Raw genomic sequence first — 72,089 nt, 5'->3', positions numbered from 1 at the left:
TGTCTACCATATTGGTTTCTGTATTCTATTTGTTGCCCTTGTTCTTTGTTCCTATTTTTTGTCTTCTACTCTTTTTCTGCCTTTTGTGGTTTTCATTGAACATTTTATAGGACTTCATTTTCTGTCCTTTCTCAGCACATCAGTTGTACTTTTTTTTTCATGGTTTCCCTGGAGTTTGCAAACTCCAGGTCCACTTGCAAATAACACTATATGGCTTCACTGGTAGTATGAGTATCTTTTTCTCCCAATGCTTTAAATATTTCACTCGATTCTCTTCTTGCGTGCATGGTTTCTGAAGAAGAGCCAGATGTCATTTTTATCTTTGTTCCTCTGTCAGTGAAGTGATTATTCCCTCTGGCTTCTCTCGAGGTGTTTTCTGTATCATTGGTTTTCTGCAGTTGGAATATTATATACCAGGTGCTTACATTGCCCACCTATTATTGCATACTATTTACTTTATCCATTAGAGCCCTTCACATATTCATTGTAGTTGTTTTAAATTCTCTGCCAACATCTCTGCCATGCCTGAGTCTGTTTTTGATGAATCTTCAAATCTGTCTCTTCAAACTGTGTTTTTTACCCTTTTATTTTTTAAAAGATTTATTTATTCATTTTATTCACATTTTATTTTTTAAATATTTGTTTATTTGAGAGAGAGAGAGAGTGAGTGGGGAGAGGAGAAGAGGGAGAAGACAAGCAGACTCCACGATGAGTGCAGAGCCCAATGTGGGGCTTGATCTCGCAATCCTGAGATCATGACCTGAGCCGAAATCAAGAGTCAGATACTTAACCAACTGAGCCACCCAGGCACCCCTGTTTTTTACCCTTTTATTATGTTGTGATTTTTTCTCAGTAGCTGGACATGAAGTAAAAGGAACTTCAGTAAATAAGCCTCTAGTAATGTGGTGAGATGTGGAGTATGGGGAAACATTTGATGAGCCTGAGATTAAGTTGCAGTCTTTTAACGAACATTTACCTTTGGACTGTGAGCTTTGCAAGTGTTTCTCGTAGTTTTCTTCCTCTGCTTAGGTGGGAAATGATAGTGGGCTGGAATGGGGTATTTGCCTTCTTCCACATGGAAGAGTAGAGCGGCTTAGAGTTGCATGTTTTCTTTTCACCAGTTTGGTTAGGCTCTGAAAAAACACAAATAGTTTAGGTTCTGGTAAAATAGTTTCTCCCTAGGGAAGGCTTGGTTAAGATCAAAATGCTGCGGTATTTATCAAAATGATTACTCGCTCATTCTCCCTGCCGGAAGCATGAGGGGATTCTTTTTAAGATTTTTAAAATTTATTTATTTGAGAGACAATGAAAGACATCACAGACGGAGAGGGAGAAGCAGACTAGCTGCTGAGCAGGGAGCCTGATGCGGGGCTCGATCCCAGGACCCTGAGATCATGACCTGAACTTACGCCAGATGCCTAACCAACTGAGCCCCCCAGGCACCCCACAGTATAATTATTTTGAGATTCATCCATGTTGTTGCATTTATTGCTACTTTATTCTTTTTAATTGCTGAGAAGTATTTCATTCTATGGCTATAACACAGTTTGTCCATTCATTTGTTGATAGATATTTGGGTAATTTGCAGTTTTTGGTCACTACACAGAACTGCTAGGAGCATTATTTTATTTTTTATTTTTTATTTTTTTTAAAGATTTTATTTATTCGACAGAGATATAGACAGCCAGTGAAAGAGGGAACACAAGCAGGGGGAGTGGGAGAGGAAGAAGCAGGCTCAAAGAGGAAGAGCCTGACGTGGGGCTCGATTCCATAACGCCAGGATCACGCCCTGAGCCAAAGGCAGACGCTTAATCGCTGTGCCACCCAGGCGCCCCAGGAGCATTATTTTACAATCTCTGTATAGGCATATACTTTCTTTTGTGTAAGTATGTTGGAGTGGGATGGCTGAATGGTATGATAGGCAGGTATATGTTTTAACTCTTAAAGAAACTACCAAACTATTTTCCAAAGTAGTTGTACTTTTCATAGTTGTACAAGCAGTTCCAGTTGCCCTAGATCTGATCGATGCTTAATATGGAGAGTCACTTTAATTTTAGTCATTATAGTAGGTGTTATCTCATTCTAAATAGTGTTATTTCATTGTGGTTTTCATTTGCATCTCCCTAATGAATACTGATGTTGAGCATTTTTTCATTTACTTCTCATAAGCCTCTTGTCTATCTTCTTTTTTGAAGTATCTAGTCAAATCTTTTCCACAGTTTTTATTGGGTTGTTTGTTTTCTCACTGTTGGGTTTTGATAATTCTTTATATATTTTGGATAGAAGTCCTTTATTAGATATTTGACTGGAAAACCCATTTTCTAGTCAATGACTTTTCTCTCCATTCACTTAAAAGAGTCTTTCGAAGAGCAGAAGCTTTTCCTTTTGATAAAGTCCAATTTACCCATTTGTTCTGTATGGACAGTGCTTTTGGCATCATATTATGAAACCTGAGCCTAACCCAAGGTCACAAAGACATTGTCTTGTGTTTTCTTCTACATGTTTTGTAACATTAGGTTTTACATGTAGGTATTCAATATATCTTGAGCTAATTCTTGTATGTGGTGTGAAGTATGGATCAAAGTTTGGTTTTTGCATACAGATGTCCAATTTCCCAGCACCATTTGTTGAAAAGACTATCCTTGCTTCACTGAATAGCTTTTCCACCTTTGTAAAAAAAAAATAACCTGATTACATATTTGAGGATCTATTTCTAGACTCTCTATTCTGTTCCATTAATCTGTTTATTTTCATGCCAGTACCACACTGTCTTAATTACTGTGGCTTTATAAGAAGTCCCCAAATCAGGTAGTGACATCTTCCAATTTTGCTCTCATTATTCAGAGTTGTTTTGACTATATAAAGCTCTTCACGTTGAAAAAAAAAAGCTTGAATTATCTACTTCTACAAAAAAGGCTGTTGAGATTTTGACTGGGATTGCACTGCAAATCTATCGAGCAATTTGGGGAGAATTAACATCTTAGCAATATTGTCTTTCGGTCCCTGAACGACACAGAATATCTGTTTATTTAAGTCTCCAGATTCTCTCAGCAATGTTTTATAGTTCTCAGAGTACAAGTCTTGCACATGTTTTGTTGAACTTATCCTTAAGTATTTAAAAAAATTTAATGCTGTTTTAAGTGGTATTGCTTATTAATTTCTATTTCAATTGCTAGTATAAAGAATATCTTCTGTTCTGCAACCTTGCTAAACTCATTAGATCTAGTATCACTTAAAAAAAAAATAGAATCCATTCGGGGTTCCTGGCTGGCTCAGTTGGTAGAGCATGTGATTCTTGGTCTCAGGGTGTGAGTTCGAGGCCCATGTCGCGTGTAGAGATTACTTTAAATTTAAAAAACTGAAGAATAAAAAAATAAAATCTATTAGATTTTATACCTAGAACATTAGGTTTGCAAATGAAGACAGTTTTACATCTCCCTTTCCTATCTGGATCTCTTTTGTTCCTTTTTTTTTTTTTGGTTTACTGCCCTGGCTAGTACCTCCAATATAATGTTCATAGAACATGGGTATTACTGTCTTATTTAGGGGAAAGCATTTAGTGTTTCATAATTAAATTTGATGTAAGCTGTAGGTTTTCCCCTGATTTCCACTATCAGGTTGAGGAAGTTCCTTTCTATTCCTGGTTTGATGAATTTTTTTTACCTGAAATAGATGTTGTATTTTGTCAAATGCTTTTCCTGAATCTGTTTTTTTCACTCAAAAAAATTCTGCATTATTTTTTTCAAAACCAAATGCTGGGACATGATTATAATAACCAATGGCATTAGACATTGGATCTAATGGATAATTACAATAGCCACATTCCAAAATATTCTTTTCCCTGAGAGTAAACTTTATGAACGTTATTCTTCCAGAAAACATAGTAAGTATGGTAATGTAGCAGCAAACTTGGGCTCATAAGCCTTTGAAATTTTTAAGTAATCTTCAGTGATGTCGATCAGAACATTCTTTCATTGTGGAATTAATTCTCCAGTCTCCAGAATTGTATCACCTGGGAATATTGACATGATCATATAGTTTTCTTTTTGAATTGTTAATATGATGCATTACATTGATTGGTTTTGAATGTCAAACCAATTTTGCATTCCTAAGATAACCCCAGTTGGTCATTATGTATTTTTACATATTATCGGATTTGGTTTCTTAATATTTAATTAGAGATTTTTGCATCTTTGTTTAGGAGGGATGTTGGTTTGTAGCTTTCTTGTCTTGTCATGTTACTGCTTGGTCTTATAGAATTAGTTGGGGAGTGTTTCAACCTCTTCAACAGTCTGCAAGAGTTTTTGTAGAATTCTTTTTTTTTTTCTTTAAATGTTTGTAAGATTCACCAATAAATCCATGTGGGCTTAGAGTTTTCCTGGGTGGGCACCCCTGTTTTCTTAATTGACCTGAATCCTTTCTTCTTTTTAAAAAAGACGTTAGTGTTATAAATTTCCCTCTTAGTACTGCCCTCTCTGTGTCCCACAAATACCAATATGTTGCCTTTTCATTTTCTTTTGTATTAAAATATTTTCTCATTTCTTCTTTGATTTCTTCATTGACCCATGGGCTATTCAGAAGTGTGTTATAATGATCTATCAGGTGCATGTTCTTTGTGTCCTCAAAAATATCACAAATTCTGCTGCATTTGGTTGGAGTATTCTCTAACAATTTACCCTATTTGTCTCTCTTAAAGATAAGTTTAAAGTGGATTTTTTGTAGGAGGTCATGCTTTTTAATACAAACGGACAATTTCTGCCTTTTATTGGATTGTTTAGACCATTTCATTTTAAGTGATTATCGAGATGGCTGGTTTTCAATCAGCATTGCTATTTTTCTATCCGTTCTTTGCTCTTCTTTTTCTTTGTTTTGAATTGGGTATTTTTTATGACTATTTTATCGTTTTCATTGTCTTATGAACTTTGCTTTGGTTTTTGATGGTTGCTTTAAGGCCTACAGTACACATATCTAACTCATCGTGGTCTAGCTTCATATGCTCTATTGATTCATGGATAGTATATACTTGCATTTCTCCTCTCAGTCTTTGTGCTATTGTTGTCATACATTTTACTTCTTCCTGTGTTATAAATCCCACAATGAATTTTTATTTTTTATTTATTTTTTAAAGTATATTTATTTATTTGAAAGACAGAGAACAAGCAGGGGGAGTGGCAGAGGGAGAGAGAGAAGCAGGCTCCCCACTGAGCAGGGACCCTGACACGGGGCTCGATCCCAGGACCCTGACATCATGACCTGAGCCAAAGGCAGACGCTTAACCGACTGAGCCACCCAGGCACCTCCGACAGTGAGTTTTTAAAGAGATTTAAAGAGTAAGAAAAATCGCCTTTTATATTTACCCACATAGGTACCATTTTTAGTGTTTTTCATTCCTTTGTGTAGGTACAGATTTTTAGTATCATCTTCCTCTTGCCTGAAGTACTCTCTTTAATATTTCTTGCACCACAAGTCTGACAGTGATGAGCTCTTTTGCCTTGTGCATGTCTAAGAAAAGTCTTGATCTTGCCTTCACTTTTGAAAGGTATGGACACTAGGAGTAGAATTCTAGGTTGACAGTTTTTTTCCCTCAGTACTCTAAAGCTATTGTTCCACTGTCTTTAGGATTATATTGTTATGCTTGAGAAGACTGCTGTTATTTTTAGTTGAGCTCATCTCTATATAATATGGGCTTTTTTTCTCCAGTTGTTTTGAAGGTTTTCTCTTTATCACTAGTTTTAAAAAAATTTGCTTATGATGATCCTTGGTGTGTTTTCCTTTATTTCTTGTGCTGAGGGCACATTGACATTTTTCTGACTGTGGGCTTATCATTTTCATCAAATTTGGAAAAATTCCGCCATTATTCAAATATTTTCCTTCAGGGACTCTATATTAGGTCACTTGAATTTATCTTAAAGCTCATTGGTATTCTGTTTACTGTGAAAAATCTTTTTTTTTTAATGTTCCACGTTTCACTGTGGATGGTTTTTATTGCTATTTTTTCAAGTTTAACAATCATCTGTTTTATAATGTATAATCTGCTGTTAATACAACCCATTTTTTTTCCCCTCTCAGTATGATTTTCATCTCTAGAAGTTTGATTTGGATCTTTTCTATCTCTTTCATATCTTTAACAAACTCCTTCAGCATATCGAATGCAGTCAACATTGCTGTTTCAATATAATTGTCTAATAATGCTACCATTGTGTCATTTTTGGCTAATTTTCAATTGATTGATTTGTCTCCTAATTATGGGCCACATTTTTCTGCTTCTTTGCACACCTAGCAATTTTTTACTGGATGCTAGACATCGTGATTTTTAAATTTTGTGGTGCACATATTGTTTTTCTATACAAATTCTTAAGCTTTGTTCTGGGATACAGTTTTTTGGAAACAGTTCGATTCTGTTGAGTCTTGCTTTTAGCATAGGTGCTGCCGAATCAAGCACTTGAGTCTTGCTTTCAAACTTTTTTTTTTTTTTTAGGTGGGAGCAGCACTTACTCTAGTGTGAATTTTGGCCCACCGTAGAGACAAAAACCTTTTGGGCACTCTCTCCAGTGTTCTGTGAATTATGAGATTTGTCATTCTGGCTGCTGAGAACGGAAACTAAGAGTCCCGGGTGAGCTCTGAGTACTGTTCCATCTAATCGTTTTGGGTGGTTTCCTCCATGCGTATGTTGATTAGTATTCAGTTGAAGATTCTAGCAAGGGGCCTCTGAAGATCTCTGGAGATGTCTCTCATTGCAGCTCTCTTGTCTCCAATACTCTTCCCTCCCAACTCCCAGCTTTATCTCAACTTAGGGAGATTGCCAGGCCATTTCTTGATTACCCCTCACTGCTGGGACCATCATAAGACCCACTTTGCTGGTTTCCCATTTCCGTCCTTTTTTGCCCAAAGTCCAGGCTTCTTACCATGCGCAGGGGCAAACGTTGTTCTCCTTACTTGGAATGTCCTTCATCCCCTTCTTCACTTGAGAGCATCTCCCCCTCCTTGAAGACCAGGACATGTGTCACTGCCTCGGCATGACCATCGCCGACTCCCCTGGGAATTCACTGTGCTGCCCCAGCTTCTGCTGTTTTTGTTAGAGTGTTACCGGTCAGCGTTCTCGAAGCTGCATAAGCCACCAGCTATCATTGCCGAGGCTACGCGTGCCCAGCCGAGTGTGAAGTGTTGATTTGCTCAGTGAAGGCTCCCAACGGCCCTGCGAGGCGGCTTCGTTACTCTCTCCCCTCTCACTGGTTCGGGCTTCCCCCCGGGCCTCTCGCGGGGACTGCGGCCGTGGGCTGGGGCCGCGGGTCCCCGGAAGGACGCACCCCTGCTCGCGCCCGAGGCCCTCCAGCGGGTCCCCACCTGCCCGCGGACCCAGTCCCTTCCCGGAGAAGCACAGCGACTCCAACGCCAGGGGGCGCCAGCGATTCAGCTTTCCGACCGAGGGGGGGAGCCACGCAGCTTCGCTTCCAGACGCGCCGCCGGGCGGGGGAGGACGCCCTTTCACCCGCCGCCTGTATCCGCCCAGGCAGCTAGGCCGCCGCCCCGTGCTCCCCGGGGGCTGGGCGCTTGCCCGCGTCACCGCCCCTAATTCTCGCAAAACCCTCAGAGGGAGGCTCTCTGAGCTTCATTTTACTGATACCTACAAGGAGGCTATCAGTGACTTACCCAAGGCAACGTGGAGAATGACCACGCCCTTGTTCTGAACTCGCGTTTGCGTCCCGGTGTTCTCGAGCTATGGGCAATGTACCCCCCCTCCCCGCCCCCCACCGTCTTCACAAACCGGCGTCCTTCTGCGTTTGTGTATTTAAATCCGGTGCCTCTAGACCTCATAGATCTCTCCCGCTCTGCGGAATTTTTTAGGCCCGTCGGGCCCCATCACTCACGGCGGGGGTGGGGGGGGGACACCTGCTGCGTCCTTCCCAGCGCTGGCCCGAGATGTCACATGTGCGAGACGTGCACTCCCGACAGAGTGTACATTCCAGCCCTTCGCATGAGGCTGGACACCGAGTCGGTTCTTAATAAACACATGGTGAATGGCTGGCCGAAAAGCACGGCGTGTGCGCGCGTGTGCGTGTGCGTAATTAACAGAGCTCAGGGCCTGCACAGAGCCCGCAGCAACAAACACCCGTTGAAAATAGGCGATGGAGGATTTAACAGTTCGACAATTCTGTTTTGTTCTACGTCCTTTCCGTTTGTCTCTGGCTGGGGCTGCAAACGCCCGGAAGGTGAATGTGGGCGCGCGTGGCTGGGGGGAGGAGGGGACCAGTGCGCCCTGGTACTGGGGAAAGGAGAAGGCACAGGGCAGGGAGCAGAGCTTTCCCATGGTGAGAATAAGGCCCACATAGAGAAAGAGAGAGAGATGCCAAGATGTGAGTGAGAGCAGGAGGAAAATGAGCCCTGAATAGGAGCCTTGTGTGTGGCCCTATGGTGCTGACTCACCAAGACGCCGGAGAAGGAAAACCCGCGAGGGCTGAAGAACGGGCCTGTATGCTGTGGTCGCCGCTCTAAACCACCCCACCACCCCGAGGACACCCTGTCAGCTCCGAGGCCCCGCTGGTCCTGGAAGGCTTTGCTTGGGGTTGGGTGCACAGGGGGGAGCGGGAGAGTGGGCACCGCACAGAAGGGAGATGGGCAAGTCTCTCGAGGCCCTTCCTGGGACAGCTTTGCGCCTGGAGTCCAGGTGGGGAAGGAGAGCGGGCGGAGGAGGAGGGCTCGCTCTAAGCATTCAGGTGTCCCTGCATCCACAGGCAGGTGCGGCCGGTCAGACTCATCAGGATGCTGGTGGCTTCCACGGCTCCTTGTCCACACCTGCAGAGCAAGCATGCCTCCTGAGTAAGGGCTTCCCAGCGCTGATGCCAGCCGGATGGAAGCACAGCCTGAAACAGAAGCTCCATCAGCGTCCCCACTCTCAGCCTCGCCTCAGCTGTCAAACCGGTCCAGGGACATGAGGACAGGATTTTTGTGGTGACAAGTATGGCAGGCGGCCTGAGGCCAGTGGGCAGAGGGTGAAGCTGGGAATGTGGGGCAGCCCAGGTGAGCAAGATCCAAGCGCAGACATTGTGGAGAAGCAGGTGAGGGGAGGAAGGAGTGCTGGAGGGAGCCGCCGGGCCAGCTTGGGAATTCGTGGTTCTGGGTCCGCTCGGGGAGGAGCTGTCCATGCCGCGCACTAGACAGGCCAACCGGGCAAGTCGCCTGACCTTGCTGGGCCTCGGTCTCATCTGTGCTATGTCGGAGCCAGAGTCCAGGCTATCTGAGCCTTTTGCCAGCTCTAACATTTTGAGGACTCCACGTGTGTAGACAGACCATCTTTCTCCTTCTTCACCGAAACCCTCATTCCTTCGGTATCCTGTCCCTGCTGAGAGTCTCAAAAGCAAGCTAACATGAGCGGATTCAGACTTGGGTGTATGACTGATGATAAGCTAATACTCTTAACACCTCAAATGTACTATTACTATTTTGACTGTCATGTGGCCAGTGGAAGGAGTGTGGACTAGACGGCCAAACGGGTGAAGGGTTGAATCCGAGCTGTACCACTGGCCCTCAGCCCTGCTCTGCTGGAGGACCGCAGGCAACTCACCGGGCCTCCGGCGGCCTTAATGACCTCTTGGGTCTAGAAAGAATCGCTGCTTCCTTGAGTAGTTGTGTTGATTAAAGGAGGTAACATGGAAGAGACCCTGGCACCAAATAAATACTCGGAAACTGCGCGCCCGCCTTGGGAGGACTTCATCATGGCCCAGAGGAACAGAGTGTGAGATGGAGATTGGGAAGCAAGAGGCAGACCAGGGGTGTACCCGTGACATCCGCAGGAAGGGACAGAGGGGAGGAAAGAGGGAGGGAAGGCTGAGCTGCCGTAGTCTCAACAGAGCTCAGCCAACCCTACAGGGCCTTCGAAGCAGGGAATGACCCTTCAGAGTTCGGATTTGGGACAGGAGGCCAGGGGTTTTTGGTGGTTGTTTTTTTTTTAAATTTTATTTTTTTTGAGAGAGAGCATGCCCAAGCAGGAGCGGGGGCAGGGGGTTGAGGAGCAGACGGAGAGGGAGAGGCAGGCTCCCACTGAGCAGAGAGAAGGACGTGGGGCTCCATCCCACGGCCCTGACATCATGACTTGAGCTGAAGGCAGCTGCCTAATGGACTGAGGTACCCAGGCGCCCCGGGGCCAGGTCTTTATACTGCACACCAATCAGTCTTTGGACCTGAGCTGCCACTTGAAGGAGAGGTGACCTTGGTCAAGGTCATTTCTTTCAGTTCAGGCAATTCCTAGAAGGGGCGTGTAGCCGAGGGCTGTTTACTGTCAGCCTTTCTGGCAGCTAGGGTAAGAAATCCGTTTCTTTTTCTTTCTTAAGATTTTATTTATTTGAGAGAGAGAGAACATGAGTGAAGGGAGAGGCAGAGGAAGAGGGAAAAGCAGACTCCCCACTGAGCAGGACCCCCCCCCGCCCCCAACGTGGGGCTCGATCCAAGGACCCTGAGATCATGACCTGAGCCAAAGGCAGATGCCTAACTTACTGAGTCCCCCATGCGCCCCTAAATCCTTAATTTCTAAAGGGATCTGAGTGTCTACCATGTGGTGTTAGTCCATCCGACTCTTGTCAAATTAAGTAGGTGACTGACTCCCCAGGGGTAAGGCCAATCTTGTTGCAACACTCCCAGTAACTTCTCAGAGGCAACCGTTTCACAGTGGCACGGACAGCCACACCACACTCCCCGCGCCAGTCTAATGGCAGCACAAACACTTGCGCTACTGGGAGAGGAGAAGCTGCTTTTATATCCCTCCACGGCAGTAAGTCACTCACACGTGTCCCAGAAGGGCTCATAGGACTCTTCTCAAAGCTTGATGTTCATTTTTCTCTTTTGCTTATGGAGATTTTGAGGGTAGGAGGGAACGCTTATGGGGAATGCAGTATTTTTGCAAGACGGTCCTTTCTCGATTTGCCTTTTCCTAGGTCTTCCCTCCAAGTTTTTGGGGGAATGTTTTGCAGAGTGCCGTCTCCTTCCACCAGCCCCAGGGCCTTGCAGAAAGCACACCACATGGGTGTCTGTCCGTCTCCCTGAAAGAGCACTCTGTTCTTGGGGACTTCGGTGCCTCCGTCTCTGACCACATCCGAAAACTAGGACAAGCCAGTGGAGACAGAATGCACACACAGGGAGATACTGCAGAACCCCGGGTAAAGAATGCTTTGGAAAGAGGAGAGATGTTTTGCTCCTTTTCCGGTTAACTTCCTCCTGCCCACCGAAAGCTGGGTGCTACCCTAGCGCTTTCGCCAGGATTACCTTCCACAACCCGACATGGCAGTTAGCCCCACTTACATTATTCATTTGTCTCTGTTCATATTCTATGTGTTGATGTTTTGCTCCCCCCAACTAGAATGTGAGTACCTTGAGTGCCGAGAACCGTTCCACTTGTGTTTTCCATCACAGCTACCATGGTTTCTGACTCGTCTTCTATACTTAAGAAACACTGGTTGCTTGAGGGGAATTAACAAGAAAGGTGTTATTTATTTTGGGGGGTGGGGGAGAGACAGAGGGAGAGGAGAGAGAGAATCTCAAGCAGGCTCCACGCCCAGCTCGGAACCCTACACGAGGCTTGATCTTAAGATCCTGAGACGGTGACCCAAGCCGAAATCAAGAGTCCCAGGCTCAACTGACTGAGCCACGCAGGCACCCCAGTTTTTGTTCAACTTATCTGACCTAGTAAAGGTCTCCTGGCATTGGTTAGGTCTGAGAATCCACTCCGGGGGGCGGGGGTGGGGGTTGTCAGGGCGAGCGGAAGGTGCAGTGTGGTGTCCTGTAGGGTTCACAGCTGGTCCTCCCAGCTACTGGGATGGGCTACTGAATCAGAATCCGCAGGGCTGGGCCTGGGCACGGTTTTCCTCAGGAGAACCCAGGAAACACGAGTAGTGGAAAGTGGGAAGCCCCAGGAAATTTAGTCCAGGCCGGCCCTTACCAAGGCCCTTGTGCGAATCTCTGGTCCTCAACGACCTCATCTGCACAGGGGGCGTAATATGGTGCTTGGACTCAAGTAAGCACTCTTGGCTCTGACTATCATTGACATTCCGGCAAACCAGATTCAAGAGTTTCAGACATCTCCGCAGGTCAGAGGCAAAGACCAAGATCTCGTGAAAGAACAGGTAAGGGCTGGGAGGTGCTGTTTCTCAAAATGCCAGCCTCAGCCCACCTGCATCAGCCAGCCCCCAGGCCCAATCCTCAGGAGTCCTTATTTTAGGCTTCCCAGGTTACAGGAAAGTTTGAGAACCATTACCCCGGTCTCCTTCCTCCTCCCCTGCTTTTCCCAATGAATTGGCCGTTGATATGCTTGCAGATGGGTGCTCTCAAGTTTTCTCATCCGGTTTTACAGCAATTAAAATAAAAAGACTCCCGTGGAACAGTGCTCATTGCCTACTTGGGACTCATGATCATGAGAACAGATTCTATTTTGAAGCCAGCATTTCAAGACATTTGAATTAAGTTCTGTTTCAAGGACCAAGCATCAGAAGAGCACTTTATGAATTGAGAAGGTAACACCGCTCCTTCCAGGGAAGACAGGGGAGCAGCAGGACCCTAGGCTCACCTGTCCCACAGATAAACCCAGAGAACACCCACATCAGTATGAATAACCCAGAAAACGACTCAAAGACTGATAGAACATTCTCTACAGCTAAATGTAGAGAAGAGGCCACATCCACGTGGGTAAGAAGGGCGGAGGCGCGGTCTGGAGCCAAACAGACCTGCAGGACTGTCTGTGGGACGGAGGGATGCTCTGGGCGCAGAAAGGGACGGGGGGGGGGAGACCCCACACCAGCCACGAGGGACCCACACTGGGAAGACAAGGCAGCATTGCGGACGGTGAGGCTGTTACAGGAAAATAGATGTACCCAGTGTTTGCTGACATGATCGCTAATTGGCTTAAATGGTGGAAACTTAACATATGTAAACATCCACACTGTCTCCACAACCTTTGCACATCAAAGGATTTTTCAGGCGCTTCTGTCTGCCTACAGCCCGTGCCTGCTCACAGCATAAGAGCCCCCGGGCACTGGACTAGGAGACAAGGGATACATTAGTCACTCGGGGAAACGCGAGGGCAGGACAAGATCAGGTGTTCTTCAGCTCGAGTACATGAATCACGGATGGCTTCAGGGTCTCTGGATCCTGGGAAGCCACCAACCACTTTCTGCCTATTAGTATATCCATTTCTCTGGGGATGGAGTCCAGTGTTTCTTAGATTCTCAAAAGGTCCAGAACCCCTTCACACTCCTCCAGGGTTTAAAAATTACAGACTGGATCATCACAAAGGTTTCCTCCAGCTCCAAGGCTCTCAAGAAAACTGATAGCCCAGCTCCTTTTGGAGTCTAACCTGGACGGGTCACTGACTTCACTTGGTTTTCGAAAGCCACAGGCGTGTGTTCCCTCGATGCCACCTGCTCCTTCCCTGACAAAACAGGCCTGGTTGTGCAACATCCTTCACTTTGTACAAACAAGACTAGCTTTTCCCCAGACAGTATGATTTAACTTGTTTTAATGTAGTCTGCTATAAAAATGGATGAAGACTTCTGCATGGTACATTTGGCTTTACAAATGACAATGACTAGTTAATGCTTGTGGTATGCATTGCACGCCCATCAGCATCTGTTGACTAGCAATCTAGCGTCCGCAACATGGGTTAGTACCAAAATTGTGACTCATGGAACTTTTACTTAGCACACACACACGATCTACCGCAAACTTAAATACTAATCTATAATACCTAGCTGGATTATTGGATCCATTGCAGTATTGTGCTTATTTATCTTAGAAGATAGGCAACTAGCAAAAATACACATTTCTTTTGCATTTCCCCACCCCCATATTACACTGTAAAAGAAATACATTATTCAGTGCACTTCCTAAGAAATAAACTTCCTTATAGTCTCTCTCTCTCTCTATATATATATATCTATGCCGAAACAAAGGAAGAGCACAATGCAACTTTTAAGATTACCATTTAAAGCAAGAGAGGTAATAACACTCTGGGACTGTAGCCCCTCTCCTGTTTAGGAAGTTCAGCTATTTTATCACTTCATTTGGCCGTGCGTGGGAATGAAGTTTAATGCATGATTGCTTTGGGCAGTTTATAAGATGCCCCGTTCATCATTTGGTAGACACCCTGGGGCATGAGGAATATTTTAATTTTTGATATATTTGCCTTAATTGAACTGTAAGCCCTGGAGACACCAATTGTGATTTATACATTGATTTCCATCACCGGCCTGTCCCCCATCAATTCATATTGGATTAAGAGAAAATAGATTTAAATTACAGCAGGAGGTCAGGGCTGCTGGGTAGATGTTGGCTCGGGAGAATGTATACGAGGACACCAAGGCCTCTCCATCCCTGCGGACACAAAGTCCTATAACCACCCAGCTCAGAAGCTGGGTTGCAAAGTCTTGTTTGGAAGACGGGGATCGTCCTTATATTCTATGGACTCTGTCAGCTGCACTAGCCTACACGTTGGAAAGAGGGGAGATGTCTGTCCTCACAAACTCACAATGATGGAAATGACAGAAGTTTCTAGAATGAAAGAGGTTGCAACTTGGCAGCTTGTGAGCTAAACCCAGCTGCAGAAGTGTTTAACCAGCAGTTTCAAATTGTTTTTGAGTCTGTTTCAGTATTTAAAAGTGAGACTGTTTCTATGAAAATTTGGATTTCACAAAAATTTGAGGAGCTGGTAACCCTGGTCTAGTACTGTTGCATGGCCACAAGCAGCTGGGGCTGCATGGGGGGGGGGCCCTTGCCTTTCAAAGGGGGTTGAGGCACTTCAGCTTGTTACAGCTTCCCCCATCCCCGCTGACCTACAGCACTGGATTGAGTGACCTGTTTCTCTCATTTATATGGCCAGTTATGTTTTGTGACAATGGGGTTAGTTTGGCTCTGGCATTTTAGGAGGCTGAAGACCTGACTTCGTTTGGAATTCCACCCCCCCCCAACCAACCACCACCCATCCCTGTGGACCAGATTCCTCCTCTGACCGACTGGGTCCCAGCCACACAGAGTTGCTCTGTTAGGTAATCTTAATGTGCATTTCTACTCGCCCTTTATGCTATATTGCAAACTCCAAGATATAATCACACTAATATTTCTGTGTTTAAGTGTGTGTATGTCAAACACGTAAAGGGGTGTGTGTCTATACAGATATATGTGTACTTCCATTTAGGGAAAAGTTAATTTGGTTCCACAGATACAGACACCAAGTGCTGGCAGCTCGGAGAGTAAGTATAACAATTTGGTAAAACCTGTATAATTTTGACTTATAATATTACAAAGACAATGAATTTTAAGTTATTGCTTTTTGACTACATAATAAAGATCTCATTCTGTTGCACAACTTTTTATACAGAACGAGTAACCATTTCCTATTCAAGTAATAGCAATCGGAATCAGAAGTTCCTTACACAACAGTAGATGCCTGAAGACATTTGTTGAAGGGAGCTGTGATTTCATTCTATTCAAGAACTGCTGCGGGAAACTGGGAGTGACTTAGTTTTTCAGAAGTACGAGAAAATCAGCACCCCATCTGCTTCCTGCTCAGGAGGGATTCTTGAGGGCTCGATAAAGCTCAGCTTGGTGGTGAGTTCACACCCACCTTTCGGATTCCCGTTCTACTGACGCAGCCTTGTTTCGGAACACAAAGCTTATATTAAAAACAGTAAAAGAGGATTAAAAGCAGTGTTGGTTTTTAACATTCAAGATTCACGGAGGATCTCATTTTCTGCAATCAGATGATGCATTTTGTGTTTTCGCTGGAGAACCACATTCGTATGGCAGTCTTATTTCAGGCACTTTTTAAACATGTTCATCTGGAATAAAAATCTGCATGAACCACTTCTGCATAATTCAAAATGAGTGTGGAGTGATTCCAGTCCCAAAATAGACAGCAAATCACCACCTGGTCCTCAATTAGCTTGCTCTGTCACAACAAGACGGTGACTGCTGAGCTGGAGACGTCTCTGGGGTGCCCTTCTAGCTTTAGTACAAAGGTGTGAGGCATAAAAATCCAAACGACTCGGTTTCTACTTAAAAAAATACAAAAAGGCGAAATACACTAAATGGACCATACAGATGGTTTCAGCTACTATCAAAATAAATAACATGATCTGACTCAACGGTTGGACTCTGAGCTCTTGGACGAAACCGGGTGGAATGTCAGCCGTGGAGACTCCCGCGAGGGACTAGCTGCTGGGGGGCAGGAGTATCTCCACGTCCTTGCCGTTAGCTACGACGGCAGTGGGCGAGCAGCTGACGGCGAGGTCCTCCGCGGTGGCCAAAGAGGAGGCCTGGGAAGGAGTTTTGGTCAGTGGAGTGGTAGTGGATGGAGAAGGGGTGAGGCCAGGCTTTTTGGGCGGGATGGGTGGAGGGTTTCCTCTCTCAGCTCTGGGGATGGTGGGGGACTTGATCCCTGGAGAGAGAGGGCTCAGCGGACTGGACACTTTCCCTGGAGTGGGAGAATGGCTGGCGTCACCTCTCGGGCTGGCAGTGTTGGCCAGATTCCGATAGTCTGTGCCAAAGGGAGAGCTATTGGGGGAGACAGGCTTGATTGGCCCTTGCTGGCTAGTGAATCTGGAGAGCACCTGAGTGACGGTGTTGCGGGCCAGCTGCTTGGCGGCCGAGTTGTCTATGAGGGTGGGAGACAGGTCCCTGGATGGGGGGCTCTGCAGACCACTGGCCTGTTGGTCCTGATCCGCTTGCGACTGAAATTTGTGCCGGGCTGCGTGGAACCGCTGGTTGATCCCTACTTGGTAGGATGACTGGTAGCCAGGGCTGCTGGCTGAGGACCCCAGCAGGCGCTTAGTGAGCACCGGGGAGGAGCAAGGGGAGGATGTGAGGGAGGAGGAGGCCGTGCTGCTGGGAGACAGTGAGCCCCCACTGGACGGGAGGTGACCAGGTGCTGGGCCAGGAGCCTCGATTCCCACGGGACCCCCGCCATTCTCCACTGCTTTCTCTTGTGCCGACCCTGCAGGTCTCTCTCGTGGAGAAACTTGGTTTTCTGTGCTGCTGCCTGCCACCGACTCCTTGGCGGTCTGTATCTCTGGCTCAAAATGGCCATTGGCTTTTGCATACGAGTAAGCAGGACTGGGGGGACCAGGCAGCCCAGTGGCTGTCACCTTGGCTACGCTGCTCCCCTGAGTTCTTTCTGCCTGTGGACTTTCCGTCTGGCAGAACACAGACACCAGCAAGGGAGGCTCGGTCACTGTGCCTTTAGACACGGTCACCGGTTTCTTTGCTTGCTCAGTAGGGCTGCTGTGTTGGTGAGAAGCCTCCAGATCCTTCACTATCTTCTTCAAACTTTCCATCTCTTCTTTTAGGGTTTTGGTCCGGTTCTCTTCTCGGTTCAGTTTTGCTCTCAGTTGTTCTCGTTCGATGTCGAACTCGGATAGCTGCTTCTCCACCTGGGCCTCCGTCTGCAAGCCTCGCTTCCTCTCCGCCGCCAGCTCTTCCTCCAGTTTGCTCACCCGGCTCTTCTCCTTCTCCAGTTTCAGGCTCAGCTCGCCTGCCTTCTGGCCCTCCTCGGCCGCCTTGCTGGTGGCTTTCTTGCACTCGAGCACCAGCATGGACGAGAGCTGCTTGTGACGGGAGCGCTCCTCCTCCAGCTGACTGGACAGCTTCTTCTGCTCTTTCTCGAACTTTTTCACTTGGGACTTCTCAAATTCCAACTAGAAAAGAATGCCACCATACCGCTTGATTAGGATAAGACAACAAAGAGATCGGTTGCAAAACTCTGATCAGGGAGGCAGTCCTGGCTGGCTCTCGTCTGCACGGGTGCCTCGTATGCCACGTGCTCGGCTCCAGTGCTTCTGAAGCCTTGGAACACCCACCACCCAGATGTACCCACTAGGGTCTCATCTTTCCTGCGGACTTAGGAGGCACTTCTAGTTCTTACATTGTTAGCAGACCATCGTTTGTGTTTTTTAGGTCAGCAGAGGGATCAGGAAATCAGAACCGAGCAGGACGGTAACACAAAGCCACACACATGGGGTTTCGTGATGAATGCTGATGAAAACAAAACTATTTATTTATTTATTTAGTTTAACTCCAGTAGAGTTAACGAGTCTTCTGTTAGTTTCAGGTGTACAATATGGGGCTCATCATCGTTTAAGTGTACTCTTAAGAAAACAAAACTTCAAGTTTCAGTAAGCATTCTTTCTGGTCTCGAAAACAAATAGTTGCATTTAAACTGTACTTTTGAGGAAAAAAATAAAACAAGACGAAACCAGAGAGGGAGACAAACCATAAGAGACTCTTAACCATAGGAAACAAACTGAGGGCTGCTGGAGCGGAGGGGGGTGGGGGGGATGGGGTAACTGGGTGATGGGCATGAAGGAGGGCACGCGATGTCATGAGCACTGGGTGTTATATAAGACTGATGAATCACTGACCTCTACCTCTGAAACCAGTAATACATTAAATGTTAATTAATTGAATTTACATTAAAAATAAATACGTAAATAAATAAACTGTACTTTTTACGAAAGTGCAGTCTATTTTAATTATCATCCTAACCCTAATTAAGGCACAGAAACTCTGAGCAAGAGGGAAAGGGTTGATGGAACCCTATCAGTCAATGTTTTTCAAACTCATTAATGAGACTCATTAATGGATGAGGAAACCAATCTCATGAGCCACGATCAAAGTTTTAAAAAAAATGAATGGCTATTGTAAGCAGTAAGGGTTATACATAATTTCATGAGATTTCTGTTTCAGGCATGTGTTTATGTATGTCTATACACTGGCTTGTGGTGTTAAATGTATTTCTCACTGGATTCCTAAGTCAAAATGCTTGAGAGTTACAAGCTAGTGTTCCCAAAGTATATTCAATGGAATGACAGTCCCACAGTGAATGAGCCATGTCAAAAAAGAGTCTATGAAAATATGGATTTGCTAAACTCAGAATACCATCTTGTTCTTAAGACTCACAATGTACTTTTCTGTACTCAAGGGTCTAAGAAATTAGATACCTATTTAACTTTGTTTATTCCAGTAATTCCCAGATTTATTTGGCCACAAAGCCCTTTGTTAAACAACACCAATTCACACCCTGCAGAACAATCTTTGAGAAATGCTGTTCTAGCCACATGGTGCTGTGAGCCCCTCCACCGTCACTACCTGCTGAGTCAGCCGCTCTCTCTCTTTCTCCAGCATGTAGGTGACATCATCTCCTTCGGCGGTGTCCTGCGCATGCCTCTGCCTTTCTTCCTCAAGGTCTAGGATCACCTTTAAAAGAATTAAAGAAATAAAATTCCAAATATCAAGAAAACACCCTTATAATACAATACAGTTAAATACTAAGCGCCCATCTGAGCACCTAAGAGAGTTCCAGAGATCAAGCCATCCATCCCAGTAAGGGCCATCAAGGACCGCATTATCTAGGAGCGTGAAAGATATGCAAGCTCTGTGCTAGAAAACAGTAAGATCTATGCTTTATTTCAGGATGCACAAAATGGCAAGTAAATACAGGAGAGCAATTAGGTTGAGAAGGGGTTGAGAAGGTTTCCGAGAATTAACAGGTCCAGCAACTGGGGGCAGTTTGCTCAGACTAGGGGACGGGCCTAGTTGATGAAGCAAGACAGGACCACGGAGAGCTGAAAGCTGAGATCCTCCCCTCAGGCTCACATCACTGTGCCCCACTTAGTAATACGCATTTTGTATATCATTAGCTGGGAGGTGGAGACACTCTCGCGCTTAACACGCTGCATGGAAAAATCCTCAATGCTTGGGATCCTGCGTGGAGATTTTTCAGAAGGCCTTTTAATTAATCTGCCTACCCCTTTCACTTATCCTGGCACCAAAGGATTAAGCCAATCTGGAGGCGACTACTGTACACATTTAAAGGGACATCTCCCACATAATCCCACCTCTAACTGCGCAATTCTGAAAGGCAAGGGATTTTTTTTTTAAAGATTTTATTTATTTATTTGACAGAGACAGACAGCCAGCAAGAGAGGGAACACAAGCAGGGGGAGTGGGAGAGGAAGAAGCAGGCTGCCAGCAGAGGAGTCTGATGTGGGGCTCGATCCCAGAACGCTGGGATCACGCCCTGAGCCGAAGGCAGACGCTTAACCACTGCGCCACCCAGGCGCCCCCTGAAAGGCAGGGATTTCTTAGCAGCTTCTGCTCCTACATCCCAGGTGCCTTGGCCCAGACCTCTAGGGCAGAGCACTGTCCTCCCAATGACCATTTCTCAGCATTTCTCTTCACTACCAATTTTCTTGAGTAAAGAGAGAAAAGTTCCTGGGACATGAAACCCATTTTTATTAAATGAAAACATCTCAGTGTTCTTCCTTCTGGTTGAAAAAAAAAGGGCCTAACTTGGGGCACCTGGCTGGCTCAGTCATTAGAGCATGGAACTCTTGATCTCAGGGTTGTGAGTTCGAGCTCCATGTTGGGTATAGAGATTACTTAATAAAATCCTTAAAAAAAACCCAAAACCCTAACTTTTCAACTTATTAGAAAAACAGTTTTGGCTACTGGTGGTCGATCATCTCCTCTCCTTTGGGAGAGCCCTCTAAAATTACAGAAACGCAACGAAAAGATAAAAACCCCGAAAGACAGATTGTAGCAGACAAGAAATGTCAATAGCATTTGAAGAGGGCAGGAGGCAAGAGGCGTGGTAGCTACTTTGGTATTGGGAAGGAAGCCGTTTTGCCCTCCCAAAGAGATCTGGAACGTGGAGGTGGCAGGTGCTGCAGAGGAGAAGTGAGATGCGGGTAGGAAACAAAATCTCTATTTTTCAGAAGGTATCTGTCCCCTCAACCTGATTCCTGAACGTAGACTGTTAGCATCCTCTGCTCAGGCCTAAGGCAGATGTTCATCCGCAGAAGAAACAGAATGTGGCAGGCTCAGGACTTGGGAATACCAGACACAACAGAGAATGGGGGTGAGGAAAGGGGACTGTGTCTGTTTTGGGAAGGTGGGAGGGTGGAATGGGAGGCGGGGTGTAAGACAAACCTGTATCTGTAATGAGAGGATGCACTATAAGTATCAAGAATTGATAAGCAGGAAATAGTATACCATTTAGAAATCTGGAATTCAGCTACCAATATAAATGCTCAAAAGAAAAAAGTGGTTGTCTCTGAATAGGGAGAAGAGGGAATGGGGAGAGGTGGACTAGGGAACTCTATGTTTCATAACAAGCAGGGTAAGCATGTAATTTACGGTTCAAACCACAACACTTCTGAGAGTCAAAGGGAGCATTCTTAATGACTATGCCGAGGCGACAGACCTCAACTGGGACTCTCTTGGGCAAACTGGGACAATGAGCACCCTAATTATAAGCCTCTAGGTACTGTTTGATTTGTAACAAAGTCAGTGTTTTACTTAGATAAAACCCTTACAAATCGATAGACAGTTGGTTTAAAAATATTTAACACTCAAAAAAATCTCACATTAAGAATTCTGAATTATGTTTAACTTCTTCCTCTCCCTAATCACCTACAGCCACAAATCATCCCAGCACTACACCTTTCGTGGGCATGACAGCCAGCCAACCCTTCAGTGCAGCTCGGCTGCCTCATGGAGGAAGGGGGCAAAAGGCCTATCAAACAAGCATGCTGTGAAGACCTTCTTAGAGGATTACGTAAAAGGTCCCCAAACTTAGGCAACTAACTCAGAACTACCGACACATTTTAAATTGGGCATATGTGTCTTTAGATTACTCCATTCTAGGCCAGAGGTTAAACTCTGCTGGGTCTTGGACAACTCTGAGAATTCAATTAAAGATGTGGGAAAAGGGGCGCCTGGGTGGCACAGCGGTTAAGCATCTGCCTTCGGCTCAGGGCGTGATCCCGGCGTTATGGGATCGCCCCACATCAGGCTCCTCCCCTATGAGCCTGCTTCTTCCTCTCCCACTCCCCCTGCTTGTGTTTCCTCTCTCACTGGCTGTCTCTATCTTTGTCGAATAAATAAATTAAAAAAATCTTAAAAAAAAAAAAGATGTGGGAAAAAATTCACATTCTATAAAAACATATGGATATTTGGCCTTCTGTATTTTTTCAGGGGGTTCATGGAACATCTGAGGCCCATCCATGGTTAGGAATCTCCACCCTGGGGGCGCCTGGGTGGCTCAGTCATTAAGCGTCTGCCTTCAGCTCAGGGCGTGATCCCGGGGTTGTGGGATCGAGCCCTGCATCAGGCTCCCTGCTTCCCTGGGAGCCTGCTTCTTCCTCTCCCACTCGCCCTGCTTTTGTTCCCTCTCTCACTGGCTGTCTCTGTCAAATAAATAAATAAAATCTTAAAAAAAAAAAAGGAATCTCCAGCCTGGCCTTTCATCTGGACCCTGGGAAGAGTAAGAAACATCATGGGCGAGACCTGTGCCTAAGTGAATTGTCAGGTGCATTTTAAGCAGATGGCAGGTCATCATAAAAGTAAACTAAAGTTCATCAATTTGCAGCTCTTGACCCAGTTTTTCAGAATAAAATGCTTCCGACTTAAATGTGTTGATGTCTCCTTTGCTGGTATAAATCTAAACCAATAGTTTTAGAAAAAAGCAGATTTTAGCCAAGCACTTTTTATAGGCCAAATCTGAGTGGTAAATGGCAGGTCGGGGAACAAAATCACAAGCGCTAGAATTCCAATGAGATGAGGTCGAGGAAAGCACAGGTTTGCCTTCCTAACTAGAGGCTGTAAGATCTGGACACAAACACGCATGCAGGCAAGCGCGCGCGGGCGCGCGCACACACCACACACACACACACACACACACACACACTTTCCTAATAGGGTAGAACAGCTTTAAGGTAAACAATCCTAGGGACTGTTTATGGTTTCAGGAGAAGTAAAATTCAACGAATCTCAAAACTAGAGATGTATAAAAACAATCCACTGGCTTGCATGTTTATAATCAGGTAAATTCCCTCTCTCTCATACGGCATTCCCCAAATACCTGCTAATCTCGCTGTTTATCACTTAAGTAAGCAAACAGGGGAGGGCTCCGCTCAGCCACGAGCTTGGTCACACCCCAGTTTGTTGCCAAAGTCTGGATGATCAAGAGCTGAAAACACAGAGCAAGTGTTCTGGAGCGTCCTATCAGGACGGAATGCCGTCTTAAATAACGTGTCTGGCATACTCCCTAAACTTAACATTTTGAATAGCTTGTGTTTTCTTTCCGAGCTCTTGGCTCCTGGGCAGGCTGAGGGGCTTCTGACGCCCAGGAGACCTCCCAACTGAATTACTGAGGGAACTGGCAGCTGACAAGACGGTATCGGGCGTTACTTATCAGATCTTCGCAAGAGTTTATGCGGCGCGAGTCAGGTGGGTGGGCGTACTTTGCGGTGTCTGCTCTCGGCGGCGGCCAGCTGGGACAGCATGCGCTCCTGCATGTTCTTACACTGCTTCATCACCACCTTAAGGACAGAGAGTGGGTTTGTGCAGACCGGCTGCTTTTCGCCGTCATTCTTCTCCTTCAGTGTCTCGAAGTCTCTCTGTAGAGCCATCAAAGGATCGCTGATGTTGTATTTTCCATAGCGTTCTTCAATGAAAGTATCCCTGTGCTGAGCCTGGGAAAGAGGAAAAAATGAGCATTTTGCTTTTTAAAACTATTGCGGAGGGGGATTTGCTCATAGTTATACGTTAAAGATGGTAGCGTGAGTATGAATGGGACCTGCTGACTACAAATCTGATGGGTGACTGGGCCATCTTAATGTAAAAACAACACCAGAAAGGGGGCACAGTATAATAATACTAATGAGGACAAATTCTTACGTAGAGCTAATTATGTTAAACATAATAAATAAACATAAACAAAAATAAACAAACATAAACATAACATAAACAGCCGTAAACATAAACAAAAAAACCCCAAAATAAACATAACACTGTTATAAGTCATGACTTATGGTCACTATATGACCATAAGTCATAGTCTATGACTATCTGTGATTCGAACATACAGAACCTCACTCAGGTAGCGGTGGGTCAAGAGGGCAGAGGCACTCACAACCAGAGGTGCAGACAAAATCCCTTCTGCCTGCTGCCAAATTCCACCCCTCCTAGTCTCTGTTCGCTGCTACCTGCCATCTTCCTTTCTGTCCCCTTCAGGGCTTGGTGGGCTTCAGGGATGAGAGAGAAGGTGAGCGGGGAATGCGAGCTGGTGTTGAGTCTGGTTTAGGGATCTGGGTCTTGGTGGAAGAAGGTGGAAAAGATACTCTTTGGCTTCCCTATTCTTTCGGCTCTACCAGGAAAGACCTGAAGTATTACTTCGTGTGAGCACCATATATTTATTACATGCAGGGGAGCAGAGTGACATTAACGATTACTTTACTACACAGACATTAAAGAGGTTCCTGAGACTTTACAATGAAAAAAAAAATGAAGGGTTAATAACAGCATCGAGGAAACTTTCTCAAAAACCGTAGCAAAGTACCATACAATTTAAGCTTTCAAATGAAATCTAGTCATGAAAACTACTGTCATTTATCAATTTTTTAAAAATTATTTCATCAAAAGCTAGGTTTTCTTTTTCTTTTCTTCTTCTCCTTCTTTTTTTGGGGTGGGGGGCGGAGCTAGGTTTTCTTACCACCATCATCCACAAAGAGGAACCCATTTGAAAAGAAAGGGAAATTCACAATTCAATGGCTATGCTTAAAAAACAAAGCAAAACAAAAACAAAAAAATCCCTCAAGAAAATAAAGCAAATGTGGGGTTTAACTCAGAAGTATGTTTCAGTCCTGAAAACATGATGCTTCCTTCATTAGACCGTCCAAGTTCAAGACTGAGGAATCACTTAGCTTGATGCTGCACATTAGTGTTGGTATCAGCTAGCAAATGTTCAAAGCAGAGTTAGAAGCCCTGGGTTTTACTTCTGGCTTAACTACAACCATTAAAAAAATTTTTTTTTTAAGATTTTTTTTTTAAACTAATTTCTACACCCAACATGGGGCTCGAACTCATGACCCCAAGATCAAGAAACGCACGTTCCTTTGACTGAGCCAGCCAGGTGCCCTTAACTACAACCACTTTAAATGAAGACATTATTGGGGTATTTGGATAAAATTAGTATGCTGGAACTATGAAGAGTCTTATCAATTTGTTCCTTTAAGTTACTATCTTAAGATAACCATCTTCCTGACCTTCTACAAGTGTGTGCGTGTGCGTAAGCATGTGAATTAAAGGGGCAAGGATTCGGAAGAGAGAGTCCAAGACAGTCTCCTATTTTTTCAGCTCCCAATTAAAAAGAAAATCCTCAGTAAAATTTCAAAATAGTCTCTGTTCCATTTTAGGATGGAGAAAAACAAAACCAATTCCTGAATTGGCTATTTTTATTCTTTTTTAAAATCACAGCAAGAGTAAAACAGAAGCAGCTAGTTTTTAGTCACACTTTTAAAAGGAATAGTGTCAAACAACAGGAACTCATCAATATTTTCCTTTCACCAAGAACATCTGTTTCTTTAAGTTCACATACAAAAATTTGAGATTGACAACCCAGGATTCAATGAGAGTGCCTGTTTGTAGCTATTAATGTCCTAAAGGCAAATGCAAGCTCAGAAAAATGCTCAAAGGAAGCAAGAGGAAAAAAAAGACTCTCTTTGAAAAGCTGAAATTCCACTCTTCTGACTGTCACATTGTTTTGTTCATGATTACCATTTCGGTCTGATTAGCGATGGTAAAGGAATGACTCTTAGTACTGAAATTGGTTTGGTAGGGCAGAAAGAACACAGAAACCTGAGTATTTCTTCTTTTTTTCAGAACAGCAGGGAGGACGTGGGATGGGAAAGCAGGAGCTGCGAGTACAATTCATGACCTTGAGAGCTCTGAGAAGCTGTCTCTCAGGCTGGAGTAGATAGTTAACGAATCCTTAAAAACGTGACTTTTTAAAACCCACACTGTCATTATCCTGTATAATTAAGAAGCATCACTGAGTTACAAGTAATAGATGAGGAGCTTCTCTGGTGAGGTCTCAGACTTCTCCAAGAATAGTTGTTAAGCTGTCTGTTTTCCCTTGAAGTACTTCACAGTAATTCCATAATCACTTGCATAGTAATTACAAGTTATACAAAATTGGTGGTTTTGCACATAAATGAAAAGAATCTGTGGAATAATCTAAAAAAGGCTCCTTGTCACAAAACAATTCTTTTAAGTACATTCAAATATGGGGCCCAGATGGGGGAAAGTGAATTCAAAGTCTGTATTTATTATAACCAAACGCTGGATCGGAAAATGGGAGATGGAATACGGTATTTTTCACCCAACTTAATGCCTCAGTCGGGTGGACTGTATGGATGACAGGTTTAATAGAACCAATAATGACAACAACCACCAAAGACAGGTGTTAAGAACCGAAGACTGCAAAGAGCTTTACTGGAGGTGCGTACTGGTTATCTACTCCCGCATACCAATTGCTCCCGGATACAGCAGCGCAAACCCTAAACCTTTTGTTATCTCACACAGTTTCTGAGGGTCAGGCATCTAGGAGGGGTTGAGCTGGGTGGTTCTGACTCTGTGTCTCATGAGGCTGCTGTCGTCTTTGGTTCCCTGTATGTGCTGGCTTCCCACAGAGCAAGTGACATGATAGAACGAGGAGGGGAGGAGAGAGGAAGAGGGGACACAGAGGGAGAGAGAGTGAGAGGGAGGGGTGGAGAGAGAGACTGACACCAACATGGGTGTCCCAGTGTCTTTTATAACTTAATCTCAGAAGGGACATGCCATCACTTCTGATGTATTCTATTGGTGACACAGACCAACCCCGCAAATGTGCGAGGGGACTACACAAAGGTGTGAATATCAGCAGGTGGGGTTGTTGGGGGCCATCTTGGGGGCTGGCTACCACAAGGTGAACGACTAGATATGCTACCACTATTGTTTACATCTCATGTCGAATTTAGACACTAAGTCCCTACTAAATACTAAAAACTGTTAAGGCTGAGTTTTAAAACTTTAATGGTATTTCACCTATTTTATAAGAAATTTTAAATGATCTGGGCTTGACTTTTGAAGGGAAGAATTCAGTAACACAGCTACGATCAATCGACTTCTTGCAATTTCATTATTTTCACTTCACTGACAACATATATTTAACTGAACAGAAGTTTCTACATTGTCAGAAAACATCATGGTCTTTAATTTCAGACAACAGGAACATAATTGGCTGGTTAGACAGATTCACTGATAAAGGGTATTGCTACAGCAGACAAAACACACGAGTCATCTATTACTCACTTTTCCTGTCACAGGCTGAATGAAACACCACCACTACTGAAAGCTTAAAATAAAATTGTATAATGTTCTTGGAGTCTGCCATGCTTGCTCTCCAAAATCTTCAGCTTTGCTATGACAAACTTCAAAAAGAAATATGAAAGTCACCTTCTCTCCCCTCCCCAATAAAATTTATACTATTAGATATATCACATATGACAATACACATAAATAGTATAATACACTACATAAAAGGGCTATACACACACATATATATAATATAGTATAATAGTGTCCTATTATAGTAATATATGTGTGTATACACATATATATATAATATAGTATAATAGTGTCCTATTATAGTTATATGTGTGTGTATACACATATATATATAATATAGTATAATAGTATCCTATTATAGTAATATATGTGTGTGTATCTATCTGTACATTTTTTTTCCAATCTTAAAATAGGAAATCAACCTCTTTATTCTTTGGATGATGATTATCAACATGAAAAATGGTTCCAAATCTAAAAGTGAAGATTTAAGGCCCATTTAACTGGGGGTTTACATTCAAGTACAAGTTTTATTTTCAAGACTCAGGCTGGCACCCTAACTGGATTAGGATTCATTTTTGCAATTTATTGCCAATTCTGAAGTGATGCTTTAAAAAGTAATCAGCAATACAAATTTTGTGCCTTTAAAAATATCTGAGTATCTCTACACCAGAGACCAGAAAGACCAGAGAACATGATTCCAGGATGGGTTTTTTTTTTTGTTTTTGTTTTTAAGATTTTATTTATTTATTTGACAGACAGAGAGACAGGCAGCGAGACAGGGAACACAAGCAGGGGGAGTGGGAGAGGAAGAAGCAGACTCCTAGCGGGGCAGGGAGCCCTATGCAGGGCTTGATCCCAGGACGACGGGACCACACCCTGAGCCGGAGCCAAAGGCAGATGCCTAAGGATGAGCCACCCAGGCGCCCCTCCAGGATGGTTTTAGTTAATGCAGCACCAAAAGCATGTTTAAAACTATCCTTTTCACACACAAACTGAATCTACTAATCCTCAAATAATTTAAACTCTTGAGTCCCTGATAAACTGTAAGTAGCTGCCTGAGTAACTGGAAATAAAGCAACCATTCTGGATAAAGATGCAACAACATTACAAATACACCATTTGTTCTGGAAGTTCCTTTTACTTACTCAAAGAAAACTGGATTTCAATGTTTGACAATATTGACAAGAGAGGATTTAGCCACATTTGAATTAAACTTTAATTTTTAGAAAAGAGTACAAAATTTGACATGAAAATTTTTATGATTTAAAAAATACTTCTAACATATTATTGAAAACCCAGTGCTCTTTCCACTTAACCGTGAATGCTATTTTCTCAAGTCTATATTTATTTTCTTTAATAATTTTTGGCTCTGGAATCTAACAGAACTGGGGTTGTATCTGGGCTCTATGACTTTCTATCTGTATATTTCCAGCAAGTCCCTTAACTTTCTGTACCTCCAACCCATCATCTGTAAAATGAGGGTAACAATCTATCTATAGGTTTGTTATAAAAATTAAATGAGTAAAATAAAATGCTTCCTATAAGTACCTGGCACATAGTAAGTACTATAAATAGGAATTAATTTTTTAGTAACCAAGTTCAGAGTATAGGTTTTCCTTTAGTTTAGACCCAGTGATTAAACCTACTCCTGGAGATTTAAGAGTCTGTAAAACTGGACTGAGCCAGGAAATCTTCATGGAAAGCAAATGAAATTCACCAGTCCACAGATAACTCCAAAGTAATACATCATTAAAAATATACTGGGAACCTGGATAACCAATAATAGTATTTATTTAGCCATTAATTCTGAACTATGTGACATTTTAGGTAATATTGTCAATTGGTATTTATCTCCTGCATTATGATTAAACATTTCCCAGTTTTCTGTCTTGTTTTTCTTCCTGCCCAGATTGTAATGATGCAAAGGAAAAAGCACTTCTCATACATCTTTCTTCTTCCTATATCCTATATGTCCACTTAAGCCTAAGCCATTTAACAGATGCTCATCTTCCAGCTCTTTCCTGATGTCTCAGCCTCTCCTAACTCTCATCTTTTTAGTGAGGTCAATATTTTATTTCGCTGTTAATAAAATCTATGATTTACTTAGTATAATCGTTTAAGGTGATATTAACTTATACATTTTGCAAACTGACTTTAAAGTCGAATAAGCTTCAAAGATTCCCTTTGGAGTCAGTTTGCAGCTGCAGATGTTTATAAAATCAATTATTTATGTAAGGACAGATGATCATTTGTTATCATTTGACTAAAGTGCACTACATTCTTTTAAAGACTAAAAATGGTACGTTCAGTACAAATAGCTATAAGTGTGATACTTCCAGCTAGTAGGCTGCTGGTTGATAGAATAAGAATATGGGTATAAAGGAAGCTAGATCCCATTTCCACTAGGGCTGAAGCTTTGCGGCACTCTGTGATTGGCAGACTTGGTGTGGGCAAGGTGTTTTGTGCTGGCCTTCTAGGGGGAGGGGCCTGTTGTGCTGATTCCCAGGTGGACCTGCCCTACTGGAGATGGGCCTTCAGGGTGCAGGGGGGCAGGGCTTGGTGTGAGCAGCTCTGGCCTCTATTAGGTGGCACTGTTTTGTTCCCTGAAGGCTTTCAGCAATGATGGGTGGGATGAATATGGCGGTACCCCCACCCTCTAGCCCCAGAGCTGAAAGTTGACGTTCTCCATTCTTCAGGAAGCCCTCACAGAAGAGCAATCGGTCACCACGCTGGTGTCCTTGGCTTTTGTCAGAATTCTGCCTTCACCTTGCCAGTGTTTGAGCTGTTTTATCTCAGGTGTGTGACTGGGTTTCAAAACTTCAAATTTTAGGGACTCCTGTGGTGCTGATGGAATGGATAAAGATGTGGTGTGTATACACACACACACACACACACACACACACACACACACACACACACACACACACACACACACAATGGAATATTACTCAGTCATCAAAAAGAATGAAATCTTGCCATTTGCAACGATGTGGATGGAGCTACAATGTATCATGCTAAGCAAAATAAGTCAGTCAGAGAAAGACAAATACCATATGATTTCACTCACAGGTAGAATTTAAGAAACAAAATAGATGAACATATGGGAAGGGAGAAAAAAAAGGAGACAGGGAAACAAACCATAAGAGAGTCTTAAGAATAGAGAACAGACTAAGCATTGCTGGAGGGAGGTGGGTAAGGAGGGGCTAAATGGGTGATGGGTATTAAAGAGGGCATGTGTTGTGATGAGCACTGGGTGTGGTATGTAAGTGATGAATCACCGAATTCTACTCCTGAAACCAATATTGCATTGTAGGTTAACTAAAAATTAAAAAAAAGAAAAAAAAAAGAGTACAGGTAAACAGCTTAATGTAGCTGCTTCAACATTCAAATTCCAAAAAGTCTTATGAAAACTCCTAATGAAATTGAAATAAATGTATTCAGTTTTGTTGTCTTTGTCCTGTTTTATTTTGGGGGTGGGTTTATGTGGGGGGTTCAAACAAATTACATATACAATCTGGACTAGGGTTTCCATAAATAATTTTTTGAGTTGGGGAAGAGAATGTGCAAAGATATTCGAATAACTACTGAACAAATTAATGCTCTGAACACAACTTAAGAATTTTAAAGTATAATTTTAGTGGTACATTAGATCCTAATTTCCTTTATTCAGGAGACTATAATGAGAGTTGACATCAACCTCATACCATACACGAAAAACAGGGATGGATCACAGACCTAAAGATAAAATAGGAATGGCCAAAAAGCACATAACAAAGTGCTCAACTCATTAGTGATCAAAGAGATGTAAATTAAAGCAATGATAAGATAACACTAGAAAGCCACTAGAAAGGCTAACATTAGAGACTGACATCATCAGATGTTGGAAAGGATTTGGAGCAACTAGAACCCTCACCATATTGCTGGTGGGAGTATAAATGGTATAACTACTTTGGAAGTAGATCTGGAAATAAATCTGGAAATTAATCATAAAGTTAGAAAAATGCCTACCTTCAGTGAAGAATTTATCCAAAAGAAACGAACACATAAATCCACAAAAAGACTTATACACAACTATCTGAAGCAGCTTAATTCATAACAGCCCCAAACTGGAAATGATCACCACAATCTTATGGTGGAAAAATTACAACAGCAGTTGCCTCTGGGTGTGGGGGAACGAGTAACCAGGAAGGGGCACAAGATGACTTTTTGGTGTGATGGGACTGTTTATATCTTGATGGGGACGTAGGTCAAATGGATGTGTGCATTTGTCAAAACTGCTTGATCCGTGCATCAACACTTAAGATTTGTGCATTTCATGTAAATCACATCTCTAGTACAAAAACATAAAAATACATAATGAGTTAAAGGGAAAATGAAGTTATATGAAATATATGCCTTATGTACAGTGTTTCAGGAACACGGGAAGCTGGAACCAAAGTAATTGTAATAACAATTCAACAATGAAGAGGTGCTAATACTGTAGCGCTTATTACCTGCCAGGCAGTGGGCACATCTAATCTAACCCTAACCACAGAGCTCCGGAGGTAGAAAGCACTTATAGTCTCCATTCATAGAAGGAACTGAACATTAACATGTGACTTTCCCACGGCCACAAAGCCAGTTAAGTGCTAGAAGTACTGTAAATGGCATATAAGTACTGAATACGTGAGCTGAATGAGCACTAAACAGATACTCCGCAGGACTTCGTAGGAATTAACTTTGATTTATTAGGTCTCTCTCAGTAGCTTAAACATGACATAGAACAGAAAACACTGCAGAACACTGAATACTGTGAGTAATGTTTCGAGACACTTTTCTTCTGACCTAAGAATACAGGTGTGTGCATGTGTGTCGTGTGTCTGTATCTGCATGTATGTTCCCTGGGTCACAATATAGTCTATTTTTTACTATGTGTCCCTGTCAAAAAAGTATGAAAAACACTGGACTAGAATGAAGAACCCAATTAGTCTGACTCCTGAATCTATGATTTTAAACAGTTTAAGCTATCATAAATAAAGAAATTCTAAAAGAAGTGATAATCAGTATTATTGTTTTATTTTAAACTAACGACTGCCGTAAATGTCTACAAACCACGAGATGTTTGGCCTACCATCAAATATACAAAAATGTTAACAAAAAAAAAAAATCTCCGTGTTATCAGGGTTGGACAACCAAACACAGCACTGGGGAGGTCTGGGAAAATTTCTGACCCATGGCTGATTCACGAGGGCACATGCTTCGAATCCCTTTATTGACCACTTACTGTTTGCTAGGTACTACAAATGCCGAGTGACGTGGGCAACGATATGGGGATGTAGACTTGACTAAGTAAGATGTAATCTTCTGCTCCTCAGGGGCTTAAAATTTGCCAGACAAGTTCAAGGCCTAACAGCAGAAATAAACAAGCTGCCTCTGCTTGTTTAAATGTTTTCTAAACAGTATCACTAATGTTTAGAGGAGCACCAAGTACAATTTATTTGATCAGGACTTTCTAAGACTCAGACCTTACACTCAGAAGGAAAAGGAAGGAAAAGGCCAACCCTGGAAGTGGGAGGGTTCTGGCAGATAAATGGGACTATCAGCAAAATAATGAATCACAGGAAACGCCAGGAGGTTGAGGGGGGCGTATAATCCAAAAACTGTCTCTGAAGCATTGCACAGGGAGACCCAGACCACAGACTATGACCTGTGTGTGATCCTTGAAGTAACTATGAACTTGAAAAACTTCTTTCTTAGAGGTGGGCTCAGCCTCTTGAACTCACGATGCATTAGCAGTACAGAAACTAACTTCGAGGCTAAAACAGTTAAGAGAGCTCATAAATAAAGACAGAAAGGGTATCTTCCTCTTCCTCTAGTTAGGGGATTCTGTGGAGGGAGCTGTATGATTGTGGGATGAGTCTGAACTCTGAAAAAAATTTTCAAGGCGAGACTCTTAACTTACAAACACAGTCTGAGACTACAAGGAAGCGTGGCAAGAAACCGCTGCTCAGAGGTAAGGTTGTGGGAAGCGGGTCCTTGTGAGCACAGCTGAGGAGTAGAAAGTGGTCACATTGAGACGTTTAATGAGGCAACGGGACTAAGAAGTTTGTGGGGGTTGCGGAGGGTGGCGGGAGCCTAGAGACAGGGGAGAATGACAAAGGGGGCTCGTGTGGCTTGAGAGTCACAGCACAGCGAGAGCCAGATGTCAGGACAGGCAAACAGAAGCAGGGACTGTGCTAATTTGACCTGCTGATGAAAGAAGGTAGAACAGAGTATCTATGATGACATAGTAAGAGAGCACAAGTCCTATGTCACAAGTCCGAGGCTAGAAAGGTGGCAGCCTCTGTTGTCACTGTGGACTCACGGAGAGAGGGAGGCGGCTAGCTATTCAGTTTGACTCAGCCGTCACATAGGGAGACTGGGGACTCAAAGTAGGGAAGGATCGTTTTTCTTTAAAGAACAGAAGAGGAAGAGGAGTAAAGAAGCCAAGACTGAGAAGAGAAAGGTGGGCTATAAGTGCATATGGGTGCTTCATGATAATTTATTAAATGTGAACTGGCAATGTTCATCACCACGGGAAGGTACTGGATGAATATACATACGGTGAGGATGAATATACATACGATGAAACTCAGCATGCTCAACTTGACCCCTGCTACCACCAATTCCAAGTAATCCCAACCCACGACCGCCTTTACCTCCATAATAAGAGTATACTGAGGGGATTAGAATATGCGTGGCTGGGAAGAACAGGAGTTATCTTTGTTTGGGGATGTTAAGAGTGCTTCCCTTTTACTCTAAAGGGTAGCAATACCTTTAGGAAACTTTAAATGTCAGGAAGGGCAAGAATGGGATAACTGAGACCCCTTGACCATTTTAATCCCAAAGGGAACAGCACCAGAGGCTCTATTCTAAGCCTTTAAGACTGTTTCAGCGCTCTTCCTTACTGACTTCTCCGCCTCCACTGGAGGAGGTCCTCACTTGTCCCAGGAAAGGCAGGTTTTAAAAGGAAAAGAAAGGATTTCAAAGGGAAAAGTGATCCATTTGGAAAGTAACTGCAGAAAGGGGGGATGAGGAAGATTTGGTGGAAACCAAAAGCAAAAACAAAAACCCACTGGACATAAGTAAATATGTTCTGAAAGATAAGAGAGAGGATATATATAATTTAGACAGATGCCCATGGAGGCCCTTAGCTGAAGTGTCTGGGCAACAATATTTTTGGATATATCTAGATAGGTAATGAAACACAAGTAATCCTATACTCTTTAAATAAAGATAATACAATATTTTCAACAAGGGTCACAAAACTCCCATTACTAATCAGTCAGGGAATGTAGATGACCACATCCCAATCTGATAGGACACTGAGGTAAAATGTCAGTTGAAAACTAAACTACGGGGGCACCTGTGTGGCTCAGTGTGTTAAGCATCTGCCTTGGGCTCAGGTTATGATTCCAGGGTCCTGGGATCAAGCCCCACATCTGGCTCCCTGCTCAGTGAGGAGTCTGCTTCTCCCTCTCCCTCTGCTGCTCTCCCGCTGCTTGTGCCCTTTCTCACTCTGGCTCTCTCTCAAATAAATAAATAAATAAAATCTTAAAAAAAAAAAAAAAGAAAACTAAAATATGATGTTTCATTTTTTTAGATGAAGACATAGGCAGAGTGAACAAAGGTACATATTCTGATTATCTCGTATCCTTTATGACAAATATGGAAACAAACACAAGCAATGATTTCCTGTCTGAAGAACAAATTGGTCCTTAGTTCAGGGTGAAATGTAAATAATGTCACGGAGTGGGAATTATCAACAGTAAAAGTTATGAAATTATATTATGATAGTTAAACCTCTCTTCTCAAAAATATGAATTAATAATTGGCAATCTATTTTGGGTCTTGAATACATTTAAGTTAGACCTAAAGGGCCTGAACTTATTCTCTCGTATGACAAATATTTCTGCAAGAACTCATGAGGTTCTAGGGGCGCCTGGGTGGCTCAGTTGTTAAGCGTCTGCCTTCGGCTCAGGTCATGATCCCAGGGTCCAGGGATCGAGCCCCACATGGGGTTCCCTGCTTAGCGGGGAGTCTGCTTCTCCCTCTCCCACTCCCCCTCCCCCTGCTGGTGTTCCCTCTCTCACTGTGTCTCTGTCAAATAAATAAATAAAAACTTAAAAAAAAAAAAGAACTCATGAGGTTCTAGATATTTAGGATGCAGTGCTGAACAAGATTAAGTATCCATCCCTCACGGAGCTTACATTCAGTGCAAAAGAGAAATATCAGACATAAAGAAGAGAGAGATGAAAATCTCTATTTTCTGTGATGCTTATCAGCATGAACTGATAAATTCCTGTATAATCACCAATCTAATGCAAAGAAAAAGAAATCACATTAAGTATGATTCAATCCTACAAAAACTTATTGGATACAATAATGTGAGAGGTTCTATGTATGAAGTTTCCATTCAGTAAGAACAGAGAATTCTGACTTTAATACATAGTCACATACTCATTTCTACCAATGAATTCAGTCTTTTGTCGAACAGACAGCTAGTGAATTAGATTAAAACAATTTTTTGAAGTCATGCATATCTTAGAACTCACTAGGTGGAGCTGGCTTCTCAGATGCAGAAAATACTTTTTGTTGTTGTTAAACAATGGGATATTATGAACTACAGATATGAGACTGAAGCCAGGAAAAATACTTTGAAAGGGTTATAGGTCTCCTGCTATGATAATAACATTTCTTGGAATTTCAGTCAAGTAGTTCCTCATACATACATTGTCAGCTCTATTAGAGTCCATGACCTGTGAAAGAATCTGCTTTGAAAGAACTTTTAGGCATCCTGCTCAAAAGCAGAATTTGAAAATTAGTAGGAAATTTACTCTGCTCTTTTTGGGAGAAAATCAGGGATATGGTGGTGAAAAGCTCATGCTCTCCCTAGTCATGCTAGGTTCGTCTCTACTTTCTCTCTCCTTTTTTTTTTTTTTTAAAAGATTTTATTTATTTATTTGAGAGAGAGAGAGAGAGAGAGACAGCGAGAGAGGGAACACAAGCAAGGGGAGCAGAGGGAGAAGCAGGCTTCCTGCTGAGCAGGGAGCCCAAAGTAGGGCTTGATCCCAGGACCCCGGGATCATGACCTGAGCCGAAGGCAGACGCTTAACGGCTGAACCACTGAGGTGCCCCTTGCCTCTACTCTCTTAACTGTAGTTTAGAATTAATACAGATTTATGTGAGAGTAGAAACCACTTAGAAGTAAAGACAGTTAAGAAATAAATGTTCTTAACTCCTTAATGTTCCAGTTCATACTATACTTCTTAAAATATAATTTTTATTTTAATTTCATCATAAATGAATATTTTCTAATAAAAATTTTAACTACATAGACAAAGTCAAAGTCCTTCGTGAACACAACACAATCTCTCTTTCCTCCTCAAGCGTTTTTAGTATCATGGGTATCCTCTCAGACTTTCTCCGAGCATATCCATAAACGTGTGTATGTGTACTTTTTCATTTATTGGGTCTCAGAGATCTTTCTAATAAGCCAGTACATTGTTTTTTTTCTCATTAAAAAAAAAAAGCAATTACATACCATGCCATAGTAAGGATGTAGCAGTTGATGTTGTTATAGTTTACTAACGGACACTTAGGTTGTTTACAGTTTTCTCATACTGTATTGAACAACACTGCAATGAGCATCCTCGTGCATGGGTGGGACTAGTTTGGGGAATAGACACATTACCCTGCTTTGCTAAAGACATAAATTCCCACATAATAAAATTTCCTGCTTCATTCAGTACACGCCCCCTGGCCATAAAGCTTTTGGGCAAACACACAAGATGGTTTCCTCCTGTCTTTCCGATTACTCCTGTAACTGGTACACTGAAGTACAAAATGATGGACCACAGGCTTTCATTTTGCAAGCAACCTGTCTGTCTTCCTTTCTCTTCTCTTTAAGGGGAGCAACTAGAAATAATCTCTGATTAATCCCAAATCACAAGGCTCACACATGCAAGGAAGACACAATAAGAGGAAGTCAAAATAACAGGAATAAGCTGTTTCCCTTTTTTATTTGTTTTAGTTTCAGGCTGAATAAATGCGGTGAAATTCCCCACTGCTATCATCTTTTGTGACGCCTCTCCCCAACTGCTAGAGAACTGCATGTTCTCTAAATAGGTAGAATTTTACAAGCTGAGTTCCCCCATTCTTGCCTCAAAGGCGTATGAAAAACAGGCCACAGGAAGACGTCAGTTAAATGAGAAATTTGCTCATTTTTTGGAACTTTCACTCTTGAACCCCTAAATGCCATGATTGGTAATACGAACGATGATGTGGTAAAAAGCTCTACGGCAAGTAGCTGATAGCAGACAACTACTCGTAAGAGTTAGCTGTTTTTTCTGGGGCTCAATGTTTTTCTGAATACAACCAAGACGCTCAACTACTTAGGAATGCAGTCCTCTCTTTTTAATAAATATCCAATTTCGAAACACTCCAGATATGACCAGCCTTTCCTGCTTCTTTTCACTCTTTTCTGCCAGAGTACCCACCCCAGAACCTGGTACATCCATTCAGTAATTTCATTCTCTTCCCAGGGCAGAACATTTTTTGGGAGCTCCTACTATTCTTGAAGGAACCAAGCCAAGGGGAAGCAAGGAAGATATATTTCTGGCTTCACCAGCTGCAACTTAATACTGTTTCTTCCTTTTTTTTTTTTTTTCCTATGCCCACTGTTCTGTGTCTTATTTTATCACTTACTGTATCTTGGAGAATGTTATATATAAAGGTCTCTCTCTCATTCTCTTTAATGGTTGCATAGTACTCTATTGCATAATCACACCATAATTTACTGGACCAAAACCCTACTAATAGACATGAAAGTTGTTTCCGGCATTTTGCTGCTACGACCAATATTGCAATAAATATCCTTACATATACACTTTATTGGATGGGTCTAAGTATATCTGTAGGATAAATTTCTAAAAGTGGGTCATGAAACTAGGTTAGTAGGATCACAATCAGCATTTAATGAAAAATAAAGTACAAAAGAAAAGAAAACAGTATAAGATAGTATGGTATAGTATAAATATTATAGTAAAACATAAAGTCAGTATACATTTTGGGGAAACTTTTCTTTTAGTTAATCCATCTATGTTGGTGTCTATGTGCATCCCGGATTGTGGCAGAACAAGGGAATGTATTTCAAAACGCTTTGAAAGATACCTCTTTAGACTCCGGTATGATAAAGAGGAATCTTTATCAGAGCCTTCTTTCTTCTTCACCTAAACTCTACGACCTTTTTATTGTATAGCTTGGGAGCTTAGGTTGGTTTTTCAGGCAGAGACAGTTGAGTTATTTAGGGTGGGTTGGAAAAGAATAATATTAACAATATCAGGAACAACAAACAGGGAAGAATTTAACTGTAGTTCTAATTAGCTCTAGTATCTTTCCCTCCAAAGGGAATAATATGTAACTGAATTATCTTCTTTGGGCATGACTGTTAATAAACAGATATTTGAACAAGAAGCTGTTGTATAAGATTATTGTATTTTAGGGGCGCCTGGGTGGCACAGCAGTTAAGCATCTGCCTTCAGCTCAGGGAGTGATCCTGGCGTTATAGGATCGAGCCCCACATCAGGCTCCTCTGCTATGAGCCTGCTTCTTCCTCTCCCACTCCCCCTGCTTGTGTTCCCTCTCTCGCTGGCTGTCTCTATCTCTGTCGAATAAATAAATAAAATCTTTAAAAAAAAAAGATTATTGTATTTTAAAAGCAAGTGTTTCTGATTTCAAAGTAATTTACATATAATACAGAAGTTATGGAGAAAAAAAATTAAAATGTGCATATGATTCTACTACCCAGGGACAACCACTATTAATACTAAAACTACAAATTTCAGGGGTGCCTGGGTGGCTCAGTCAGTTAATTGTCTGACTCCTGACTTCAGCTCAGGTCATGATCTGAGTTGTGAGACCAAGCCCCACCTTGGGCTCTGTGCTGGGCGTGGAGGAGGCTCTGTGCTGTGCTTAAGGTTTCTCTCTCCCTCTGCCCCTACCCCCTGCCCCCCCCACTCATGCATGTAGGTGCACTCTTTCTCTCTCTAGAAAAAATAAATAAAACTACAAATTTCAGTCTATTTGAGTCCTTTTCCTGTGTATACACACATTATTCTTATAATCAAGATTAAAAGAGATATTTAATGTTATGCACTGCTTTGCAAATTTAACATTACACTGTAGGAACATTACCAAGTCATTAAAACTTCTTCATATGCATCATGGTTTTCTTTTTTTTAAAAGATTTTATTTATTCATTTGACAGAGAGAGAGAGCACAAGCAGAGGGGAGGAGAAGAGGGAGAGGGAGCCTTACATGGGGCTCGATCCCAGGAACCCGGGATCATGACCTGAGCCGAAGGCAGACGCTTAACCGACTGAGCCACTCAGGTGCCCCAATGTTTTAAAATAGCTATATAAAATAGCTACCTAACAGTCTACCATGTGGATGTATTACCTAATTCATGTAGCCATTAACCAAAGGCTACTTTTTATGAAAAATTAATTGGAACTAGAACAATATAACTATGTTATCATAAGTTGTTTGGAGGGTAACTGGAAGTAACTTCCAGAAAATTTTTTCTGTAAATAAATTTTTACATAACACCATTTAGATTACAGCAACTCTCTTCAATAAATAGGTGTCCTGAGATTAGTATATTTAATAAAAGAAACCAACACTGAATTTTAAATTCAAAAGCATAACAGAGAAGTAATACCATGACTACCTATTCTGCAGTAACTCTCTGGAACAGCATTCAGATGTTGCCTATAAATAAATCCCCTTTAAAATAAATTTGCTTCCTGTGGTCCAAATTAACAATGAGAAAAAGAATGCTTTCTAGGAAATAATAAAGAAACAGTATATTTTGATGTCTCTTTACTGGCTAGTGATATGACATACTAAAATACAATTTAAATCATTTAACATGAAAAGATCATCTTTAAGATAATCTTTAAACTTCAATTAGATTAGTTCTGTTACTTTCAGGAAAGAGGTAATAATATTCTATCAGAAGGTGAAAATGTACATATTGAAAAATTATTTATCAAAAATGATAAAAAAATATTTATCAAATAGTAAGATCGAGGGGCACCTGGGTGGCTCAGTTGGTTAAGCGTCTGCCTTCGGCCCAGGTCATGATCCCAGGGTCCTGGGATCCAGCTCCCTGCTCAGCGGGAAGTCTGCTTCTCCCTCTCCCTCTGCCCTCCCCACTTGTGTGTGTGTGCGCTCTCTCTCTCTCTCAAATAAATAAATAAAATCTTAAAAAAAAAAAGAGAAGATAGTAAACCATTAAAACTAATAAAGACAAAGGATAAAAACTGCTTTAAAGGGACCAGTTCATTAAAGCAGCAGAAGAACTGTTTCTTTTTTTGAGATGGCTATGATTTTTAAATTACTATTAAGTTTTGCCATTGGAAAAATAATAACAACTCTCTTCAGCAAAATTTTAAAAATTAAATTGCAGAAGTTTAGTTTCTAAAAAGTAGTAGAGCACGAAGGATGTACTGTATTGTGACTAACATAACATAATAAAAAAAAGTTTTTTAAAAAGTAGTAGAGCAAAGCTGAAAACGCTACTCCACATCACTCTACTTGATCTAAGAGAAGGTCAATCAACATTGTCGGAGGCAAGCAAAAATGAACTATTGGGACTTCAAGATAAAAAGCTTCTACACAGCAAAGGAAACAATCAACAAAACTGAAAGGCAATCTATGGAATGGGAGAAGATATTTGCAAATGACGTCTGATAAAGGTTAGTATCCAAAATCTATAAAGAACTCAAACTCAACACCCAAAAAACAAATAATCCAGCTAAGAAATGGGCAGAAGACAAGAACAGACATTTTTCCAAAGACATCCAGATGGCTAACAGACACATGAAAAGATGCTCAACATCACCCATCATCAGGAAAATACAAATCAAAACCACAATGCGATACCACTTCACACCGGTCAGAATGGCTAAAATGAACAACTCAGGAAACAACAGATGTTGGTGAGGATGCAGAGAAAGGCAAACCCTCTTACATTGTTGGTGGGAATGCAAACTGGTATAGTCACTCTGGAAAAGAGTACGGAGGTTCCTCAAGAAGTTAAAAATAGAGGTACCCTACTAGTGATACATCTGGCAAAAGATGGGAAAGACATACACTGAAAACTATAAAGCACTGCCGAGAGATCTAAATAAATGGAGAGAAATACCATGTTCATGGATTAGAAAAGACAATATTGGTAGAGGTGAATTCTCCCCGGACTGATTCATAGACTCAATGCAATCCCAATCAAAATCCCAATAGGGGGGCGCCTGGGTGGCACAGCGGTTAAGCGTCTGCCTTCGGCTCAGGGCGTGATCCCGGCGTTGTGGGATCGAGCCCCACATCAGGCTCCTCCGCTGTGAGCCTGCTTCTTCCTCTCCCACTCCCCCTGCTTGTGTTCCCTCTCTCGCTGGCTGTCTCTATCTCTGTCGAATAAATAAATAAAATCTTTAAAAAAAAAAAAAAAAAAAAAAAATCCCAATAGGATTTTTGGAAAAATTGATGAGCTGATTTTAAGATTCATATGGCAATGCCAAGGAGCATGAATAACCAAAACAACTTTGGAAAAAACCCCACAAGTTGAAAGATTAACACTACCTGACTTTAAGACTTATTATAAGGCCACAGTAATAAAGAAAATGTGGTATTAGCATCAAGACAGATTAATGGAACAAATCAAAGAGCCCAGAAATAAACCGACAAACATATGGAAAACTGATGTGACAAAGGTGCCAAGGCCATTCTACCGAGCAAGGACAGTCTTTCTGACCAATGGTGCTAGAACAATTGGATATCCATGTGAACAAAAAAAGACTTTGATCCATATGTTGTACTACATAACAAATTAATTAATTCAAGTTGTACCATAGACCTAAGTGTAAAACTTAAACTATAAAATTATAGAAAAAAGCACAGGAGAAAAACCTTTCTGATCTTGGTTTAGTAAAGAAGAAAAATCCATAAAAGAAATAATGAGAAACTGGACTTCATCAAAATGAAAAACCTCTGCTCTTCAAAAGGTGCAGTTAAGGGGTACCTGGGTGGCTCAGTTGGTTGACTTTGGCTCAGGTCATTATCTCAAGGTCCTGGGATCGAGCCCTGCATCATGCAGGGGAGTCCGCTTGTCTTTCTGCCCTGCCCCCTGTTCATGCTCTCTCTATCCCTCTTTCTCAAATAGATAAATATAAATAAAATCTTAAAAAAGATACAGCGAAGAGAATAAAATGACAAGCCACCAACCGGGAGAAAATATTTGCAAGATTATATCTGATAAAGAACTTGCGTCTAGTTACATCAGAAATCCTCAAAATCCAATAATGAGAAAACAACTCAATTTTAAAAATGGCCAAAAAATTTGAACAAGTCAGAAAACAATACAGATGGTGAAGAAGCACATGAATAGGTGCTCAACATGATTAGTCAATATGGAAACGCAAATTAAAACTGCAATGAGCTATTACACACCTATTAGAAAGGCTAAGATTAAAAAGACTGGCCATACCAAGTGTTAGTGAGGGTGTGGAGCAACTATGACACTTACTTATACATGGCTGGTGGGAATGTAAAGTAGTATAACCACTTTGGAAAAGTTTGGCATTTTCTTAACAACAACAACAACAACCACCACCACCAAACAAACATATACCCACCAGGTAACAGAGCCATTTCATTCCCAGGTATTTATTAAAAAAAAAAAATGAAAGCATATGTCTATGCTAAGCCTTGTATATGCAGTTTTATTTGCAGCAGTTCAAAACTGGAAACAATGAAAATGTCCATCAACAGATGTGGAGCAGACATGCAACGGAACACTACTCAGTTAAAAGGAACGGACTATCAATACAGTAACAACATGGATAAATCTCAAGATAATCACACTGAGTGAAATACCAGGCCGAGGGGAAAAAGATGTACCTTCTGTATGACTCCACTTATATAAAATTCTAGAAAATATAAACTAATCTCTAGTGGATTAGTGGGTTGGGTGCCAGCGTAGGGAGGAGTGGGAAGGTTAGGTAAAAAGGTCCCAGAGGGGCATGAGGAAAATTTGAGGGATGGGATGGATATGTTCATTATCTTAATTGTAGTAATGGTTTCATGAGGGAAACATCTAACAAAACATCAATTTGTACATATTAAATATATGCAGCTTATTGTATGTCAATTATACCTCAATAAAGCTGTTTAGAAAAACAAAATATAACAGTATGTCAAATCAAGCAATAGAGAAATGCACAAGGAAATCAATGGGGGAAAAAATCAATTCTACAAAGGCTTCCACGTTGTCCCTGTATTTCCTGTTTTCATTAGGGGTGGGAGGGGGATATAACATCACATCTGTTTCGTGCCCCAGAGCACACCCTTAACCCTTGCCAGCTGTCTCAAAAATACATGCTTTTCTGGTGGGGGTTGGGATGGATCAACTCACAACCATCAATTCCCATAAGAGAAACAAGCCAAAGCGCAAATCCTATTGACAACAAATATTTAATCTAAAGATTCATCTTTCATATGCAGAACAGCATATTATCCGTATTTCTCGCTTTATGGAATATACTGTTGTTCAAAATGGATGGACTGTATACTTTTCTTCTCACAATCATTACTAAGAGTAAATGAGCACTGAGCACCTCGAATAGCATTTGCTATCTAATTCTCACAATATATCATTTTACTGATAAAGCTTAACAGGGTAAATAACTGGTCGAAGATCACACAATTAAATGGCAGAGCTCTAACCTTTTGATTTGAAAGCTCCAGGCTCTTAACAGCTATGCTTAACTGAATATTCTAATCAATAGTTTTGTAGAATGCCTAGTAATTATCTTTATGTCTCTTGTTTGAAAAGCTACAATTTCATGTCTGGACTTCACTCAGAGAGAGTAGGAATAAAAAATATCAGCCATTCCAACTACAAAAAAAATTAAAATATGGCCCCAAACACCCACTGATTAATTCCCTTCTAAAACATGTTTTATAATAAAGGTTATGAATGTAAATCTAAAAACCTTACTAAAACCTGATAATGCATCAGATCTAAGACATGCAGATATAATATACCCAATGTGGAAGACTCAAAAATAAATGATTTAATCTAACTTTTATTAGCAATCAAATCTATTTTCCAAATTTTTTAAATGGCCATTAAGGGTCCTCCATCTTCCTCTGAAGTAGTCAAACCTCGCTGGGAAGCCATCTCCTAGATCTGCTTAGAATTAATGAGCTGAGGCTCTCTTGCTGAGCTGTGTGATTCCACCCCAGCCTCCCCAGGACAGTTAGCTCATGAGCCATGTCATTTGCCTTCACTGTGGAAGGGATTCCTATAGTGTTCTCATTCATGAAAATAAACTGGTCAAAGAGAAAGACTTTCACAAAGAATGTTTTACTCTGACATAATCTCTTGTAAAACAGAAAATCACTTTATATAAAAGTTCAATTAGGATCAAATACAGTATAAATGGCCTCTGTAACAACTGGACTTTAAATATAGAAAAGCTGCATACTACACTATTTTCTACTGACTTTCCTGGTTCTATGCCAAACATGTCTTGGCTGCAATAGAAGAATGAGGAGGCTTTTATATTTTGGGGAGAACTTTAACTATGGCGGGGGCTTTTCTAGAAGTGTGTAGTTGCAATCTGGCACTTTGCAGAAATTCTGGAAAATGAATGAAGTTCTTTTATAATTATAGCTCTATACGTAGGATCTGGGACCTTTATAATAAATATATCCCTACAGAAATCCAACCTCTGCCAATGTGACCTACTATTTACCTAGCAGCCAACAGTGAACCATATAGTTTTATTCAAAGTTGCAAGGTTAAAGAATGGATTTTATGCCCAGGAAAAAAATCTATTTTGAAGGTAAGGAGGGAAAAAAAGATAAACTTTTTTACTTAAACAGAAGGAAAAAACTAATCATAACTTTCAAAATCGTTTCAACCCACTAAGCATGAATTAAGAAATACTAAATGGAAGAAAATTAGTAAGCTGCCATATTAGTCTGAGAAGTCCAACAGTGTTTGTTGTTATGCAAGAATTATAGAAATAATAACAGTAAAATCTTTATATATTACAGAGGCCCAAACAAACAAAAAACTAAAAAATGGAGATTTTATTTTAACTTTAACAATCTGGTATGGCAGTTGCTTTTCTCAAAAGGGCTGAAGCAGTTCTGACCCCCAGCTGCTACGTATTTTCTCTAACAACAGACTGTTTAAAGACGCCTCACTTCTGGCGAAGCTATTCATTTCAACCTAAACTGCATCTAGCTTAAGCCTCAGAAGACAACTTTATCACCTCCAAGCCCTATGCAGACTAAACACAACACTTGTGCCCGATTCGGAATGGTGTCTTATATCCCAATGCTCCCTTAATTATAGCTCCTGCTTCTCAAGCTGTCTCTTTCGACTTGTCAAAAGCTGCCTAAAGTAACTAAAATTGGATTCGTGCAGAAAAAATGTATTTTAGGAAAACATGTGCAACAAACACCTACGCATCTGTTAACGTTAAAACCAGAAGGCAGTATGTTGCAGCCACATAAGAACAAGCTGTAAAATCTAATAATTCACAACATTTGTTTTGAAATCTTGTGGCAGTCTTTTAAAGCAACGCATCACAACGGTACAATCACTTCATCGACAAATCTTTATGGCGCGTCTATAGGCTAGGCCCTATGCTGGTGCTGAGGATATAAGAATTAGCAAACTAGACACATAAAGCTCTACAGGTTTGTTTGGTTTCTAAGGCTGAAAAGCAAAGAGAAAATAAGGTCGGCCTGCTTTTTTCCATTAGAGGCAGCCATCCTCCCCCACCCCTACCTCAATTGTGAAGGGGCTGAGGCCCACAAGTTTTTGTAAAAGTCACCTGTAATATTTACGGGGAACCACCTCCCAGAGTCCCAGAGCCAACAGGGGTAGATTCTCAGCTGAGTCTATTTAACACATGTTGCCAAACTACTGTAGTTTCCTAAAATCTGCTTGCTATTTATAGTAATACTGCTCCTAGAAAATGCTTTCTGGGTTTTACAAGGAGTCACCGCCATGAGCCAAGGACTCCCTGTGCAGCCTAATCAGTGAACTGTTCGGGTTCTAAGCTGATAATGCCTACGATGGACAGGAGAGCCAGGCTCTCAGATGAGAACCAAGACAAAGAACTGAGAAAACAACAGGCAATAGGAGTGAGGATTAGGAACGAGCTCAAACTTCCCCCAGTCCTTTTTTCTCTTCTCTTCATTGAGCAGATAAATATGGGATAAGAAATGGGAGGGTGTCCTGGGTTTAATCAGGTTAGGACTACTGGTAACGATGGGATGGGGTTTTGAGAAACAGAATAGTTTCCAGGGATGTACAGGGAAAGGAAGAAAATTCACCAATAGTGACAGAAGGGGAAGGCCTGTGGAAGTGGCAGAAATGAGTCACCAGCCAGACTGAACATTTATAGGCAATGTATGTTGGCAGGGGAGTCATTAAAACACTGGGCACAGCGGAGGGCACACTAGAGTCATCCATTCATAATATTAGCGACCACTGACTGTTCCTTGGATATGGGGAACATGGTATGCACTGAAAGAATCTACATAAAGGGGAAAAAATGACTCCTACACTGTTACAGTATCTGCAACACCTGGCAAATTGTGGTGTTACATACAAATACTAGTTGTTAATCATTTACTCTTATTACAGAGAAGGAAGACAGATTGAATGACGTGACCGAAGTCATACAGTTCTAATTAGTGGTATGGGAGGCAAAGACTCAGGCAATGAACTTTAATGTATGTGACTAGGCATGTGTCAAAGCCATAAACACGTGATCCCTAGGGAGCCATGCAAATCAAGACTGAAGCAAGCAGGGAAAGGAAGAAAAGGAGACAGACTCTGTCCCCACCCCCACCCCCACATTTCAGAAGGGAATTGCCTCATGCACTCTGGAGAATGAAACCATTGGAAATTACTTATCACACATGGCAAAGCTACCAGGGAAAACAAAACAAAACAAGAACCAACAGTTTTCAGTGATAAACTACCCTGAGGCATATTTATTAGACAGAAATGTCAGTCTTTTTCAGTCACTCTTGAAAAAAAATTAGCATGTCACATTAAGAGCATATAGAAATAATAGTTAAGATTTTATTTTTTTCACAATTATAACTTTAGAGTAATCCAAGAAAAGACTACTCAGATATGACTAAATGAACAACACATTTACTCTCTATCAGTGCAGGAAGGGAAAAGGCTTTTTGTATGAACTCTATTGAGCGGTTATTGATGGCTACTTAGGAAATCACTGATTCTCTAAGCCTCCTTGAAAATTATCTAGAAAATTATCTTTGTTGCTATAAAAAAATCTTCAGAAATGGAGCTTCATATGAACACACATGAAATAAACATGAATGCAATATTTAATAAAAAGGATAATTTCGAAAAACAAGAAAGCCCAAAGTACTTCACAGACCTTTTACCAATGAGCTTTTAAGATGTACACTGATATAACCTCTAATTAAATTTGAAACTATAAGCATCTTCTTAGATCCTTATACTTGGTGTGTTTTGCAGGGACTATGCTCTCTCCAGCATGCTGCAATCTCTCTTCTTTGGCCATTTCTCCTTCCTCTCATCCTCCTGCTGCTCACACAGGTACCCTTACTGTCTTCTCCTTGCTTCTCCAAATCTGATCTCAAGACAGATTGGGAAGCATCCTTACAATGGTGTAAAGGATTCATGATACTTGAAAGGAGGTATACCACCTTGTATTTTTTAAATTAGACTTTATTTTTTTTTAAAGCAGTTTTATTTTTTGTTTTATTTTTACTTATTATTTTCAAGTAGGTTCCACTCCCAGTGTGGAGCCCAATGCGGGGCTTGAACTCATGACCCAGAGATTAAGACCCGAGCTGAGACCTGGAGTCAGACCCTTGACTGACTGAGCCACCCAGGCACCCCTTTTAGGGCAGTTTTAGGCTCACAGAAAAAGTGAGTGGAAAGTAGAGTTTCCACATATCGCATACCCACCTCCCCCACCCATTGTGTCTTAACAGATATCAAATATTACAACAGAAGAATTCTTCCTCTGGGGTCTAGGGGATCCAGAAATGGTCTTCATGGAGTCCTTGATCTCCCAGGTAGTATCTTCTGAATTTTAGTATATGGATGTATATACATTTTTTAGGAAGCAAGTCTCATCAGGTTTGAAGTAGTTGGCATTCAAAAATGGTTAAGGCCTGCAAGCTAAAGAATGAAGTTCAAGGTCCAGACATGGGGTAGACTGAAGGAACCATTCTGGGGTCAGAAAGGCTTTACCATTGTCCCTAAAAGCATACCACACAGGAGGCTGACAAGCAAGTATCAGTATGCATACCCAGGCCTCTAACTACAACAGGAACCACAGAAAATACCCAGGTTAAAGACATTACAACCCATGAAATGACTTTGAAAACACATGATGACCTCTTTTTTTCTTTTAACACACCTTTAAAGCCTCTATCACGAGGTCTCTTGCTTCAAGCTCTCCTTCAAGAATACTGAATAGTGTTAGGAGTTCAGGCTTGCTGAGTTTTTCCAGATTCATCCTGAAAGCCTAAAACAAAAGCAACGATCAGACAATCTCCAGAAGACAGTGAGTTCGATAAGAAAAAATAAATAAATAAAGTGAGTCAGACAAGAAAAGAGCAGCAATTACAGTAAAAAATGCTTTAAGATGGCAAACGGTACAATTAAGTAGAAAAAAATAAGAGCTTTCTGATGTTAATCATAAACTGAGCAGTAAGAGAAAATAAAATTCACCTTAATTATGGATTTCATCACCACTCACAAAGATCAATTTTCCATCATTTTTCCTCCAGGCATATTTACGAACATCCTGGGAGGTCTCAGAAAGAATTAGTCATGAGTTTTGCTCACAAGAAGCACAGGTAAAATTGTGCTACCGTGAATACTATTCTACCAGAAAATCGTGAGACCATGAAAAGATTTCCCAGTTTTAGAGAACCAAATGCCTGAACCATATATAAAACATTCCGGAATCCCTCTGAAGTTGGCTGAAACGAAATTTGGGCAAAGAGAATGTCCGGTGGCAGTATGGGAGACGTTCTTCTTTTAAACCGTCTACTTTGACGTGATAAGTGTTCTCTGTGAAAGTAGACGGTTTAAAAGGAAAAACACCTATCACAGTATTTATATTTCATCTAATAAAATAAGACTTCAATGCAACCATCATACAAATAGACTTTTAAATAATTTCTTAAAATATACTGTCCTGATTAAACATCTTAATTGGACAGGTGACTACAAACTGAATTTATGTGACGCAGTAAGTTCATGTTTCTGAGAAGTCTTAAATCTTTTGAAATATGTGAAATGGCAAACTGCACAGCACAGACTCCATCCTTGCCACAAGATTAATTCCTCAAAAACCACATGGAGATAGAGGTTCGACTGCTACACAATTTTCCAAGGGTCTTCTGATCAGTGGGTACAGTAAGATACATTTTATAACTTCTGAGACTGAGCCAATTACTACTTTCCTTCTCTCCCTTTTTACTTCCAAATTGTCACTCTCATATAGTTTCCCTTAAAGTGAATTACAACATGACGAGTTCACACACCCTCCAGTAATTCCCAACTCTTATGAGCACATTAAATTTTAGGAGGCACACAAAAGAGTCATTGATTCCTTCCAGAGCTACTGCCTCTCAGGGAGGGAGAGCATGTAGAACAGGCATACTTCACTGTTGTTAGACTGTGTTCCAAGACATGCTGTACGAATCTTTTGCCACATGGCAAAATATGGTCCATCTAACTGCAGCTCGGACTGCTAACTTTCTAACTCCCGAGTTTTAGCAGCTGGTAAGTGATCCTTACTTGGGGATTATAGAAGGCCTCTCACAACGGGTTATTTTAAAAATAACTAAAAAAACAAAAGCACAAACCCAATAAAGCCACACACTTAATTTAAGATGGTATGTTGGAAAGAGCGTGTGGCTTTGCAGTCAGATAGATGCCAGGTCTGCTAGTTGCGTGATTTGGGGCAAGTTTTCTGATTCTTGGTTTTCTTAACTGTGAAAGGGAGATGATGATATCTAACTCATAGGGTTGCTGCGGAGACTGGGTTTATAAACGTAAAACATCTTGCCAAGTTCCTGATACAAGCTGAACAATGGCTTAATTATTAATAACTACTATCCTCTCTCATTTTCCACAAGAATTCTAAGAAAGGCATTAGCAAAATTGGGGGCAGCCAAGATCAATGACCTCAGAAATACCTTCAAGCTGCCCTTTTGCAGTTGGGAAACACAAGTGAAGAGGGCTGAGAGCATCCTGGAGTGAAGAACGGTGAGGAATTTAAGCCATCCGTTGAGTCACACTGGTTTCTTAGGTGAACCCCGTCCCCCTCTTCCCGATGGTTTCATGTTTTAATCTCGCAGAGATGAAAAGCAGATGAAAAATCCTATCATTTTCTGCCCATCCCCTTCCCTCCCAGGATGGTAAGCAGAATACTGAGCACCTGTAAAGGTACTCTGTAAATCCCAACTACACTGGGGAAATGAACGGGATGTAGGAGCACCAAAGTACAACAGTAGTGTTCACACGTATTCTTCTCCTTTCCTTCAATATCTGTGTAGTCCTTCAATCCTCGTATTTAGAGATCTAAAACTGGGGCTGAAGGGGGCAGTGCCACGTGAGGAAAGCACAACAGGCTGGGAGTGAGGAGTGCAGAATTTTAGTCTGAGTTCTGCCACTAAGCAGCTGTGTGGCCTTAAGGAAAAAAGTTACCCAGTTGCTCTGGCACTGAGTTTCCTCACAGGTAAAATCAGACCGACTACATAATCTCTAAAGTCCTTCTTGTTTCCATTCTAAGCTTTCATGGGTCAAAATCAAGAATTTATTGTTAGAGAATCCAGTGAAATAAGAATAAAGTGAAAATACAAAGAACTAAATTAGGCCATACCTAAATCAAAGTCTTGGATCTGTTGTGATAAATACACATCCTCATTAAAGAGAAAAACTGAAACAATCTTCAGAGTCACTTTAATTATAAAGGAGTCCGACCTAGGCAAGGAAGAATTCCATTCTTTGTCAATGGCGTAAAGCACTATAGTCTTGTTATCTACGTTTGTAAATCGCTTCTGCACACAAATTTTAATATCTGGAACATTCTGCCAATATGTACCCACTCATCCAGCTGAGTGTCTACATGAAGTGAATACAATACAAATATGACACAGGAGGAAAAAAAGGGTCACAGCTGTGTAACTGAAAAACCAACAGGTCTGTTTTCACATATTCCCATAACCTTTCTTTAGAAATACTAAAATTCAGCAGTTCTTTGCCGTTCTTTATATTTGACTCCAATCTCAATACACAAGACACTGCAATAAATTTAATATAAGTGAAAGACAGTAAAACTACATTATGTTTTAGGGTGATAGCGATATTCCCGGGAGTGGGGGTTGCGGTGGGGGTGATACTGACCTGATAACTGGCAGTCACACTTTCGTCCTCGGGTATAAATTCTTAAGGTCTTCTTCAGTTAAAATTTGCGAAAACTGACAAATATATTTAAAATGCCATCCGCATGGTGGAAAAGCGTCCAATACTGCAAAATCATAAGAAATGTATTATCTATGTGACCATACTATAAACGATTTGATAAATCCCATGAACGTCAATTGTCATTACAGCTGATAAGGTCTGACAGGTTGTGGATTGACACAGACAAGAAAGAAAACAGCCACTTCTTCAAGTCGAAGCTGAGTAACATTGGAAAAATACCGTGCATCTGACTTCCCTTTTGCAATTACAGTTAGGGAAGGTGAGGGCTTTCAAAATCTTTTTTTACTTGAAGATGTCCACTGCCATTTCAAGGACTAACTTATGAATGTCCTAGAAGAGAAATGACTTTGTCTCCCTGAACTGACAAAAGCCTATTTGCTTAAATCACCATGACTGATGCATAATACACTCGGATAGAAAAATGACGTAATTACAACAGAACTTTTCAAACTGCTAAATTTTGTAAGGTATGCACCTATCACCTCACCTCCCGCCAGTCAATGAACAAACAAATCAACCTGTCACCGCCTGGACTTTGTAAGGCTAATTACTCATCCCAGCTCCTACTTTTTCCCATGTTCCCCCAAATATGAAGTGTTAAATTATATGCCAATTCTGTGTTTATGTTTTCCTGATAGTATATCAGACCGGCAAACTTTTTAAAAAATGATAGGCTTTAAATTTTATGTGAGGAAACCTAACTTTTGTCTTGTACTTTAATCCACCAACTCTTAAACTTGACTCCCATTTTTGCCTAATATATAAATGATGTGGCCCAAGATATTTGGAAAAACGCTGTTGCTAATTCCATATTAATTGTCAGAAATATGACTGCCAGATTTTTGGCATGCCGTATCGTAGTCTATGCATTCTCTACTTGCTTTCTAAATGAGCTGTTGTCACTGTCATCATCCATTAAGTAACTCTGAAAAACAAGATCATTTCAACCAGATGCTCAGCTCATTTCTTCCACTTGAATGTCTCCAGGACGTAACTTTCCTTAGAGTTTAGAGGCAGATATGTCTGTTCAAGGCACGCCACAGTCTATAAATTTGAAATAAAAACCACTTGTAGACAAGTCGTCTGGATACATTATCCTATACAGCTAACTGTAGCTATATTAAGCTTTACGGTTGTCTCAATTAAAAAATAAATATATATAATTATACGTATTTTAATACCCTAGGAAAAAATAAGCCTATTTATGGGATATGTACGAAACTTATTTCTAGGTTATCAGTAAATGATGTTAAACATCAGTTTGCCCAGCGCACCATTTGTTCTATTCACATGCTACTTTCCACCAAGTCAGGGCCAACAGGCAGGAGTGTGTGAGTCTTCTACACAAACTTTCATGTGCCAACAGTCACAAGAGTTGTGGCTATCGAGAAGGGCGCCCGCACCCCTCCTTCACCCTCTGAAATGGCAGTGCTGATTTCGCCATGGGGGTATGTTGCTGCGGCCTGGGTTCTGTTCATTTTATTCTGACCTTTTCCCTTCTCTGGGTAATACCCAAGCCCCATTCGTTCTGGTTCTGGTTGCTTCTTTTTGTTCTTGAGGAGGTCCCAGCTTCTGCTCTGGAACTCTGAATTAATTCTACAGGATAGCAGGCGTTGTTGCCTTTTTTACCACAGAGAGATGGGTTGGCAGAAAAAGAAACACCCCAAACAGTTTCTATAGCTACGTAAGCAGGAGGGCAGGGCAGGGTGGAGTACAAGTACGATGTTTGTCTATCTAGTATCTGGGTGTGTGTCTGTCTTTATGTGGAACTGTAGGCTTCATCTCTAAAGAGTGGGTAGTATGGCGCATGAAAGAGGGAGAGCACATTTTTGGATGAGTCTTAGATATTTTTGGACATAGAAACACCTTAAAAAATCTACACAGATCTGTTTTGTGTGTGTGGTTTTTTTCAAGTCAACTTGGGTAGTATAAAAAACAAATCAGTTGTTTTGCCCAGAAAATCATGCTTGCAAACTGCATAAAAATCACTTCTTTAATATATACTGAGACATCAGCTTTAAAAAACTTACACTTGGGCTGCAATGGACTGGGTCCAGGCCATTTAGGAAGTTTTTAGTATTAGCAATAAGATAGAAAGCAGATTTGCTCCAATTATATAAGGATTTTCACATATGTATCAGCTAAGACAAAATATAGGAAGCCAACCAATTCTTAAAATTCAGAGTCAACGCTGACATACAAAATGGGTGTTTTTGACAGCTTTCCACTAGATAATGTACTTCCTTAAAAACCCAGAATATATGAAACTTAAAAAATAAAATAAGCATGTCACATTTATAAATACTAAATCTAAACATGGACAAAAATGAACTGCTATTTTTAAAAATGTATCCAAAGCAACCTACTATCCGGGGGTAGAAGGCGTTGACATCTTACCTTGACTATCTCAAAAAGATTTAAGTTTCCCCACCCTCTAGCACTTCTAGTTTCTCAGAAGGGTTATTTATGCATTTGGGGGTAAAAGAGTGACAACATTCCAAATTGTACTTCTCATTCCACTTTTGGCATTTTAGGATTAGGCTAGGGAAGAAAAACATGTCAAAATACTTTCAGAAAATAATTTTCTGACCAAGAAAGCAGATCTTTTGTACCTTTACTAAAGAGAGCTGTTTTTGCTGTTATTATTTACAAAGGTTCTAAAACCAAGGTATAAAAACAAATATTTTACTGACATCTACAATACTAAGCAATATAAGCTTTACTACAAATGCCAAATCAATCTTCCAGTTGAAGATAAAAGATACTGCTGGACTATTTGGATCCTTATGTGTCTATGTGTTATATTAAGTGTTTGGGCCACCTGGGTGGCTCAGTTATTTAAGCTCCGACTCTTGATTTCTGTTAAGCTCCAACTCTTGATTTTGGCACAGGTCATGATCTCAGGGTTGTGAGATCAAGCCCCGCACTGGGCTCCACGCTGAGCGTGGAGCCTGCTTAAGATTTCCCTCTCCCTCTGTGCCACCCCCTGCTCTTTCTCTCTCTCCCCTCTGCCCCCACCCCCTGTGCTCTCTCTCTTAGGAAAAAAAAAATTGAGTTCCTGTGCCCATTCATATACTGAAGTCTTTTTTTTTTTTTAAAGATTTTATTTATTTATTCGACAGAGATAGAGACAGCCAGCGAGAGAGGGAACACAAGCAAGGGGAGTGGGAGAGGAAGAAGCAGGCTCATAGCGGAGGAGCCTGATGTGGGGCTCGATCCCATAACGCCGGGATCACGCCCTGAGCCGAAGGCAGATGCTTAACCGCTGTGCCACCCAGGCGCCCCCATATACTGAAGTCTTGATCCCCACCCAGGACCTCAGACTGTGATGCATTTGGAGACAGGGTCTTTAAAGAGGTAATTAAGTTAAAATGCAATTATTAGGGTGGGCCCTAATCTAATATGGCTGGTATCCTTGGAAGAGGAGGAAATTTGGACACAGACATGCGAGAGGAAAAGACCATGTGAAGACACAGGGGGAAGATGGTCATCTACGAGCCAAAGAGTGAGGCCTCAGAAGAAACCAATCCTGCTGACACGCTGATTTCCGATTTCTAGCCTCCAGGATTATGAGAAAATAAATTTCTGTTGTTTAAGCCACCCGATCTGTGGTGTTACGGCAGCCCCAGCAAACTAATACAACATGTTAACCATTTACTACTTTAAAGACTCTCAGAGCTTCTAGATTAAGCCTTCCCCTTACCAGGAGAATGCTTAACATTTCTCAGAATGCCTTGCTTTGTCTTACTGTTATCGATCTGTTTTTTTGAGCCACACTATAGCTAGTATTATATACAACAGAATGGTTTCAAAACAGTTTTGGAGATTATAAATTTCAGGATCCTGAAATGTAATACGAATAATGCACTTAGAAAGAAATTGCAACAGTGCTAAGGGATCGAGATGCTTGTGTATCCAATAGTCAATACAGACTCTGAAATAGGCCCCAAGAAACCAGTTCTGTAATGAAGCTAATTAAGGTCGACATTTAAAATACTTTCAGTACTCTATTCAAACATACTCTATTCACAGAAGATTCTAGGATCTTTTAGAAGATTCTAACAGATGCCAGATTTTCTGGATTTATGCTCAGTACAGAAATGAATAATGATATAATTGAGCCTATCAATGTTAATCACCACCACCTCAGAGTTTTACAGCAGAGTTTTCCAAGAAGAATACAAGCAGGAACAGCAATAACAAAAAAGATAAACATTTATTGAGCTAAATAAAAACAAAACAAAAAAGATAAACATTAATGGGTTCCAGGCAGTGTTCCAAGTACTTGCCATGAATTAATTTAATCCCCCCAACAGCCTTAGATGATGGATGCTACAATCACCATCACACCCCCATCTTACAGATTGGAAAAGTGAGGCACAGAGGCTAAATAACTTGCTCAAGGTCTCCGATCTAGTATGCGGCAGAAATGGGATTTGAACCCAAGTAATCTGATTCCAGCGGCTTCCTTAACAACTACTGCTACTTGGTAACTACTATTCACATCTGATCTCATTTCACCAGTTTTAAGAATTGTGTGGTAGAAAAACCTCAGCTAAAACGTGATCCACAAATCTGGTCGGGACCTCAGAAATAATCGAATTCAGCACTCTTCATTTTACAGACGAAAACTGAGGCCAGGGTTATTCAGTGAATTCCTGAAGATTACGGTTAAATTGTAAAACTAGGTCTAACACTTACATCTTTTGAAGACCCAGTCTAATCCACTTTCTGGGACACTATGATGGGTATCAGATTTTCGTTCTGTTTAGCTCTGTTTTAAGACTTGTGCATCTCTGGTGTATCTCTTTCTGGGTGTGACTATCCCTCTCTTTCTCTCACTGTCTGTATATGTGTATACGTCTGTTTCTCTCATTGTCTCTCTCGTTTGTTGCCAGTAAGATTTATATATGTACTGAGGAAAAGAAGGAAGTGGCCTCATGCCCATAAACAAACATTCAAACATCTCTCCCCCAAAATGAGTACATTTAGCACAATGCTATTAAAAACAGGTCTGTCTACCTGGATATCTGTTTACACCCTTTCAAGTATTCTCATCCGAGACAAGACCAAACCGGAAGAACTACATTAGTTAAGCTACTGGAATGAATGTTAATGAAAATGAATAATAGATTTTATGTTAACATTTGTCATTAAAAAATGTCTTTAAACATTAGAAAAATACCAGAAGTATGAACCACCAAGTATATTTGTCAGTTGACTTTGTTTAGTTTAAATGAAATTATAACAAGATTTCACTGACATATATATCTGTCTGTATCACCTATCATTCTCCTAAACTTTTGTTTTTCTGAAATAATGCCACCAAGAGTTGTAAAATCCCACAATGAAGAAAAAAATAACATATAGATTGATTTTCTTCCCAGTAAAATGATTCATGGGCCACAACTCTAGGAGCAGCCTGAAATACAAAAACCCTTCAAATGTCCATGTAGAAGGAAGTCATTGACTCCATCAGGATTCTAAACTGGGAAGAAACAGAACATGCAGTACAAGGATGAGCCATAAAATAGTCAAGGTATCTGTGCTGTGGCTATGCCCAGAGCCTGCCTCGCCCGGAACCGCAAAAAATTCCACAACAAATACTATAACTGGTTTAACCTTTAAAATTTTGTCTTCCTTTCTTTTTAAATGAAAAAAAAATTTTTTTTGAGAGAGAGAGAGAGTGCATGCCTGCACACAAGTGGGGGGAGATGGGGGGGCAGGGAGAAAGAGAATCAACACGGGGCCCAATTCGGGGTTAGATCTCAGGGCCTTGAGATCGTGACCTGAGCAGAAATCGAGTCGGACGCTTAACCGACTGAGCCACCCAGGCGCCCCTTAAATTTTGTCTTCTAAATCAGATCACGGATTTTAAAAAAAGTTTAACAATTTGCTCTCAGCTGAAAATTACCAACGACGGACCTAGCAATTGTTTTTGCTCCAATGTTCTTTAGAGACAGTCACTCTCCTGAGAGGCGGTGTGTTGCAGTGAAAAGCTGTGTGGGTTTCCATCCTGGCTCTCCTACTTCACCATTCCTTGATCCACTTAACATGTGAGTTTTCAGTTAGTTAAAATGAGTGACTGATCAGTTCTCATCCCTGGAGCACATACATGGTTTTATCAGCAAGGATAATGAAGTTTTACTTTTCTGATGAGTTGCCAGTTTCTATCATTCATGTGTCTAATTTAGAAATCAAGACAAATTGACTCCTTCTGACCTGGCGGGTTGATTTGCTTCAGGAAGGAGATGGCCTGGCCAGTTTCTGGGAAAGTCGGCTCAGGGACATGCACAGCATCCATTCAGGCCAATGGTTATCTCCATACTTGGGAAAAGAAAAGGACATCCTTCTGCCTACACTAACTTTTTGTGACTTAAGGACACAGGTGAAATGCATGCTTTCACTTCCACAGAATTTTTTACAGCTTTTAATCAAGTCACAATTTTAACTTCATGCCTGAGAAATGGATTTTCTAAACATAGCATGGCTATTTTTTATATTATGTTAAATGCATAGTGGATATGTATCTATATTCATAACCCAGGAGCAGTTATCACTTTGTTTTATCAGTTCTTCTGTTTACATATCTGTCTTCTGAGACTTTGCTCCCCTAGACAAACTCAACTTGATTAAACTTAGCACCTAGCAGTGTGGTTCAAAGCGGGTATTTAAAAAATGCTGGTTGGAAAGAAATGTACAGTATAAAACCTTGAATGATGGCCAAAAAGACTGGGTTTTATCTTTTAGGAAATGAGAAGCCACTGAACATTTTTAACCAGGTGAATTTCACAACAAAAGCATACTCTTAGGAAGGGAAAGAGCTGCTTTGACTGAAGGGAAATTAGCAGAAAAAGTAGTTAGGAGAAAACTTCAAAAAGCATAGGTATGAGGAGAAAATGTGTTAACTAGGATGGTGGCAGTCAGGATGGAAGAGAAATGACGGATGCAGGAGACTTCGTGCAGAATTTACAGTAAGTTGGTACTGGTTCCATTCCACGAGGCTGGAGGGGAAATCATCCCAGATCAGGTGAACTTTTAGACTGCCTAACTAGAACGATGATGCCATTAATAGAAACAGGGATGTTAGAAAAGGAACTGGCTTTAAGGGGAAAAGGGTCACTGCTGTGAGACACACTGAATGAGAAGTCATCAGACTCCCAAGAGGAACGAATGTGTTAAGGGTCAGTCAGTGGGGGGAAGGCTAAAGGTTTAGCAGTGGAGAAGTCTTCAGGGGTAGAGCCTTTTAAGAAAATTTCTTCTGTGCCTTCAATTTAAAACAAGAGGCAATAGGAAGGAGCTGATACATGGCACTAGACCTGATCATTTTTGTACCCTCACCTATCAAATCACTTAAGAACCAGATTGGTTCTGGGGCGCCTGGGTGGCTCAGTCGTTAAGCGTCTGCCTTCGGCTCAGGGCGTGATCCCAGCGTTCTGGGATCGAGCCCCACATCAGGCTCCTCTGCTGACAGCCCGCTTCTTCCTCTCCCACTCCCCCTGCTTGTGTTCCCTCTCTCTCTGGCTGCCTCTCTCTCTCTGTCAAATAAATAAATAAATAAAATCTTNTCTCCCACTCCCCCTGCTTGTGTTCCCTCTCTCGCTGGCTGCCTCTCTCTCTCTGTCAAATAAATAAATAAATAAAATCTTAAAAAAAAAAAAAAAAGAACCAGATTGGTTCTATCCTTACTCCTGTACCACCTGCTGCAACGGAAAGGACTAGGTTAGCAGAAACTGAGAGATGGGGCACCCCTTCCCCCATACTTCCCCAAAGCATAGTTAGTGCTTCTCTCTCTTTCCTGTAACTTACCTGTCACTTACCCTATGTTCTTTCCTCCTTTGTAACTTACAGTTCTTATCTCTTGTTGAAACAATTCATCCCTGCTTGCTTCTCCCTGCTGTACTTCTTCCCTGGCTCTCGCCAGTCTAGAACGGCAAACCCACAGCCCTCTTCAGCCTCGCCCTCCCTAGCAGCTGCGTACAAAGGACCCAAGCAGATGCTCTCAAGGCTCAAGGTCAGAAGTTTTTTTGGTCTGTAAACCCCATCATCCTGTGCTCTCCTATTTTCTTTTCTAGTTTCTATTGAACTCAGTAACAATTAAGGATTACATTCTTTGTGGTTCCACAAGTCAGAAAGGCTTCATTTAGCAGCAAAGGATACATTTAGATTGGAAACCCTGGCTTTGGACCTGAAATACAGAGTTTGGAAATACTTGGCAGGGAGGAACCATATTACTGCATTCTTTACTTCAATGCCTGCTTGTGGTTCTGTTTCCTCAACCCACACACCCCTGTCCTCGACTCCCCCCACCTCCACTCTTAACTCCTGTCTATTGTTTCTTCTCACCTGTTCCCATCATTGCTCCTTACTTCAGGGGCAGTTGGGGGAGTTGTCTTCAAAAGGCAAAAACCACTTTTGATCAAAATTACCACTAAAAATCCTTAAATCTAACAGAAGGTGAAACCCTGTACTGTCATCCCCGTGTCCACAGAACCACATATAGGACACTGAGGATGGAGCTACTTAAGATGGTAGAGTTTGAAGTGTGGCAACTGACAAGTCAGAGAACACACCAGATGGTTGAATCCCTCGCCCTTCTTTTTTTCTGGCCAAAAAATTCAAGAAAGATAATTTGCATGACAAAATTACGAAACACATACTCTACGAGGCAGACACACATAGTCTCCTAAAAATCCTTGTATCGGATGTCTGAGATCATGACATATATAAGCTTTGTTTCCTCAACTTAGGAATCTTAGCTATATACTGAAATATTTAAAAGCAACCAAATGATAACAAAAGTCATATAGTGATTCTTCACCTTTGTTAAAATGCTAAAGGAGTAAAAGAATATTTAATATCAAGTTCTGTAACTCACATGCAAAGTGCTAATAATGACGGCAATAAGACCTACCACTATTGTGTGCTTCCTACATGCCAGAGACCTCGCTCTGTGACTTATGTATACATTAGTTCATGTAAACCTTAAAAAAAAAACCACTCCCAGAATCACTTCTATGTCACAGCTGAGGAAAATGGGATCTAGTGAGATAGAAAACTGCCCTTGCCTGGGTCACACAGTAAAAGAGCAGCAGAGCTGGGATTTGAACCCAGGTTTGCCTTTAGAGTTTCGGCTGTAAATTCCCACGCTCTATACACTCACGATGAATAAGCCGTTTTCTCACTGAAATGCTCTGAACTGAAACTCAGAAGATGTGATTTTTAGTTATTAGCAGCAAACATGCAGGAAATAAGAAAAAAATGGCCTTCAGAGACAGGCTGACAAGCCATTCCTGGGGTCAACCACCACAGAATGGACAAATTTCCTCCAGAAATAAATCTCTGCTTCTCATACGGTGTCACCAAATGCCAGTTCAATGGCAACTCCTTGAAACACAGTTCTCCTACACTCAGAAAAGCCAAGAATTCCCATCCTGTCCTGCAAATTAACTGGTAGCATTGCGAACCTGATTCTGCCAAGACACAAGTCCATCATAGACCAAGTGCACTGGGCCCACCATAATCAGTCCGCATGATTCCATTCAGGGACCCAATATTGTCTGTGTCCCTGTTCATGTATTTAGTGCTAGTTCAGAAAAGCACAAAATCGACTAAAAATCCACTTTAAAAAATCCCAAGGAAGATCAGGAACTTGACAAAACCAAACACTTGGAAAACATCCTTAAAAACCAGCAATCAGTTCTTAGTATATTCTCCTAAATTCACCTCATTCCACTCAAGTCAGATTCTCAGAAAAATAAAATCCTAAAATGACTAGCAGCAATTACATTAATAAGTCTCCTTCATATTTCATTATAGCAAAATTATATATATAAACATCAGATATTTTCTTATAGGAAATTCAATATTTTAGAGTCACTTAAGGTACGGGAGTTTCCTAAGACATCAGGTAGGGAAAATAAAGCTAAATCAAGGCAAAAGGCAATGGACTATTCACGAAGTTGTACCATATCCTACCAGTATTTATCTTTCTAGTCTACCCTAAGGTGACAGCTTCAAACCAAGTTCAACCAACACTTATCCCAGGCACTGGGAAAAACACAATGATTTTTAAAAAATTACTACTACCTGCTCTCAACGAATTTGTAATTAAGTGACATAGATTAGACATATACATAAAAATTCTCTGCATATAATGCTTCTCCTCATCTAATATGACCAAACAGTTGTTGAAAAAGCCAGAGAAAAGATTTCCAAGACCCAAACGTGTATCAGGCAGGTCTTGCTTATTGTGCTAAATCATCAAAGAGCATTATTTGCTTTCCCCTCTCTGCTCATTAAAACTCTGGCAATCACCCCTGTTTGGGTTGCCTTAGTCTCTTACCTCAGTTTATTTTCTGTTCTCTGCTCATGTAATAAGATATATCTTTTTGGGATTTCCTGTTCTGCTTTTAGTTTTTTCCTGCTGCTATTGCCGGGGGCCCACGTCTTACCCTCTCCTATCAAGTTTTGTGTTTGCTGGGGAGACCTACCACATGGTTTTTTTCTTTGTGCTTTTTTATTGGAGATCTGGAAACAATCACTGAACAGATCTGTGAGCACTAAGAGTGGCTCTGAAAACTTCGAAGCCAACTATTCAAAAATAATAAACTTGAGGAAGTCTACCTTCAGAAAGTCTAATCAGGAGGGTAAAAGAGCCATTATAACTACCCACCATGATTTCAACTCCTTGCTTCTCATTGCTATTAGCTTGGCTATAGATAACAGTAGTAAGAAGGACTTCAGATTGAAAGCAAAAGAAATAATGTTAAAAAAATATGGTAAATTTTAATACATGTAAGTGCTACCCTTAGATGATTACTGGGGATACAAAGTCATTAACATTAGGCCAAAATCATCAATATTTTGCACCTGCTGAAATGAAGGTCAACTTGATAAAGCCTTTATAAGCACAACACAGAGATACTTCTTGGTGGTTACAGGTCTGTGAATAGCTGGAGTTGACCTTGCTTTTATTTATCCTTATCTCTGAGATTTAAAACTTGCTCTGACTTTTCATCCCCTACATTCTGGTAGGTAATACCAGTGTTATAAAACCAATCAACAACATCATATGTATTTCAGCTTCCCCTGGAAGGAAAAACCCACCATAAAAAAGGGGCTGCAGAGTAACCAAAGGCCACAGGATGAGATTAATGATAAACCTAGATGGCTGAACCTGAATTTTCTTCAAACACTTCCTGCCTTTTGTTTCAACAGAACTATACCTTCAAGGTTAACTGCAGTCTCCCTGAGCAACCGACCAGCCCACCCTAGACTGGGAGATATTCATTCCTAATCGAATGCTCTTTACTTACTTATCTACATTGCTTTATTTGAAAACATGCTATTATTCACTGACAGCCAAACAATATACACTGCATTCTACCCACGTAAGGCCAACTCTGCAGAAATCCAACACACCCACCTATCTGTGAAACATAAAAGGATGGTTTTTCATTAAGTTCCCAGGGCAGAAATAGGGTAGAAAGCAAAAATGAAACGCAACTCAAACCTAAAAAACCCTTGAAGTTGGGTTCTCCCTCAAGGAACAGAGAGTGGAGGGAAGGTACAAAGGGTGAAGGGGCAGTGGGGAGTTAGTATTTCTCCTCCCTCCAGAGTCTAAAACAGTCCCGAAACAGGTGGGCTCTCGATCCCCGCCACCCCGCCCCTCCCCGCTCAAGGGAACAGAGGATCCGAGGGGCTTCGGGAGGAAGCCCGAGTATCAGAGAGTGGGGGATGGGAAGAACTGAAGTGGGGGAAGGCCGCTTCTTCTGTGGAGCTGGCTGTCTAGGTCGGGTCTTGATTTCTGCTTCTCCCATCTTTTTTGAAAAACACCGATTTTTATCTTACGGGTGAAACTAGCTCTGGTCCCACTCTAGCGAGCAGGGACAAGTGCAGGGAGGGATGTCTGGCCTCCCGGGGGGTACAGAACGGGGGTGGGGGCGGCAGCCTAGAGAATGGGAACCTGTGCGCCCTCCCCAAGGCTGAGGCGCTGGGCGAGCGGGGTAAACGAGGGGTGTCAGGAGGGAAGGCCCTTCTACGGAGCTGGGATTGACGGGGGACAATAAGTAGTTGTGAGGACCCTCGGAGGATGAGGAGCCGCCTCCTCGGGGAATACCGGGAGGCGGAGGCGACGGCCCCGCCCCCTCAGGGGATGGGCGCAAGTGGCAGTTGGGACGGTGGTGGGAGGACACCGGTGGTCCTACCCTTGCTTTTCTCTCGAGAACCCGGCCCCCCAGCCAGCGCCAAGCCCCAGCCCTGGCGGCTCCTACCTTTTCCCAGCGCTCCGGGCTCTGCTCCCCGCCGCCTCCGCCACCCGCTCCCATCCACAGCCCCCCGAGGCCCCGCCCCTCAACCGCCAGGCGGGCGCACTGGCATTCACCAGGTCCAATCGCCACCTCGCTTCCTCAGCCCCGACACCAATCCGCGCCGGCTGGAGGAGGGGCTTCTCCAATGTCATTTAGGCTCCTCCCGGGGCCCCAAGATCCCTTTTGTTTGGGGAGAGCCGGGCTGGGATTGAGCTCGCGTCACTTCCGGGAGGAAGCGCCCTCCTCCGGCCCGGGCTCCCGGGTGGGTTCGCGCCCCTCCCGGCTCCGCTTCTGCAACTTTCCACCTTGTGTGCAGCATCTGGGCAGCACGGGGCCGAGTGTTTGGTGCTTTACCCTCCTGGTCTGGGAAGCTTAGGAATGGCGGGCTTTGGGTGCCCGGGTTGATTGGGCACATTAACGTTTCATTTGATCCAAAATGTTAATAAGTGAAATGCCCTTTGGTGCCTGCTTTAGAATTAGTTGTCGGAAAACCTGGTAACGTGGCTTTCCTGCTGTCTTTTTCTCTTGGACCAGCTTGTGGGTGTGGTGCTAGAAGCAAGAGCGCAAAGATGATAAGCCCCGAGACACCCCCGCCCCACCCCGCCCTTCTCTTTTCCCATTAAATTTGGGAGCGAAATACTAACACTGGAGCCCCTGGCGTGGGGACACCGGGTAGCACCAGGGGGAGCAAAACCCAGTCCGACCTGCCTTCCAGGCAGAAGTGCAATAACTGCAAATTAGTCTGTCAAGGTTTTCCACGCTATGCGTGTCCAATGAGGGGATGTTTTTGTGTCCGTGGCCCTCTTATATTGTGGGGCAATGGCGTTTGCGTTGAAGCTGGAACGGAGGGCAGTGTGGAGGATGCAAGGAATGTCTGTCTGTCCCTCCTTGTGAACACAGGAATGTAGATCTTGCTGTTAGCAGCAAGCCCTCCCAGGGCCAAATAACCCAGAGAGGGAAGAGGATGCATCCCTATCTGACGTTAAGGTTTCTGGATTCCCTTTCCATAGACTGCACTCCAGTCCACCAGATTGATTTAGCTGGTTAAAATAATAATAACCACATTATTTTAAATACAATATAATAAATACTTATGATACAATTAAATATTTATAATGCATAAGTAATGTATTGCTTTTAATACATTATCCCTAATCGTAACAATTATTATTAAGCAAGATAGTATTAGGGGCATAGTATTGATCTAGGAAGACATGTCATCACTGTGGCGGTACTTTCATGTGCCATCTTTATTTAATCTGCGCTATTATATGATAAATCTATCCTAACCTGTAAGATAGACATCGTCCTGCCCATTTCACAGATGAGAAGATAGCAATGAAAAGAGATCAGATAAGGTCACAGAGCTAGTAAATGATAAAGAAAGAACTTCCAATGAGGATGTATGGCTTGAAACCTGTGCCAGGTTCTGCTCACCGCACACTGACTCTCACAAGGAGGACTGGTCCACAGAATGGGCCTGGAAGAGTATAAACCCAGCATCAGAGCCAGAATAAGCCTCCACACCTGCCTGCAATTGATTGTAGGCCTGAGAGAGTCATCCTATTTAAGAACAAGACTGTACCAAGGTGTGCAACAGCAGCCCAAGTGTTTTTGCAGCAATGACAGGAAATTCTAACTAAAAGACATCATTCCGGGTGTTCAGGAGACCGGACCATCTAAAAGGCAGGATGAAGGCCAGGCACATAGTAGGTGCTCAATGAATACTGACCTGACTTGACACAAAATGTCTAAAATGGTTAAAAACAGAGTGTGAGGTGCTGGCATAGGCCCACAAATGTGAAAAGTCCCATTTCCTCCTCCTCCCTTTTGCCCTGCCTCTGTATTTGCAATGAGGAAGTGTCTCATTGCCCAACAATGAGGCAGATGTGGGAGAACAGGCTATTTTCTGCTAGCTTCTGAGTCACCCTAAGAGTTGTCCTAGTGAATCAGCTCCTCCCTCCTTCCCCTCCTTTCCTTTGTAGCTGTTAACCCACAGCCACCCATTCTACTCCCAGGCTGGCTTACTTCCTTTATGGCAACCAGCTGCTCCCCTGACTCCCTGGCTCCCTCTGCCCATTCCTGAGTGAGTGTGGGAGGAACCAGCAAGAATGACATCATCCCTGTCTGGTAGGAATCAGAGTCCTAAGGGTGTTCAGATTGCTTTCCTTTGAATTCATCACCTCTGGAGGTAGTGAGCAGGCAGGATTTGTAAAGCCCATGGTGACCTTTAGACTGCAGGGTGAGATAGTCCTGAAGTTTTGTGATGCTTCCATACATAAAGCATGTAAATAAATTCAGAGTCTGGTACAAAGGTGTACGCAGGGGTAGAGAGTGGGTTCATAATAATATCTTAAGTTTGTATAACATTTGTATATCTATTACTTTATCAACTTGCCAGTAAATATTTATTAAATGCCTATTGTGTTTCAGGCAACAACTTTGTAAGAAGTGGTCAAGATTATAGCTTGTGTCAATTTTTCTCCAAATAGGTCAACTTCCTAGGTAGGTGTTCCATAAATGTTTATTTGCTGGTTTGGGGAGATAATGATGGAGTAGACTAGAAGTAAAAAAAAAAAAAAGTAGAGTTCTGTTGGAGTTCTCCCTCTTCACAAACCATGAGTTTCCCAGGGCTGCCGGAAATTACCACAAACTGGATGGCTTAAAACAACAGAAAGTTATTCTCTTTCAGTCTGGAGCCTAGAAATCCGAAATCTAGGTGCTGACAGGTTGGTTCTTTTGGGGAGGGAGCTCTGAGGGAGGATCCATTCCTTGCTTCTCTCCTAGCTTCTGGTGGCTCGGGCCACCCTTGGCTTTCCTTGGCTGGTAGCTGCATTATCCCAGGCTCTGCCTGTGTTCACATGGCCTTCTTCCCTGGGTGTGTTTTGTCTCCATACATCCTCTTTTCTTCTTATAAGGATATATAAGGATAATAGTCATACTGGATTTAGAGCTCACCCTAATCTATTATGACCTTGTCTTAACTCTTTACTTCTGCAAAGACCTTTATTTCAAAACAAGTTCACATTCTGAGGTTTCACATGGACATGAATTTTGGGAAGGAGGGAAAACCATTCAAACGAGTATGTAAGCCTACTTCGCATAGTAACATTCCCCACTTAACACCATTTAAGTTCATTGGTAAATGGCATGAAACTAAGGAACTGACTCTTAAAGATCATTTTAGTTCTATGACTATATGATAAATTGTATATACCAGAAACATTTCTCAAGCCTTTACTGTATGCCAAGCGCTGTGAAATTGCCTTACAGGTAATTTTATTTAACCTATAAAAGAATTCCAGGAGATAGGTGTAAATATTCCCATTTTACAGGTGAGGAAGCTGAGGCACAGTGAAGTTCATGGTCATGGAATTCATAAGAGATGAACACTGGATATTTACTCAGATCTGATCCCAAAGTGCACCTTCGTAATTCCTATGCTCTACCATCTCTCCATCATGCTGGATGGGTTAGGAATATGGGGAATGCCACAAATATTTTAGAATTTGATTTATGGAATACTTGGAGCTGTGTAGCAATCTTCCTGGGGTTACAAGTATAGTTTGGACCTATTTTAAAACAAGGGAAAGCAAGAGAGGAGGAGATGGTGGGTGGCCATGGAAATTTAGTAGGGAAGAGGGGAGTTATGGGCACTTACCTGAACCTCAGTTTCCCCGTTTGTAAAATGGAATAATATTTCCTGCCCACAACACCGGGTGGTGGTGACTATCCAAGAGAGATGATGGATGTGAAAGTATTCAGTAAACTCTATGAGGGATTATTATATACTGCCTGGGAGATCTTGCTCATGCTCTTTCTCCTCTCTGGGCTCCAGCCCTTCAGCTGACAGCTGGGGGTTGAACATCTGGGGCTCTATAAGATTCCTTCGAGCTGTGAGCCCCTGGGACTGGCTGAGATGCTGGGGGGCTAGATGTAGAAGTTGGAGTGATTGGGAAAGCGGCCAGTCTTCCCTACCTCGGGTTTTCCTTGACCCCCAGAGAGCTCCTCCACCAGGGTACCCAGAGGTGAAAGTCTAGAAGCCTAGGAGAGCTCTCTAGGCCGGTACCAAATTGAAGCAGGTTAAGGTGTGCACTCTCCATGTATCCCTGCATTTTCTCTCATCATTTGTCCCCACAAAGGCCTTCAATCTTTAAGAGTAATCCTTAAGCGTTCTCTTCCTGCTTGGATCGGCCCAACTGGGCGACTGGGGCACGGAGGGAGTGGAGAGATTTTGGGGCGCGGCCCTCACTGTGTTCCCGAGCTTATTGCTCCCCCTAGTGCCCAGCGATGCGTCCTGCAGCCGTCCCCTTCCCTCCTGGCCATCCACGTGAGCTCCGGGAGGGCTTCTCACCTCATCTGGTAGTTTTTCCTTTTATGGACGTGGGCTGAGCGCACAACAGGGAAGGGGTTCCAAGGACCACCTTCAGGGACAGATTCTTCTGGCTTCTAGCTAAATATTGGGGCCAGCTTGGCCACGAGTGAGCAGCAACACTCTTATCCTGGTAGGGGAAGATTGGGAAGGAAAGGGAAAGAAATGGTAACGTTGAGTGTCTCCCTGGTATCAGGCGCTGGGCGGAGGTGCTTTACCTGTATTATCTGTATAATCCTTGTAATCGCTACATGTATAATCCTTGTGATCTCTATGCATATAATCCTTTACATATATAATCCTTGTGATCAGCCTAAGAGGTGATTACTATTACTTCTAGTTTTTCAGGTAAGAAAGCAAGTGCAGAGAGGTTAGAACAACAATAATGCTAACATCAGCCAAATTGTTCAGTGCCTACTTCACAACAGGCACATTATTTCTTTTAATTCTCGCCACCAACCTTTAAAATAGTTATTGTAATCTCCATTTTCCTTAAGAGGTCACTGAGATTTAGGGAGTTTAAGAAGGGGTTAGCTGAGAAGCTTAACTGAGATCAAAGACCGAGGTCCTCCTGACCCCAATCCCACAGTTTCCCCTGCACCCCTGCCTCATGGAGTTGGCAGGTGGATGGAGTGGGGCAGAGCCCAGGCGCTGTGACTCACTGTTCTTTCCATTACTGGGGCTGCCTGGTGGCCCTTCTCCAGGACCAGGAACAAAGGCCATGTGGTTTTCTGGATCTCCAAACTGGAGACAGGATGGCAATGAAAAAGCCAGGGCCAAAGTCCTAGGGTTGCTGGGAAAAGGTGTCACAGGGCAGCATCCTAGGAATTGCCCTACAGTATTCTGTTAGGGGCTGTGGGGAGGGCATCCAAAGGACTCTGGGTCCTGTCTCCCTCATCCTCTGTGGAACATCCTAGCCACATGCTCCCCTGAAGTTGGTGGGCTGGTATGATGGATGCAAAGCTCATAGAGGGGCAAAAGAGAAATGCAGTTGGTGAGTGGTCTAGCCCAAATAGAAAATTCCTGGGAGTAGATGAGATAAGCCACAAAGTTCCCAAATCACCCAGGCAAGCTCCCGAGGATTGGGATCATTTTTAACTTCACCCCCTCATCCTCAAACAACGGATTAGTCATAGATCTCTGGAAGAATACTCCATGTCCCTTTGAATGAGTCTCAAATTTCCCTTTTCATTCTAATCTCTGAAATTATTAAATTATTACTGAGAGACAGATACCAGATGACGAGTTGTTAAACTGGTTGATGTTATGTTTGTTACTTCCAAATATAAATTTCACAGAGGCAAACAGATGGGAAAATCTTTCAGTTAGCCACTTTTTTTGAAATTGACTTAGTTCATTAAAGGTTAACTCTTTCCCTCTCTTCCAACCTCTCCCCTTTCTGCCTCTCTTCCTGTTCCTCTTCTGTCCCAGGTGCCTTTCTTCCCCAAAGTCTGGAGCCAGACCCGGATCCTGGGCTGAGCAGCCTTGCCAGAAGGGCTGAAACTGACCAGAAGGCTGGTCCTCTTTCTCTTTCCCCTCTATCCCCCCTTCTTCCCTATACATGGCCTGACATTAAGCAAAAAGTAATTTCTGTGCTACAACCAGAGACAGAGCTTCGGCTCAGCCGAGCTGCCCTATGGTTTCGATCTGATGAAAGCCAATTACACACTTCCCCTGGCCTGTTTTTTCAGCTGAGGCACCACACAGTTGGTTGAATGGGTCCTTGTTGCTCACAAAAGGGAGAAATATTTGTAGGGAAAGTAATGACCCAGTTACGGCTGCACCGTCATTTCTAGGCAATTTCCTGGTAAGCGGTCCTTTGGAGTAGGCTGATGCTAGAAACTTCTATGCCCTCATTTCCTGCTTCACGGCTCCCGCTGGGCCCCTGCAGGGTCTAGTCGGCCTTGAACAGAGTGACCAGGGGAACCAAGTTGGAAGGAATCTGTACGTTGCTCGTGCCCTTTTCTTTCTGCCACCTTGCCTTCTTTTTGTGCTCCTTTTCTTCCTAAAGTAACCACTGTGTAGTGATTATCATTACTGTAAGAAATAACACGCAGGTCCGGAACTCGGGTGCTCATGGTCTTGAGGGGAGGCGGACTTGTGTAACTTGGTGACCCCAGTTCTCCTCCTTTCTGTAACCAGACTTTCCAAATAACATCATTCAACTCACTGTCTTACATCATAGTCGGGATTCCTCCCAATGTATGGGATAGAAGACTCCATCTAAACTGGCTGAAGTGCAAACACTCATCATTAGTTTGTGCACTGAAAATGTCCAGGACTAATCTGTCTTCAGATAAGGCTTGATCCAGCTTCTCAAAAATGTTAGTAGGACAGGGTTTATCTCTCTGTAACTCTCAATTCTACTTCTGTGTTGGTTCTATTTTCAGACGTGCTTTCTTCCTCAATTGGCAGTAAGCATGGTCACTCCAGCTTCATATCCAGTCATATTCACCTCCCTCTGTCCCAGAAGTCCGAGAAAAATCCCACTCTGTTCTCTGGGCTCTGCTTGGACCTTACATTCATCCCTGAACCAGTCATTGTGGTCAGGGGGAAGAGTTGTTTTGATTGGCTAGATCTGGGGTCATGTGCTCTATCTGGAGCTATGGATTAAGTGTGTGTGGGGGAAGCTATAACCTCAAATGAAACNGGGGGAAGAGTTGTTTTGATTGGCTAGATCTGGGGTCATGTGCTCTATCTGGAGCTATGGATTAAGTGTGTGGGGGGGAAGCTATAACCTCAAATGAAACTTCATTCATTCATTCATTCATTCATTCATTCATTCGTTCATTAACAGAAAAAGTGGGGATGGATGTTTGGGAAGCAAATAGTGAGAGTTTACTCCACATTTGAGGGGTTGTCTCATATTTGCTCTCATGTCAGTTTGAGCTGCACCTTGCCCCAACTCTTGGCCTGGACTTTCCTTGCTGCTGGTCATTGTCAGAAACTCTAGGATGGTTGGTCTTTGTCCTTTGTTGCCCAAAGCACTACTGAAGAAAGATTCTTGTGTGTAGCAACTTTCCATTGAGGATTTGGGGTCTGGGGTTGATATGGACAGTGTTATAAAAAGCTTTTAAAGATTGGAGGTTCTTGGGAATGCCTGGGTGGCTCAATTGGTTAAGCGTCTGCCTTCAGCTCAGGTCCTGATCCCAGTGTCCTGGTTTCAAATCCTGCATCGGGCTCCTTGCTCAGCAGGGGGTCTGCTTCTTTCTCTTCCTCTGCCTGCTGCTCCCTCTGCTTGTGTTCTCTCTCTGACAAATAAATAAATAAAATCTTTAAAAAATGTTTTACAAAAAAGATTAGAGGTTCTCAGATTTGAGAGGGCATATCAGAATCATCTGGAAGCCTGGTTAAATCAGAGATTGCTGGACCCCACTTCCAGAGTTTCAACAAAAATACGTTGAATCCTTGTGCGCTGGGCACTAAGTCTGCAGTGGTGGTCTGCTCCAAAATGTCTCTAGCTTTGCTAGGCAGAGCAATTTAATTCCTGGTGGCCCAAGCTTTTCTCATCTCAGTTCTACCCGGGGTGCCCTCACTTTTCATTGCCAGAGAAGCCCAGGAAATCACTCTCCTCAACAAAGGAATCAGTCTA

The 72,089-nt window shown here is 42.2% G+C and overlaps 2 protein-coding genes across 4 annotated transcripts in view; one reads left to right on the top strand and one right to left on the bottom strand.

The window, feature by feature from the left end:
- ST7L (suppression of tumorigenicity 7 like) overlaps positions 1 to 7,764 on the top strand; it is a 113,585-nt gene extending 105,821 nt beyond the window's left edge. Inside the window, exon 15 of the mRNA XM_034654102.1 lies at positions 6,479 to 7,764. Coding sequence (XP_034509993.1) covers positions 6,479 to 6,505 — 27 coding nt within the window. The 3' untranslated portion in view covers positions 6,506 to 7,764. The remainder of the gene's footprint in view (positions 1 to 6,478) is intronic.
- Positions 7,765 to 13,470: 5,706 nt separating this feature from the next.
- CTTNBP2NL (CTTNBP2 N-terminal like) lies at positions 13,471 to 64,200 on the bottom strand. Of its 3 annotated transcripts, XM_034654097.1 has the most exons (8): positions 64,090 to 64,200; positions 51,734 to 51,857; positions 50,524 to 51,310; positions 49,046 to 49,121; positions 48,732 to 48,839; positions 23,280 to 23,510; positions 19,123 to 19,230; positions 13,471 to 17,672 (listed from the first exon to the last, which is right to left on the bottom strand). In XM_034654097.1, exons 4-8 carry the CDS (start codon positions 49,061 to 49,063, stop codon positions 16,191 to 16,193), a joined length of 1,947 nt encoding a protein of 648 aa, XP_034509988.1. In that variant the 5' UTR covers positions 49,064 to 49,121; positions 50,524 to 51,310; positions 51,734 to 51,857; positions 64,090 to 64,200; the 3' UTR covers positions 13,471 to 16,190. The 3 variants fall into 3 exon arrangements, with proteins under 3 accessions (XP_034509988.1, XP_034509989.1, XP_011221992.1); XM_034654098.1 differs by lacking the exon at positions 50,524 to 51,310; XM_011223690.3 differs by lacking the exons at positions 49,046 to 49,121; positions 50,524 to 51,310.
- Between the last annotated feature and the right edge of the window lie 7,889 nt (positions 64,201 to 72,089).

Source organism: Ailuropoda melanoleuca, chromosome 2, assembly GCF_002007445.2.
Source record: "Ailuropoda melanoleuca isolate Jingjing chromosome 2, ASM200744v2, whole genome shotgun sequence".
Classification (NCBI taxonomy): Eukaryota; Metazoa; Chordata; class Mammalia; order Carnivora; family Ursidae; genus Ailuropoda; species Ailuropoda melanoleuca.
This window is presented reverse-complemented; position numbering and strand designations above follow the sequence as displayed.

Excerpts from the sequence above, each read along its gene's own strand:
- CTTNBP2NL (XM_034654097.1), bottom strand. Across the intron at positions 19,231-23,279 it reads CCGAGAGCAGACACCGCAAA|GTGATCCTAGACCTTGAGGA; the intron begins GTACGCCCACCC and ends ATTCTTTTAAAG. Across the intron at positions 17,673-19,122 it reads GAGAGCGGCTGACTCAGCAG|TTGGAATTTGAGAAGTCCCA; the intron begins GTAGTGACGGTG and ends ATTCTTTTCTAG.